Below are 72,089 nucleotides of genomic sequence, written 5' to 3' on the forward strand. Positions count from 1 at the left end.
GTTTTAGTAATTCTTGGGAGAACTCTAGTTTTGCTGCAATGGATTACAATAGGAGAGGACAAACTGTCAAGCTCCTTGACAGAGATGAGATGTGGAAGATTAAGCACTACATAATTTCTAATTATGATGACGCTAAACCATTCATCGAGTAAGTTATATATTAATTAAACAACATTATTTTTAAATATTATACTTCAAACTAACATTATTAATATAAATTTTCTATGTGCAGTGCGCATATGGAAGAACTGCAGATGCGAGGTGGTACAAAAAGTCTTAAAAAGCGACACGAGGAACAATTTGTAAGCTGGTTCGAGGGCAAGGTGAGAGAGCAATATGCCAAAGGGGACGTAAATGCCGAGATGTTTGCACTTGCTGAGTGGACGGACAACCAAGCTCGTATATTGCATAGATGCCATATCAATAATTGGCAGTTTCGAACAGTAGACATTGAGAAAAACCTCGTCACACAAAATAGTGGTGTGCTTGTCAAGGGAGACCCTGCTAGTACTGGTAACATGTGCTGGTATGGGGTGATTAAAAGAATGATACTACTAGAATTCCCTCGACAAAAAGAAGTCATTTTGTTCGAGTGTGACTGGTATGATGTGCCTGCTGCCAGTACAAGCAGAGGCAGAGGATACAGTAAGGATCAGTTTGGGGTTATTGATATCGATGCTACTCAGAACAGGTATGAGAATGTACCCTATATTCTTGCGACACAGGCAGAATTAGTGTTCTACGTGGATGTGGTAAACAAACCTGGTTAGAGAAGTGTTATTGCGATGAAACCAAGGGACTTGTTTGCCATGCCTGAATTAGAACTGAAGGACTCAATTGATGTGGGTTTCCAAGGCATTAATGATTTACTTGGTGGACAAGAGGATTTGACAACAAGTTGGACCAGATCGGACAAGGAAGGCACAACTGGGGATGTCTCTGTTATTGCTCAGGTGCAGGCCGAAGTAGCTGATGAACCAGACCATGTGGCCTTATTAGATGACAATGAAGATGAGGAAGATGACACGTACATTGACGATGGAGTTGTTGCACCAATTGTTTGTGGGGTAGAATCCCGAGATGATGACTTTTTTATGAAAATTAAACAGGTAAAAGATCCCTTTAGAACACATACAAGTTGTGTTGATCCATAAACATTACCAAACCTCATTAGATCAGGTACTTGACTACAACACTAAGTAGAACAATTGCAACACAAACAAAGACCACATTCATTTTCCACATTAGGTGGTCCAATTTTGTCTCTAGGTCCTTCATCCCCTCATCATCTATTGCATGTTCACTTGCCTCTATCAATACTTCTAGCTCCTCAAGCTCCTCACATATGATGACAACCACCTTCATATCAATCAAGTCATCTAAGTACTCCTTCTGAAACTTATAGTAGCCACATAATTTGGGATTCTACAAAAAGTTGGAACTACAACAGTTAACACAAAGATTTATGCAAACAATCATGATGGTTGACAATAATATTTACAAGAAAACTTCACTGACCCCATTCCTCGGACACTTGATAAAGCTCCTTCACTTGTTTTTAGTCTCCGACATGACGCGAAGTTCGATCACACGAGCGAGCTTGCAATCTGGACACATAACTAGAGGCAGCCCAGTTTCTTGACGTATCGGATATGGTGCTAGCGCTCGTCGTTCCTCCCTCCTCGATACCCTACTCCCACTGGACGAGTTACCTTCCCTGTGTGCCGCCATACCTAGATCGAGCGAGCAGGGGGGACGATGGCGGTGGCGGTGGGCTGATTTGGGAAGGAAGATACGTGGCGTGCGGATTGGGGACTACTGACCCACCTATTTATAGAGGAATAGAAATTAAAGTGCAACCAAGTAAGCCTTCGTTGCAATAGACGTATAACAGTTGCCACGACTATGGCCAGTATTACTACCACGCATCAATAGTGGTAATACGTATATATATTGCATCTCGCAGCAAGAAAGGATGCAATTGTCATCTAGATATTGCCACAAGGAACCAAAGCATGTTGCAACCTAAATCAATCGTCGTGATTGTGCCCTTCATAAGCAACCAAAGCTAATATGGTTGCCATATCACCATTCATTTGCAACACACGAAATGTTAATGCAACTCAAAATTTGTGTAGCTGGACAACGCGCAAATTGCAATAGAAATCCTTAAAATGGGTGCATTATCATGAACTAGTTGCAACTAAAAAACAATATCGCAACACAATAAAGGTGTAGCAATATGTACCCCTATTACTACCAATTTAGTGTTTGGGTGTCATAGGACCCCCCAATTGCAACCAAATGAGTGGTCTTGCCTAAGTGTTTCGTGGCTAATGGGTCAAAACCTTGTAGTGAGAGGGGAATTCTTTGGCTAAGCGGTTATCAAGTGTCACTAGGTGTCATTGTTCACATGCATCCATTTAGAACCTAGTGAGCTAACTTAACCCTTGAAAATGTTTGTGAAAATATGCTAACACACGTGCAAAAGGTGGAACACTTGGGGGTTAGCACATTTGTGAAAGGGTTGAAGAGGAGGCAAAGTTGCAGCTCGTTGAGAAACACCCACTGGATGCTGGACTCAGCAGCATCGGATGCTGGCCCAACATTCGGCGCATTGTGTCTGTGAGTAGCACTTCTGCGTAGAGCATCGACGCGTCCGACTCTTAGGCATCGGACGCCGCAGCAGGGACATTGTTCCAGTGTCTAGTGTAGCTTGACATCAAAAACAATCGTGAGCATAGCTTCGACAATGTGTGTCAGACGCTAAGGAGCGTCTGATGAGGTACCATAGGACATGTCCGACGCACCCCAAACTCTCTGAGTAGCATCCGGTGTAAGGGTCATGCATTCGGTGCATAGCACCTGATGCGTTTGACGCCTTGTAACCGTGAACTCGATCATTTAAGTGACCGTTAGAGATCAACGTGTCACATTTGACTGAGGACACATGGCAGCATTTAAAGTGGCTGTTAGAGGACCGTCGGACGCTGGGGCTGCATCCAACGCTTAGCATCGACGCTTCCGATGCCCCTGACAGAGGACTTTTCTAGAGCCTAATGGCTCTATTCTTTGGGATGCTTATAATACGTGTTGGTTGGCTTGGGACTCACTCTCTTGGCACTTTGACATACTTAGCATCCTTGTGAGCCTAAGCAAATACCTCCCACTCATCTCCTTCATAGATGAACCATCTTTGTGAGATTAGCAGTGATTCCAAGTGCATTTGCTTGAGTGATTGCATCTAGTGGCAGTTGGGGATCATTTGAGCTATGATTTTCTTATTACTCTTGGTGGTTGCCACCACCTAGCAATGGAGGAGGATTGGTACGAGTTGGTGATTGGTTGTGACCATCTCTTAGTGATTGTGAGAGGTCCTGTACCTTCCCCAACAAAGAGTCGAAAGGTAACTCTAGTAAATTGCTCATATCATTGAGTCACCTCACTGGGTAGATTCTTGCGGTGTCCAATTATGTGGACGAGGTTCGTGCAACACCTCTTAGCCACTGAACCACCAAGTGTTGGTTGACACAATAGGGACTAGCGTGCCGACAAGCATGTGAACCTCGGGAGAAAAATTAATGTCTCTGTTGTCATTGATTGGCATTCTCTGGGTGATTAGTTGTTCATATATTGGTGATTGGTTCATCCCCTACAAGGGGGTATAAAGATCATAACCTCTCTTTTACATTCTTGCAAAGTAGTGTAATTAGTTTAACTGCTAGTTTTGCCTTGTGTACCTTAGTTCTCTAGTGTAGCTTGTAGTGACTTAGCTTTGTGTGCTTAGTGATCATAGAAACTAGAATTGTTGGATAGATGGCTTGTAGCCCCTTGTAGAGCTAGATCAAAATTGCATTACGCTTTTTTGTTGTACTAATCTTTTGCTCTAGTGGTTTGTAGATTTTTAATAGGCTATTCACCCCTAGAGAAACATGTCATGAAACATATTTTATCAATAATAGATTTCACCTATACCATGAGGTATTTTTATGCACAAAGCAACAATGGAAGAAAATGAGCATGTCAACCCACCATACGAGGGATGCCAGACCCCCTATGGGCCCATTAGGGCCTGCCAAGGTGGTAGGATCCAGGAGAAGCACCCTAGAGCCAATTCGCACCCTTGGATCACACTTGTGTTTTCTCTCAAGGGTGAAATATGAAGTCACATGGATCAATGGACCCACAACAAAGTATCCAATATGAAAAAAGTGGCCAAACACACTCCATGACATGTGGGGATAGTGAGGTCGCCCAATGGCCAAGTGGGCCTAGGTGAGCTCCACCGCCTTAATGCATTCCCTAAGCACCTTAGAATATCCACACCATTGATCAAAGTCGGTCTTATGGTGGTTTGATCCAACAAACGTGATAGAAAGGCACACAGATCACTGACATGGCATCCTTACCACCTCCACCTATAAATAGAGGGTCACACCCCCTCTCCATTCATGATTCATTCAAGCTACAATTAAAGAGTAATCTAGTCCACTTCCTAGTAATGTAGTCTAGTGTGGGAGTTAGAGTCGAGTCAAGCTTGCTCAGGGTTTCTGAAGTTGTCTTCTAGAGAGTCTTGTATAACTCTTGTATTTTTCTCTTTATAAGACTTTGCTTATTTAATGTATTGCTCTTTCTCTACTTTACTTTGGTTCTTCCTTTGTGCAATATTATACTTGTTTTAGTATTGTAGTATACTTAGTTTATCATATAGTTGTTATGTACTTGGTTGTGATCCTAGAAACACACATGTATTGCAATCATCACCTGTCATGGGGTGCACAAGTTAGCCTTGTGTACACAATTAGAGTAGTGAGAGAAGGTGTAAGCATGGTGCTTATATATTATCTTGCCTTTGGTTACTTCTTGTTGCACAAATAGTTTGTGGTAGCGAGCAGGTAGGAGAGCCCTCTCTAGACTTTGTAGTCCACCATGTGTTGTAGGCAAGTTCTTAAAAGGTAGGGCCCCCCATAAAAATGTACTGCTTTAGGTAGGGTTTCATCTCCTATTATTTCACCATCTCCTAGCATACTTGTTGTGAGGTATCAACCTAGTAAAACCCCTAGTTTGATTTTGGATAATTTATGAAACCTAGGAACTAATTTTTATGCTAAGTGTGCAGACATGAAATGATAAGTCTGATGCCAAGCGTTGAGCTAGAGAAGATCATGGTAGATGATGGTGATGACCACAAGATGATCAAGTGCTCAACTTGGAAAATAAGAAAGTGAAAAACAAAACTCGGTTGATCAAGGCAAAGGTATAACATAGAGTTTTGGTTTTGGTTTTGGTAATCAAGACACCATAGAAGGTGTGATCACATTTAGGATAGATAGTCGTACTATGAAGAGGGGAATTTCACGGTTAAAGCGGTTATCAAGTTACACTAGGTGAATTCGTATGAGCATATGCATTAGGGACCTAGTGTGCTAACATGTGACCCTTGTAAAAATGCTTTAGAAAATGCTAACACATCTGCACACCAATTCTACACATTGTGGTTAGCAACTTGGAAGCAAGGGTGAAGACCTTGTGGACCTAGAAAAAGAAAACGAGGCGATGGTTGAGGACTAGACATTGAGCTAGTCCCGACTGGATGTTGGCTCCACGTTTGGTTAGTGTTGGTGGTGCGGTGTTCTGTAGACCGAGGGCTTGGGTTGAGTACCAGATGCTAGGACTTGTCCGGCATGTCTAGTCACCTTTTGGAGTCAAGTAGATGTAGACGACTGGACTACATCTAGTCAAGGCCTAGTGGATGTGTTAGGTCACTATGTTGTGGCTTTGCACATGGCATAGAGGAAGGACCAGATACTGGGCTACATCCAGTCAAGGCCTAGTGGATGTGTTAGGTCATGAAAATCATGGCTTGAAACCTCTCTTTTAGGTTTTGGCCACGATCAAACTCTACATTGTTTTGAGTCCGATCAATTCAATTAGTGCATTTGGTGTCAACTTAACCATGCGAGTGAAACCCTTTTGACCATTGGGATCAGGTTTCTTAGGTTGAAAGGGGAGGACAAATGGTGCAAATCTGAGGACTAGATGCTAGAGGCCTGTGTCCAGTCAATGCATAGTGACCCTAATCAGTGAGCCAATGACTATGTTCTTTTAGAGGGCTTATAAATAGTGTTTGGCTGGCTCTAGTGATCTTACTTGGCACTTTGACATACTTGACAACCTTGTGAGCCTACAAACATATCCTACTCATCTCCATCATTGATTTGTAATCATAGTGAGATCAAGAGTGATTTCAAGTGCATTTGCTTGAGTGATTACATCTACTAGCATTTAGGGATCGTGTGAGCTGCAAATTTCTTATTACTCTTGGTGATTGCCACCACCTAGATAACTTGGAGCAACGGAGTTATGGCAAGAGTTGGCGATTGTTCTTAGCTATCTCCTGGTGGTTGTGAGGGGTTCTTGTGCCTTCCCGGATGCAGCACCAAAGTTAAATCTAGTGGATTGCGCGTGTCATTGAGCTACCCCACTTGTGGGTAGGTTCTTGCGATGTACACGTGTGGATGAGGTTCGTGCAACAGCTCTTAGTGGCCGAACCACCAAGTGTTGGTTGACACAACATGGACTAGCATGTAGGTAAGCATGTGAACCTTGGGAGATCTTGTATCTCTTGCCATCTTTGGTACTCTCCTGGTGATGGGATTGTCTACTATTGCTTGGTTCGCTTCCTTGATGCAATGGTATATCAATCACTCCTCTCCTTTACTTACCACAAACTAGTGTAGCTTGCTTTCTTGTGTAGATACTTTAAGTAGCTCACTAGTGTAAGTAGTGACTTAGCAAGTGTGTGCCTAGTGATCATAGCAACTAGAATTGCTTGGATAGGTGGCTTGTGGCCCCCTTGTTAGAGCTAGAGAAAAAGTTTCACTTAATGTTTATCTAACTTGTGCTCTAGTGTTTTTTCGATTTTAAATTAGGCTATTCACCCTTCTCTACACATATTAGGACCTTTTACCTAGTTATTTCAATTCTATGATTAAGTTAAGCTCACAAGGTAGAATTTGAAACACATGAATCCTTTACTCGCTCGTTGTCCTTCCATTTAGCTATACTTTACTAACTTATCTTTAGTTATCTTATTTGTGGTTTGTCAAATCAGCCCTTCCTACCCCAATTGTGGTAAATGTCGACGAAAGCTGGTCGGCAGTCTACCTTGGGGTATACCCACGGTAGTAGTTTATCGGTAGACGGTGGGCAAACTACGAACTCGATGGTGACGCAAGACACGGACAAGCTTTTTATGCAGGTTCGGCCGCCGAGCTGGCGTAACACCTACGTCCTGCGTCTTGTTGTATTGATTTGTGTTGAGAGAATAATATATCATAGGGGGGTCCCTTGCCCCTCCTTATATAGTCCGGAGGGCAGGGTTACAGATCTGGAAACTAATCCTAGTCGGTTACAATTGCCATAGATAGTTCGATATCAATTCCTATTCTAACTGACTAGAATCTTGCTTGATCTCCACATCTTGTTTCCTTGCGCGAAACTCCGAGCTGTCGGATCAAGATTCGAACTTGTTTCGTAATGGGCCAAGCCTACTGGCCCAAGTCTAGCCGTAAGGGTATAGGAGTTTATACCCCCACAGCTAGTCCCCGAGCACCATGTATTGTGAAGTAACTCACCGTCTTGAGCTTCTTCGACCAGTGAAACTTTGACACCTTCAATAGGCAGGAGAGTCGCCCAAACAGTTGCGATGGTATTTTGACCGACTCAAAAGACAGTTGATCATTATTGACGTCGAAGAAGCAGGTTGTTCGAAGAATGCATGGTGCTCTTAATCAAAAAAGATTTCTTTCCTGGTGAAGTGTGCCCACTTTGCTTTTCTGAAAAGTATAGCCTTTCAAAAAGCAAGCATATTCACCACAAGGTGAAGTGTGCCCACTTAGTCCCCGAGCCTGGCAGTAGGTGACGCAGGCACGTGGTGCCAGGGTCAAAAGAAAAGTCCTCAAAGAGATTCTGAAACTGAGATGCATCGCCAGATGCATCGTACCGATGTAGTCCCCGAGCTTGCTGGAAGGTGAAGTATGAACCTTGTAGCAAGGTCTAAAAAATTAAAATTATCCAGTCCCCGAGCATCTCATACTCGTTTGCTATCGGATAGACTTATCAATCTGGTGGGCTGGTCGACCAGTCCCTGAGCGTACAGTGCTCGGTGATCGGTGCGACCCCCAGATTCCCGAGCTGACAGACTGGGCGACCAGTCCCCGAGCATACAGTACTCGGTGGTCGGTGCAGTCCCCAGATTTACCGAGCTGGCAGACTGGGCGACCAGTCCCCGAGCATACAGTGCTCGGTTGTCGGTGCAGTCCCTAGATTTCCATGTCGACGGACTGGGCGACCAGTCCCCGAGCATACAGTGCTCGGTGGTCCGCACAGTACCCAGGAAGGTTGACCCTCCACCAATTTTTGTCTGTCATTTTGAAAAAAACATCTTACCACGTAAATGATTGACGTGACGAGACCTCCTGACGTATTGTCAGATGGTTGCGTGAAAAGGTGCGCCTGGTAACTGTGCAGCCGCTCTTTGCGCGGTTTGAGAAAAGGAAACCATCAATTATACCAAAAGGCCGCCGTATTAACTGCCGATAATTATTGAAAACCGAAGCGCCGCGTCCGCCGCTGGGCCCGCCCACTTCCCAAGAATGCGGGAAGTGGGAGGGGTGGAGTTGTGGTTTATAAAAGCCTGACAGTACCCCCGCATTGCTTACCCTGCCATCGCCTTCAAGCTTTCCGCTCTTGCCTTCTACAACCACCTGCAATCTTCCCAACTCACAGTCACTCCTGCAACGTCAATGGCGAAGAGCAACTCCAAGAAGAGGGCCCAGCTGATGGCCAAGGAATGGAAAAAGTCCCAAAGCAGTGTGAAGTCCCTCAACGACCTCGTCGACATGGGGCTACTGCACAGCCCAGAGCTCGTTGGCTGGAGGGCGCCAGAGGGGGAGAGCTACCCCGACCCCGTGCCGGTGAGATTGTAGTGTTCGAAGATTTTCTCAAGAGGGGTTTTGGGGTTCCTGTCCATCCTTTTCTCCAGGGGCTTCTTCTATACTATGAGATCGGGATCTGCAATCTGCACCCAAACTCAATTCTTCTCATTTCCACTTTCATCCATCTGTGCGAGGCCTATGTTGGAATAGAGCCGCACTTCGATCTTTTTCGTTATCTTTTATGTTTGAGGAAGAAGGGAGCGGTTGGAGGCTCCAAGATTGCAGGTGGAGTATACCTCAATCTTCGCGACGGGATGAAGAACCAGTATCTAAACTGCCCATGGAACACTTCTCTCACCAAATGGTACAAGAAGTGGTTCTATGTCAGGGAAGAGCCGGGCAGCTCCACGTTCTGTGACATGGGGTACATCCCCGAGAAGAGGGTCAGTTGGACCGACCGCCCAGAGTTCGCCGGTCAAGTAGCGGACCTGATGAAGCTGATCGACTAGTCGCATTTGGACGGACTAGGAGTGGTCGGCAACTTCGTCTGTCGTCGGGTGATGCCTTGCCAGAAGAGGGTGCACTCGGCGTACGAGTACGCTGGGAGCCAGGACCCGACCAGGATGAGGCCTGAGGTCTTGGAGAAGGCGGAAGTGCAGCAGCTGTTGAACGAACTGTTCAACTTTGCGGACGGCAGCTTCGTCCGTGGTAGTGATCGGGTGCAGGCCTTCAAGCTGGGGCGACCAGCTCCCAAGGTAACGTTACTGACTGATTGTACCTCCTTAGTTCTTGTTCTTCCTAGTTGCTAACTTGTCTCTTTTACTGTTGTAGATTGGAGACGTTGACCGGTGCACAGTGTACGTATCACTGGCACCTGGGATGGAGAATCTCGCGGGGGAAGATCCGCCAGAGGACGACACTGCTCGGTGTACCCGGTACACCAGCAGTGAGGAGGAGCAGACCCACCCCGCCCCGACCACCGAGGACAGGGTGGCGGGGAAAAGGCCGATGGCAGCAGACCCCTCCCCCGCAGAGGCGCTGCCGGCGGAGAGCAGTCAGGCGCCGAAGCGCCGTCGACTCGTCCGGATCACCGATGACGACGACGAGGAGGAGGAGGCCGCGCCTTCTCTGGTCTGGAGACAGCGCAGTCGACCGGACGTAGCGCCGGCCACCACTGATCGGGTGGCCAGCGACCCTCCTGCACCGCGCGTCACAGAGACGGGAGCGCAGGCGCCAACCGGTAGGACCAAGAGGAGGTTCACCGCAACACACCGGCGATCTGACCTGTAAGTGTTGAACTCTCGTATTGCGACGTTCTATTTTTTGTTGTTGTTTCTGACATTGTTTAAATGTTGTTTCGTTGTTTAGCGCGGCGTCGGACGTCAACCCCAACCAGGTCGCTGAACAGAGGACGGCCGAGCCTGTTGCCGCCGTTGGAGACGCCGCGCCACAAGCCACGGAGCAACCTGCGGCGGCTACCGCTGCTACGAGCGCCGAGGAACAACCGGCCCCGGCGAGTGCCACGGCGAGCGCCCCGACAAGGGGTGAAGAGGCAACGAGGACCCCTCCCCCGAGTAATGTTGTGGGGGAGGAAGACAGAGTCCCGACTCCTCCAGCCAGAGAGGGGAGAGTCCCAACACCGCCCCGAGCAGGGGCCTCTTCGCCCGTAGGCTCCCCTGGCCTGGGCCAGGGGCCAGTGATGCCCACGACCGTGGCCGGAGGCAGTGCGGCGAACGAGGAGCCCCAATCGGCCTCTGACGACGACGTGGAGGAGATCTAGGGTCGTCCCCGTGACGGCCGCCAGCACGTCTACGTGTGGCGCCAACGCGGGGACCACTTTATTAGACACGAGGAGCTCGCGGAGACGGAAGAGGCCATGAGGGTGGAGCGCGCGGCCAAGCGTCTCATGGACGAGGTTAAGGTAAGTGGTCCTGTGTGCTACTCGACACTTTTGTGCAGTGTTCCTGTGTTCGACATATGTTCTTCTTTGCAGGGCGCGATGAAAACGGCGAAGTACCAGAAAAGGTGCTTCGACCAAATCGAGGGCATTGTGGCCGAGAACAAGGCCCTGTCCGCGGAGGTGGACCGGCTTCGGTCAGAAGTTGGGGAGAAGGTGGCCGAGATGAGTGCTTAGGAAGAGCGCCGTCTCGATCTTACTCGGCGTTTAGCCAACCAGTATCGGCAGAGGACAGGTCAGTCGCACACTCCGAGCAGCTGTATATAGCCGTGTGATTAGTTTCGCTGACCAGGGGAGTGTTCCTGTAGACTTGGAGGAAGAGGTTGCGCGCCTCCGACAAGAGAAGGAGTAGCTCGACCGAGAGCTTGCCGGGGTGCTAGAGGCCGGACGGCGAGCAGGCGAGGAGCTAAGCCAGAGGAATCGGGAATTGTCTGGTAATAACCGTGCCGCCCCCCTTTTTTTTATTTGGCTGTTCAACGTTCCTTTCATTGTTCTTAAACTGTCCTCCTGCTTGGTTTGTAGTGCTCAAGGTGAATACCAAGAAGCACTTAGACGAGCTGGTCAAGGATCGAGACTCCTGGAAGACTAACTGTATTAGGCTTTGGAAAGGAGTAGCCCCGGTCCTGGATTTGATCAGCCCCGAGCTTCCTGAAGACCAGCCCCGCGCGCCGAAGCTGACGCCAGTCGAGAAGGCGCAACGGGCGTGGGATTGGCTCCAGCAGTTCGTTAAGGACGCCGGGGAGTTCGCCGGCGCACATGTCCTCAGCATGGTGCGCGCCCACTATCCCCTGGTCGACTTGTCCAGGCTGGAGAGGGGGTACCCCAAGGAAGTCGGCCCGCGGGAGGCGGACGACCTTCGAGCTCGCCTGCTAGACTTGTCGTCGACGGTGATCGGCGATATCAACCTATGCGGGACGGCCACTCCCCCCGACCAGCCGGGGTCAGACAGGTCGGCCAGGGAGTTGTCGGGGGCGTCTATTGCCGGAGATGGGCGGTCGACGCCTGCGGTCTCGACCAGCCAGGCGCCGGTGGCCCCGACCCCTTCGTCCGGGCAGCAAGGCCAGGCGGGTGATCAGCCCGAGCAGTAGGCCAGTAGGATAGTCTGTAGGAGTAGACTAGTAACCGCCCGTCAGGGTGTTTATTGTAAACTTTGTCTGTAAAGTTTGTAATAAAGTTTGATTTTGTCATGACCATGATTTTGAGCGATGTAAAGTTATCTGAGTGATGTATCACTGTGTTTGATTGATAGTCGTTAAGGATCTCTATTGTAGAGGATATTGTTGTGCTCGTCGAAAGCTCTGCGTGTAAACAAAGTATAGCGAAAAAGGAAAACTTTTATTATTGCCAATTATAAGAAACTTACAAGCAAAAGTTACTGGAACTTATGGATAAAAACGGCGCAGTTTGTCTATGTGCCAAGAATTAGGCAAGCGTGTTCCGTCTGGATACGCCAATCTATAGGATGTAGGACGTGTGACTTCGGCGACCACAAAGGGTCCTTCCCATGGGGTGGATAGCTTGTGCATTCCTTCCTGGCTTGTTTTCCACCTGAGTACCAGATCGCCGACCATGAAAGAACGGTCCTTGACGTTCCTGTTGTGGTACCGTCTGATGGCTGCAAGATACTTTGCGGTTCGAAGACATGAATTTAGACGCTTTTCCTCCATGCAGTTGATTTCGAGCTCCCTAGCGTTGTCGGCTGTTGACTGGTCGAAGTTTTCAATTCTTGGAGACCCGAAGGTTATATCAGATGACAGCACTGCCTCGGTGCCGTAAACCATGAAGTAGGGTGACACCCCCGTGTTTCGACTAGCCTGTGTTCGGAGACCCCAGACCACAGCCGGCAACTCTTTCATCCGTCGACTAGGTGCTCTATCGTTCTCTGTGTAGAACCTTTTCTTTAGGGCATCAATGATCATTCCGTTCGCGCGCTCGACTTGACCGTTTGCTCGTGGGTGAGCTACTGACACGTATTTTATGGCTATGCCTCTGTCATCGCAGAAGTCCCAAAATGTAGAGTCAGTGAACTGAGTACCCAGGTCGGTGATTATACTGTTGGGGATCCCAAATCTGTGTATGATTTGATTGAGGAACTCCACAACCTTCTCGGAGGTTGCTTTGACCAGTGGCATGTATTCGATCCACTTCGAGAACTTGTTGATTAACACGAAGACGAACTTGAAGTTGCCGGGGGCCGGTTTAAATGGCCCAATCATGCCGAGGCCCCAGCAGGCGAAAGGCCAGGATGACGGGATAGTTTGAATCTCATGAGCAGGTACGTGGGTCCTTTTGGCGAAGAACTGGCATCCTTCACAATGTCGGACCAGCTTTTCTGCGTCGGTGACCGCGATTGGCCAGTAAAAACCTGCTCGGAAAGCCTTCCCGACCAGCGTTCTGGAGGCAGCATGGTTGCCACAGGATCCGGCATGTATGTCGTCTAGGAGCTTGATGCCATCATCTTGGGATATGCATTTGAGCAGCACTTCAGAACTTGCATTTTTCGCATAAGTTTGCCGTCCACTAGTATGTAATTCTTTGATTGTCGAATGAGGCGCTCGTTCTCCGTTTTATCCTGAAAACCTAACCCGTCCGATATATATCTGATGAACGGGGTGCGCCAATCACGGCTACTGGTTGTCGGAGTAGCGTCGTCTATGCGCATTGCCTCAATAGGTTGCTTTTCGACCAGGTCTGTGCCCACACTTGGCTCATGGATGTCCTGGACGAAAACACCTCGTGGGATCTGGGCCCGAGATGACCCTAACTTTGACAACGCATCCGTTGCCTGGTTCTTTTCCCGGACCACGTGGATGTACTCTATGCCGTAGAAGTTGGATTCCCATTTGCGGATTTCTTTGCAGTAGAGATCCATCTTCTCGTGGGTTGCGCCCCATTCCTTGTTGAGCTGGTTGATAACTAAAGCGGAGTCGCCATAGACGTAGAGCCGTTTGACTCCCAACTCGACGGCTAGTCGTATGCCATGCAGGCATGCTTCGTACTCGGCGACGTTGTTCGACGCCGGAAAAAGGATCCTAAGGACGTAACGCAGTTTGTCCTTGTTAGGCGACACGAAAAGTATCCCAGCGCCGGCGCCATTGATGTTCAAGGACCCGTCAAAGAACATTGACCAGTGGTCGGAGACGTCAGAAACGGGGGGCTCGTTGAGATCCGTCCACTCTGTGATGAAATCAACTAGGGCCTGAGACTTGACCGTAGTGCGGCTTTGGAAATCCAGGGAGAATGGGCATAATTCCATTGCCCATTTTACGATTCTGCCGTTGACATCTTTATTGCGCAGAATATCCCCAAGAGGAAAACTGGTGGTTACCAACACCCGATGGCCGTCGAAGTAGTGCTTTAGCTTCCTCGACGTTATTAGAATGGCGTATATGAGCTTCTGTATTTGTGGGTATCTGGCCTTGGACTCGTTTAAGACTTCACTTATGAAATAAACGGGTCTTTGGACCTTGTAGACGTGACCTGGCTCTTCTCGCTCGACCACTATTGCCGTGGAGACCACCCTGTCGGTTGCTGCAATGTAAAGGAGTAGGTCTTCATTGGGCTGAGGCGCTATGAGAACAGGCGGAGAGGTGAGGAAGGTCTTGAGCTGGGTGAACGCAACGTCAGCTTCCTCTGTCCAGGAGAACTTTTCCGACACCTTCAAGAGTTTGAAGAAAGGGAGGCCTTTTTCTCCTAGTCTTGAGATGAAGCGGCTGAGAGCGGCCATACATCCGGTGAGCTTCTGAATATCCTTGACATTCTTAGGTGGTCGCATGTCGAGCACTGCTTTTACTTTTGAAGGATTCGGTCGTATGCCATCGCGGCTGACGACATTGCCGAGTAGTAGACCAGAAGGGACCCCAAAGATGCACTTTTTGGGGTTAAGCTTCCACTTATACTTGTTTAGTGCCTTAAAGGTTCGGTCTAAGTTGTCGATTAGGGTGTTTGCATCCCTTGTTTTGACGACGACGTCGTCTACGTAAGCCTCGACGAGGTCATCACGAATCTCATCGTGGAGGCATTGCTGGATGGCCCGTTGATAGGTGGCTCCGGCGTTCTTGAGTCCAAAGGACATGGTCGTGTAGCAGTATGCGCCAAAAGGAGTAATGAAAGATGTTTTGATCTGATCATCCTCCTTTAGCGAGATCTGGTGATAACCAGAGTAGCAGTCTAGAAAAGAAAGGAGTTCGCATCCGGCCGTTGAGTCGACCACCTCATTGATGCGAGGGAGACCGAAAGGATCTTTAGGACAGTGTTTATTGAGATCGGTGTAATCAACGCACATTCTCCATTCATTATTCTTTTTGCATACAAGAACCGGATTGGCGAGCCAATCGGGATGATACACTTCTTTTATAAATCCGGCTGCTAGAAGCAGTGTTATTTCTGTCCTAATAGCCTCCTTTTTGTCACGAGCGAACCGTCGCAGCTTTTGCTTGATGGGTCTTGCGGTCTTCGAGACGTTTAAGGAGTGCTCGATCAGGTTTTGTGGGACGTCGGGCATGTCTGCGGGTTTCCATGCGAAAACGCTCACGTTGTCCCTTAGAAACCTGACGAGCGCGTCTTCCTATTTAGGGTCCAGATTGGCCCCGATGAGGGCCGTCTTCTCGGGGCTGCCGTCGACCAGCTGTACCTATTTGTATTCCTTGGACTTCGAATTCTTCCTAGCGGCCGCCTGCTCAGGTAGTCGGAGCTGGTCGGGAGGGAGTTGCGCGGCTTGGTTTGCTGTTTCTGCCATGCGAATTGAAAGATCAATTGCTTCGGTGATCTTGAAGCTTTCCTCCTCACAAGTGTATGCGGTGTAGACATTGCCCCTGACAGTTAGAACGCCCTTCTCCGTGGGCATTTTAAGGACCAAGTACGAGTAGTGTGGGACCGATATGATTTTTGTCAGCGATGGTCGGCCCAATATCGCGTGGTAGGTCCCGTCAAAGTCAGCGACCACGAAGTTGACGAACTCTGTTCGAAAGTGGTCGGATGTTCCGAACTGGACAGGCAGAGTTATCTGTCCGAGGGGTACTGAGCTTTGCCCTGGCAAGACTCCCCAGAATTGAGCGTCATAGGGCTTTAGCTGTGCCGGAGTTATCTTGAGGGCAGGCAGGCTGTTGCGGAAGAGGATGTCGATGGAGCTTCCCCCGTCGACGAGCACACGCTCGAATCTAATGCTGTTAATGCAAGGATCCAGGATTAGGGGGAAATGTCCTGGCTCCGGGATGGTGGCCCACTGGTCCTTTCTGCTAAAGGAGATCTCTCTGTGTGACCAGGGGGGAATTTCGAATCAGCGATCAAACCATCTGCGCTGTCTATGTTGAGGCAGGCTCTCTTTAGAAGCTTTCTTTCTCGCTTGGACTCGATGGAAACCTTGCCCCCGAAGATGGAGTGGACCATGTCGGTGAGACTAACATACTGGTGTCGTGGGTCCCTATCCTGGTCCTCGTCCTCGTCTTCGTGATCGCGCCTGTCTTGTTTCCCGTTTTTCTTGGCGGGGTCGTCTTGAGCAGCCCGCCACGTATAGATGCTTTTGAGGACGCGGCATTCTTCCATGGTGTGGTTGGACTTTGGATGGAGTTGGCATGGTCCCTTCAACGTCTTGTTGTAGTCTTCTTGGTAGTCCCGCCGCCCGTTGGGGCGCTTGACTATATTCACCTCATGGTCGTGGTCGCGGGGGCGCTTTCCTCTGAAATCGTCGCGATTGTCGCACCGCCGGTCCCAACCTTCCCTGTGATCGCGGTTGTCGGGGAGACGATGGTTCCTGTTGTCGAAGCGACCACGACTATCGTCTCACCGAGGAGGCTGGTCGGGTCCTCTCGCATCATCCCGGATGAGTTTTTCTGCGTCGTCGGCGTCGGCGTAGTTTTTGGCCGTGGCAAGAAGCTCGGCCATCATTGTTGGCCTTTTGCGCAGTAGCTTGTTCCTCAGTGCTTCGTGGAAGCTCAGCCCTTTTATGAAAGCAGATATGGCCTCGTCGTGGGAAATTTTTAGGATCTTAAGGCGCATATCCGAGAATCGTCGGATGTAATCGCGCAGCGGCTCGTTTTTCCTGTCCCGTATCCTTTCGAGGTCGTATTTGTTCCCGGGCTGTTCGCAGGTAGCGATAAAATTGTCGATGAATGCTTGGCGTAATTCTTCCCAGGAGTCGAAAGAGTCCTCGGGCAGGCCCAGGAGCCACTGGTGACCAGCCTGGTCGAGGACGACCGGGAAGTAGTTGGCCATGACGTGCTCATCTCCTCCTGCTGACCGGACGGCGATCACGTATAGAGTGATCCAGTTTTCTGGGTTTTCCTTGCCGTCGTATTTTTTGAGTTTCTCAAGCTTGAAATTGCGGGGCCACACGACTTAGCAGAGGTGTGAGGAGAACTATCTCAGGCCCGGGGGGGCCGTGCGTTGCATCGTACTCAATACGGCGCAGGTTTTCGTGAACTGCTCTCTCCGTGGCGCGCCTGTTGATGCGGTCCCGGGCGTCTTTTGGAGGAATGTTGTATCGAAGATCCCTGTGCTGGTTTACTTCTTGACCACTCCCGCGATTCTGCTCGTGGTGACCGGCAGCATCCCGACCGCCGTCGTCACGCTGTGAATCTTTTCGGTGATTGTTGGGGGAACGGCTGCGGTGGTGCCTGCTGGGCTGTGGTGAGGTCCGGCTGCGATGGGTCTGGTCGGAGGAGACCTCTGTATAGGAGATAGCTTGGACTCTTTTGAGCAGAGTGGTTGTCTGCCCCATCGCGGCGATCAGATGTGCTCGAACGCTGGATCGGACGCCCTGGCATTCGGGAGTATCAGGGAGTCGATCTAAATTGGCCATGGCGACAGCCACATTGGCGCTTGGCGTTTTGTAGACTAGCTGATCCCCGACCATGTCGAAAGCGTCGGTGAGATTATGCGGCGGGAGTTGGCGTTCCTCGTTCGCGCGTCGTCGGGCGCGGTCGGCATTGCGCTGCTCGTGGAGCTGCCTCTGCTCGTCTATTTCTCCATCAACAACCGGCTCATCGGTGCTAACGTTGAAAACGATATCTCCTCGCCGGGGTGGGAAGACCGGGAAACGAGAGAGACCCGGAGGATGTGGTGGCAAATCCAGGTCGTAGTCCTCGTCCTCGGAGTTTATGACTTCAGTGGGAACGGAACCAGTGCTCGAATTTGTGCTGGAAGCCTGGCCGTCCCGTAGTTCTTGGATCGTCACCATGTTGACGTAGTGACGAGCTGGTCGACTGCTCCACTTTGGCAACCAACCAGCCTCGTTAAAAAGGGATTGGATGTGCCGCGAGTAGAGAGAGGCCGAGTTGTTCAGACCGCAAGGATAACCTTCCTCCGGATCAGCCTCGAGCTTGACGGACCGTCCCGAGGGGGTGGAGGTTATCGTCAGAGACGTTCCCAGCCGTTCGTGTGTGACGACATGAGTTGGCCGGTAGGAGTTGAAAAAATCCGTTGGTGCGGCTTGATCAGGCTGGCGCGAGATCCCATCTACTAGTCAGGAAGCTTCGAGAAGCTTGAAATCAGCGCGATCAAGGGCTCGGAGAAGATCCGAGCCATCGATCTTCTTTCCCTTGTAGCGTGGAAGCGGTGGTCGGGTGCTCGGTGCCAGCATCTGCGTGGTCGGAGCCGATGCCGCTGTCATCCCAGATTGATCTGGGTTCCTTCCGAAACCATGGTCGTGAGACCGCCGTCGTGCGTCGTCCACGTGATCTGGCCGACGGTGAACGTGAGGCCTTCAGGCACGGCCACGGAAGCTGGAATGATGACCATCTTGTTCGCCGGAGAAGTTGTACGCACACCCCCTACCTGGCACGCCACTGTCAACGAAAGCTGGTCGGCAGTCTACCTTGGGGTATACCCACGGTAGTAGTTTATCGGTAGACGGTGCGCAAACTACGAACTTGATGGTGACGCAAGACACGGACAAGCTTTTTATCCAGGTTCGGCCGCCGAGCTGGCGTAACACCTACGTCCTGTGTCTTGTTGTATTGATTTGTGTTGAGAGAATAATATATCCTAGGGGGTCCCTTGCCCCTCCTTATATAGTCCGGAGGGTAGGGTTACAGATCTGGAAACTAATCCTAGTCGGTTACAATTGTCATAGATAGTTCGATATCAATTCCTATTCTAACCGACTAGAATCCTGCTTGATCTCCACATCTTGTTTCCTTGCGCGAAACTCCGAGCTGTCGGATCAAGCTTCGAACTTGTTTCGTAATGGGCCCAGCCTACTGGCCCAAGTCTAGCCGTAAGGATATAGGGGTTTATACCCCCACAGTAAATACAAGGATCTCTCTTTTATTATCACTTCTACTTACCGCTTTTCCTTAGGATAAAATAAATAATGATACCTCCAACCTACGGGTGAAGTGCTACAGTAGTATATTCTATGGGCTTGCAGCATTATCCAATAGACACAATAAATACCAATAACTAGTTGCATCAGCACATCATTGTTAGCAACGTTTCATCCACCTCACCACAAACAGCTCCAAGGTCCTTCAAAACTGAGACCACACATCTGGCCTTCATTGTAGCCACCAACCTACCAAACACCTCCAACAAACCTCTGCATGTCATCAAACACCGTGCCACCACTTTGCTACATTCATGCAAGCACCTTATCATCGTGCCACCACCATGGAGCCATGGTGCCTCCATATGCATAAGCAGTCAGATGCCCTAGATCTGGCCTTCCTAGCACTAAAAAGACTGGATGTAAACTCACAAACCATGGCACCGCCAACATCTATGTAGCTGCCATCACCATTCTGCATGTGTGGGCTGCAACATGTGGGCACCCCTGATGCTTCGCTGCACGCTAGCTCCCTGCCCTCCATGGATCTACACTAGCCCACAGCAAAGGCAATATATTTAGGAGTAAGGATGCCAGATCCGATAGAGGGAGCACTAGCTTCGACCATGAGGGCTAGGTCTGGCTACCACCACTGCTACTTCCCATGGAAGGAAACTGTAATTTCCACCATTGCCACTAGCTCTGTATCCTTCTTGAGGTGCTCTTTCTGTGTCCTGGTCCTCTTGGGCAGCCTTCTTCCATTCCTACCAAATACTAAGAGCCTTATATTTGGTTTTGGATAACTGAGATAACCAAGGGTACTAACCTTTATTATAGTGTTGTGAATGAGATAGGTTAGGACCACATCCAAGGTTGAGGAAGGATGGCACACGTGGTGTTGATCGTGGTGACCAAATGATGATCAAGTGCTCAAATCTTGGAAAAGAAGAAAGAAACACAAAATGAAAGGGCTCCAAATGTATAAGCTAGGGAATTTTATTTTGCTGGTCAAGATGCAAGAGTGCATGATCAAATTTAGGATAGATGGCCATACTATTAATAGGGGAGATCTAATTAGTCAATTCAGTCATCTAGTGCCACTAGGTGTTGGAACAATATACAGGTGCATTTAGGCCTAGTTTCTCTATGGAGAGCAAGTGAAAACACTTTGAAAAGGGCTAACTTGGCTCTAACATGTTTGTGAAAACATTTGAGAATTAGTGTGCTTGCAAGGAGACATTTGTGTGCTCATGGTGCTATAGTTTAGCATGCACTAGACATGTCTGATGTGCATCAGGCACGGTGCACTGAATATGGCAGCAGGGATTTCACTGCACTCAGTTTTTTACTAGAGCACAGATGCATTTGTTGTCCACTAGTCAGGTGGCACCGAACTAGGCACTTAGAGAGGTTGCAAATCACATTCAAGAGGTGTTGTGCTCACCAAATGTGTCTGGTATGACACCATATGTTGTGCTGGATAGGGCGCACAAAGAGCATGTAAATTAGTGTTTTTAGCCATAACACGCACTAGACATGTTTGATGTCGTGTCTAGTGGTTGCATCGGATCTACGACAAGTGCTGACGGCTAGTTTTTTATCGTTGAGATATAGTCGTTGGTCAGGTGCGGGCACCTATGGTGCACCAAACATGTCTCCCCCACATAAAGCTGCTCTAAGGGGTAATGGTTGGATTGGTTTGTTGGGGCTGTAAATAGCCATTGTGGCCAGTCATGGCCATTCTCTTGGACCCTCAAACAAATTGCTATACCATTTGAGAGCAAAGACACTCACTTCACTTACTTGTATCCACCAATTGTTCTTTTGGGTGAGATTGGAGAGCATTTAGTGAATTTTCATTGTGTTTGTGCTCTTATGGCACTAGGAAAGGCGAGTTGGGATGGCGGTGCTCTTGTTACTCTTGGTGATTGTCGTTGCCTATTCGGCCCGGTGATTGTGGGATCATTGAGAGGCTTTGGTGCTTGTTGCTAGCTCCAATCAAGTGATTGTAAGGGGCTCTTGTGCTCGTCCCAGTGAGAGACTGTGAAGAGCAACTCTAGTGGAATCATGGCTAGTTGGAGTGCCTTTCTAGTATGGTTCTTCTTGCAGTGCCCCAGTGGGTGGGTTTGGTGTGAGATGCTAATTAGCGTGTGAACTGCCTAGCTTGGACTCGCCACAAGGAAGACATAGGTTGTCGGCAAGCAACCAAACCTTGGGGATGTATCTTTATGTTCATCACTCTTGCCCTGTGTGGTTTAATTTGCTCACTGTCACCTTGCAATGTCATTCATATACTTGTCTTGTGTGGTAGTTGCTTGTGTGGCTTAGTATTTAGAGCTAGTAGTAGTTACAACTAGTTGTAGATTCTAGTTTAGTAGCTCTTGCTAGTTATAGCTAGTATTAGTAGTAGTTAGTAGATTGCTTGTTTGAGTGAAATCAACCTAGAGACATGACCAAGCTACTAGAATTGTGTGGGAGGCTTGCTTGTGGTGAAATAGCGCTAGAGCAAGTAGTTGCATCAATGTTGTCTTTTATACTAATCAACCTGTCGCCATGAAAACACATCATCCACGGACAACACGCCCACAAACACACATAGGCTAGGAAGGATCAGAGCTAGAACCCGCCTAGCCTTTTCACGGGGACGGTCTAATCCATGAACTGAAGTGTGCTAGTCAATTTGACATGCAATTGACAAGGAAGAGAGAGTTGATTAGTAATTTAAGGCAGAACATGCTGGTGTTACCAGACAATTTTGAATATGTGGCTCTAAGAGTCAATATGAGTGGAGATTGACTACAGAGCCGATTCCAGCATGCGTATAAAGGTAAAGCAGTTAAAGCACATGGTATTATGTAGGAAATATCGATTATATTCAAAGATTGTAAACATTGCATAAGCAGGTATTTGATCAAAGGCAACAAGATATAAAAACTGAACAAATCATATTCCAAGCTAATGATTTTATGAACAACCAGTTTCCTTTTATATATGGGTTACAACCCATCACCGCTTGACTGTTAGCCATAGATAGATCTAGCGGATATGTTATAAATCTCATCTACCTCCATCCAAGTGGGCATGAGATAGAATCATGCAGGCCATAGCACATTGATAGACTTGACGATCCTAACTTATAATTAGTACTAGTGGGGCTAGAGGCATGTCCAGCATGAGTCCCGTAGACCGTAGCATAATGATAAGATCATTGGGCTAACATATCTTTCAATCTACCTTCATCTAATAGCTTCATAATGTGTGTTGTATTTATCAAAGCTCATGAGATTGGCTAAATAGTCGATTCAGTATAACATGCTGCTAGGGTCATGTTCGATTTAGAACAAATCTACCAGCTAGTGTTCATCGCTCCATAGTGCATTATCAGTGGGGTGTGAGGTAGAATCACACAGGCCATGAACAGCTAAACAGTGGGGTGTGAGGCAGAATCACACATGCCATGACCCATGGAACGACTCCCAATAGCAGACAAACCTGCCCAACAACAGAACGACTGATAGAGTCATAACACATCATTTAGGTTATAGATTGGATTTGTTTAAGTTAACAAAAGTTGGATCAAAGAAAAATATAAAGCCAATCCAGATTGATCTTGATCGAGCGTGGTGATGTTGCTAGAATAAATAAACAATGCAAGCAACGAGCAATATCAATAACTTCATGAATCTACCAGGTTGGCAATCTTAGGTAGAGCCGATAACTAGCTCTTGACGAGATATAAGTAGTGGGGTGCAAGGCAGAATCACACAGGCCTTACTTTAGGTATGAGAACTATTAACCTAAGTCATCAAGCAGTGGGGTGTGAGGCAGAATCACATAGGCCATACATGAAAACCAGATCCACAGTGACACTTACAGGCAAGAGACGATTAGCGGATGACGCCCGAGCATGCCATAGTACTTCGCCGAATTCTACTAGTACTCCTACTCTAAAAGTGATGGCACTGAGATCGGTTTGTTAGATTGATTGAGAGATGATCCTTGATACAATGGCTGGGGTTTATATTTATACCCTAGGGCCTGACATGACTCCCTCGAATATGACTTGTTAGAATTTTTCAGAACTGAAAGAAAACTTCCTAAACTACATGGTACCTTGGACCCTAAGTATTGCCTTTCTATAGAGTCCAATTTATTAATTTTTTCTATATCTTAGTTGACATCATCAAGATAGCCGAATCACCATGCCTGATATCGGCTGACATGCTTCCGTGCACCACTTTAAGTTCTCGCGTCTTATATTCTAAGTTTTGGAGCAAACACAACCTTTACCCTAGTGGTTTGTGAGTTTGTAGGATAATTTTTATAGGCTATTCACACCCTTCTACTTGTGTAGATCCTATCAATACTGTTTCCCGGCCTTCGGTAGTGTTGCGCGTGCTCTAAGGGCGAACGACGCCGGTGATGAGGCAGGAGAGGCACGTGGGTTGCAGCGGTAGGGTTTTTCCTTCCAACTGAGTCACCCCAAGGAGGAGCGACGCAGGGGGCAGAAATAGTATAGTTCAACATTGTTTCTACGGTAACACGTGCGAGAGGCTACAGCCAGCAGCAGCAGTTGCGGCTGCAAAAACGCTAGCCGAACAGGGGCTAACATATATAAGGGCTACGCATGTGAATGTAACAATCGTGTTCACCTCTTAATGTACATTTCTCATGACATTACTACAAACTTGTAATCTAGTGAGATGTGAATCTTCCTTTGCGCAGGCGTTCGCTTGAACTTAGTATTTTTCACTCATAACAAATAAGCATCAGCCGACTTATCAGCCATAGAAATCATGTGGCCAAATCATTTCCTGAACTAAGGATCAGAAAAAAAAATGCAATAAAACAACTCTACATATGAATGGAAAAATTGGGTGGTACCATGACCAAGTAATTAAAGTCTTGTTTGGATGTTATCGAATTCAACTCTTTACATGTGTTTGGGTGATTTAGGGTAGAATTTAATTTAAGTTTCACTCTAATTCACCTCAACACATGTAAATTGTTGCGCATCTAACTATATCCAAACAAGACCTAAAATTTTCCATGCTCTTCTCCAAATAATTAATTTTGATACTAAAGTGCATCATGCTACTTAGCTGATTTGAAGGAAATTGTTATTAGCAGCAAGAATTCACAAAACAGAGCAGAATCATTTTTTTGAAACAATGGCAGGAGCTGTGCCGCTCAATTAAGACGAAAGAAATTATGTACAAGAGGCTAGCCAATGGGATGCCAAAAAAGGTACCCAAAGGGCTAACCAACACACACGACACAACTGAATACAAACACGACACACTGCCATGGGTCATCGTTGCCGAGCATAGTTGCAAAGCCACCAGCAGCTCCGACTTCCCATGTCAGTCCACTCACACAAGCCACGACCTACGAGCCCGAAGCAAACAGCCGCAACCGGTCATCGTTGCCAACCTCAAGCAACCTACAAAGAGCAGCGCCGACTTCCAGTCACGACCACACGCCTCGCCTCCGGCGCATGCCAACCCCAGCAAACCCCAGCCAACGAAGAAGGTGGGGGCTCGCTGCGTGTCATCGTTGCCGAGCCACGTCTCTCACGTAGCACCTTCGACTTCTCATAGCGAGACCCGCCACAAAGCGTCAACCAGGCGCCAAGAAGAGAAGAGCAAACACCGAAGGAGACATCGAAGCCACGACGAAATCCAAAACACGACGCCTTCAGGAAGGTCGCAGCACCGATGGCGCCACCATCGCACGTCCAAACTGGACAGAGCTTTCACCCTTGGATGACAGTGGTAGAGGAGATACATGACGCCCCCAACAGGGAAAGCGGCACTCATAGGTGTCGCCGTCGCCAAGCTTTCGCCCAAGGAGTCCTCTAGCACAAGACGTCGGGCCAACAAGCCATGCCCCTTGCCGGCCAACACTGCCATCATCGTTGTCCCGCCGCTCCACATCAACCCCTTCAGAGGAGCCACGACACGTCGGCTGCACGCAGCAGCCGCACAGCTGCGTCGGTCGCCACCCCCTCCGATCGGGCAACGTAGAGCCGGACCGACTCTGCTACTCGCGTAACACCAGCCGCCATTGCCGGCTCCCTGCACGTGCTGCCGACACTGCTGACCCGTCGCCAGCCGCCACCAGACACGTGTCCCACCCTATGGGCGCCACCCCTGCCCAGGGGGCGTCAGAACCGTCAGTACCGGTGCCGACACCCCTAGCTGGCGCCACCGCCTCCGTCTTGGCCACCCACAGTCATCGCTAGTCCTCGAAGCGCGCGCTAGATCCAGCAGCCAAAGTTTCGGATCTAGCCGTGCAGACACCGGATCTGGCCACCTAGGACCTAGCTCCAGCGACTTGGTCAAGCGTCGTTGATGCCGACAGAGCCAAAGGAAGGGGCAGATGGAGGAGAAGAAGATCCGCTCCACCCCATGCGCCAGCCCGGACACTGGCCGGCGTCGCCACAGCCGTAGCGGACGCACCGTCGGGCTCCACGCAGCCCGCACAGGAGGCCGCCGGCTAGCTGCCGCTTGCGCCACCAAATCGCGAGGAGAGGAGAGGAGAGGCCCCGCCACCGCCATCCGGCGAGCCGCGTGGCCATGCTGGCGGCCAGCTCCGGCGGCGACGCGGCCTAGGAAGGTGTGGGAAGGGGCTGCTGCTAGCGCGCTTGGGTGGAGGGCCGCCCGTGTCGCTCCGCGTGGGGAGCGACGCGGGGGACGAAGATGCGGAACCACAGAGCAGAATCATGAGACAGTATGTATGTCTTACGACAAAACCCGACCAAATATATTGATGCCATTACATTTCAGAGTAGAGAAGAAGCACTGTGACGCTCCATCGACAACCAAAGGAGCGAGCAAATTGTACGCAAAGACACCAGACGGTACAGAACCCACGCACAGACAGAGACACCGAGACACATACACCATTAGCAGCAAAAGGGCACACCAGTAACTGAGCAAAACTTGAGGAGTCTACAATACTCTTCCAAAGGAGCAGAGAGAGCCCACCCTTGGAACTGCCTCCCATGCTAGCTATTCTTGTTACTTCCATGAATTCACCGCGCGTTCTGGAGGACCGACTTGCCTCAGCAACTGTGTCATCAGAAGGCAGTAAACAGTAGGTAAGAACAGATGATCGATCGTTATCTATGTAGATAGAAACATGGCCTTTAATTTGGTGTTTGTGCTTACATGAAAATATGTCTCCAGCTTCTGCTTCAGAGTGGCATGCTCCCTCTTCATCTTCTGGAGTGACCGGCGGCATCTGAGTGTGAGCCATGGAATGAGATGCAGAAGCAAAGAATGAGATGCAGGTATAGAGGAGGAAGAGTCGTCAAGTGTACGGTACCCTTCCAGATTCCTGTCGTTGCAGTGGGCCTTAAACATGGAGCACTCATTCTTCATCCTCAGTGCGCCAATGCTGCGCCAAAAATGAGGCTACCTTTAGTGAACTTGTAATTAAGCACTATCAGTTTGTGTATCAGTGAGCTGACAAATCTAAAAGCCAGTCCTGAATAGGTAATCAGAACATTCTGCATATATGTTTCTGGGCATATTCATCCCATCTATACCTTGATCCACTGCCTTTGAACTGGTGCACAAGCGAATCCAACCGGTAGAAATCCTGAGGGTACTTCTCACTGCATGCATCACAAGAAATTCAAAGTGAATACACTATTCTGTATGGTTTCTACTACTTGTTAATTGATATCATGTCTGAAGTCATGTGTATAAATTGTATTAGAAAACTGAGTGTTCTTTTAGAATGAGTCAAGACATATATTACTTACAGTGCTTGCTCTATGTTCGTCAGCAGTCTTGATGAATCCTTGAAGAACAAAGCCACAACTTCCTCAACAAAATTGGGGCTTGAATCATCCTGCAGCTCTTCCAGCTGATTAAACTGCTCATCCAGGTATCCCTGCAGGAAAAGCAAGAGGTAGATATATTGAAAAGCAAAATACAGAAAAATGAACTCTGTGGCAAAAAGCAATTTCTCTCTTAGGAGCGCTCCAATTGTTTGAGACAACAGACATTATGAAGGATCCAATTATCCTCAGATAAATAACGGATATATATGATACATTTGGGCATGGAGACAGGCAAATTTTCGGTGACAAGTGCGGTGGCACGTTGGACATAAAAGAGAGACACATGCAATCAAAGTAGACAATAAACAGAGTATATACGTGGTTTTCATGCTTTCTATTTGCTCCAAGTAATGTGTTATGTGGTCATGAAAACAGAAGATATATACAACTGGCATGACTGGAACGCAACGTGAGAATATTTTGGAGTTCTCCAAAAAAAAATCATATCCCAACCAGTGGAATTGCAGTTACATGCAATTGCAAATCCTTGTTCTAAAATACACCACAAAAGATTGCCTTTTGGGCTGTCCACATAAAGATCAACCAGGTGAGTTTCAGCAAGTGGTTTTAGGCTTCAACCTAGCTAGGCATAAAGGACACTCTAGGATTTGTCTACCAGAAACTAATGCAAGATCAAAATGATCCTAACCTATGATTACTCTGTAAAGTTTCAAAACCCCACCTTTCTGTATATTCTCAAAGGAATATAAACAGGAAATAAAGTGGCACGCTATTCTGTATGGTCGGCAACATCCTTCCCCACTATCATGATGCATGTATATATACATGATGTAGCAGAATATGTTGTGTAACTTTTAGATGGGAAGATAGGAGCTACTTGAGCATTGGCCTATATATACCAGATTAAAATCTGACACAGTGAACTATGCAGTTATTTACAAATTAAAGCCGATTTTAATTGGAATGAGTCATTATATACTCTGCCTGACAACATGAGCTATGCTGACTACCCTATCAAAACTAAGAGCTCCAGACAAGCAAACAAATATTAGTAGGTGGTGACGTGCGGTTAGTCATTACTCGCCCAGATTTCCAGAGAACTGAGACAAAACCTGATCGAAGAGGCTTTTCTTCATGGAGATGATCTGGCGCCGCAAATTCGTATAGTCCATATTTGGCTAGCTCAGTCAGTGTGCAAGCAAGTGCAGACTACAGAGGACTTAGATGAGCACACCGAGACACGAAATGAGCAAGGGTGTATATATAGAGGGAAACAGGACAATTTTAAAACATGCAAAATCTTTATTCTACATCGATAATGTCGTCCTGTGAATAAAGCATAACAAAAAGACAGAACTTTTCTTTTTTTTTTCTTGAAACTGTTGGAAGCTAGATAGCTCAAGTACAAATGCCGCAAGTTGCACTATGAGTTCTTTACTTGATAAACCTAAAAGAAGATTTCTCTACAACATAAGGTTCATGTGGCTACGGTGTAAACAGCAAGGAACTCTAAAATATCATGAAACTGCACAACAGAAATGCATAGAACGGTTGTACCCTAAAACTTGTTCCTTAAGAAGCTTGGATAAAAACAATTAATTAATTTCAGAGATTATATAATTGATTTTTCAGAGACTAGATAATTAATTTGCAAATATACACAGTTCCACATTTATCTGTAACTTGCACATAGGGAGGGCTCTTTCTTTCTGTGGGTGACAGGGTGAGTGAAAGCTATTCCTCTATTCAGACAGTTGGGATTCAGCTAGTCTCACTATCAGATGATGAAGGCCATCAAAGATTATTAGTGGTTGACGAAGAGGACAGATTCACTAAATCTGGGAATTCTAACTTTTTTAAAAGATATCTTCTACTACAAATTAGTTTCTGGAAGAATTTTAATCTCTTTAAATGACATCAACCGCTGAAATTCCGTGTGAGTATTTAACATAAAGAAAAATTCCTTTTAACCTACAAAATTACGTGCAACAGGAGTAGTAACTATGGCCCAGCTGCCTCTAGGAAAGGTAGGCAGTTATGTTCCATTCCTTATGATAATGTTGCCAGACTTAATGTCAGAGATTAAGTCATAACGAAGCTGATAGGTAGCTCTTTGTAAATTAATACTAATAATCTTGCCATAAAAATATAGAATGAACAAGCATTCGATTGAACATTCAAATACAGAAAAAAAAAAAGCTTAACAGAACACTGTTTTGGCATAGGGCGACCATATTCTTTTCAAAGAATAGTTAGACCATATTATTTTCAAAGAACAGTTACAGATTTTCGATATCATAATTCCTAATACAGATGAATTCCTTAAAGCATGACAGTTTCGTCTCTTCAGTGAGGACACAAAATATTCCAATAGCCTTTCACGAAAACAACCAAAATATTGCAACTCTGGTAACACCAGAACAGAAAGAGATACTCACTACAAGAAAAGAGGGTCTAACAAAAAAAAATGATTTGAGAATCCTTTTAAGAAGCGAGCATCCAATTGTTAAAAGTCACTTCCTAAAGGTGTTGCACCTTCGGTTACATCAATTGTGACTTTGTGAGGGAGTTCAAAGATGAACATAGTCTCTCGTGTCTAGCCGAAGCTAAGAAGTTGCAGGGTTTAGAGCTTGTTGGTAGAATCTAATTTTCTTTGTAGCTTTGGTTGGGTCGTGTTGTTTGGTCTCAAGTTTTTTTGTTGCTAAAATCACCTCTCCTATTTGGTTCCCATATGAGATGAGTAGGTTGTATGTAGACCATTTTCTTCTCTAATACAATAAAGCCCAACTCTCCTGCATTCTTTTAAAAAAAAAGATTCCTAAAAGGATAGAGACAATGGAATTCAAACATAGCATGTAGCCATTACATTGGAACAAACAAAAATTACACCAAGCTAAATATTGTGCAAAAGTACAAATTCCTAACACGATCACATGTTTAAGCTTGAGATATCCTCTTTATATATTATAGAAACCACTAGAGGCACCTAAGATACAGCATCAATATATCATAAAAGGTGGACACGTCAGCGAGATCTATCATGTGGTGTATCTGCTTCTTTTCGCCACATCTCATATCTCCTAAAACATTGTCCAAAGAAGACTACAAATAGGAATGGCTCTGAGGCATAATCATCAAATGGCTGAAGCAAGCATCCAACCAAAAAGGAAGAAGATAAATAGTAGCATCGCCATGCTTTCACACTAAAACCAAATGAAGAATTCGATGATAAAGAGGAAGATGCATAGTGGGCAGGAAATTCCCACTTTATTCCATTCTAGTAACTACTCCTATGGTTTTTGTGTTGTATTTATATATATTTTCGTTTTGTTTGGTCCCATCCACTACTTTTGATAAATGTTGAAAAGAGGAATAAATTGTATAATTGGAGCGGTGATAATGACCTGTAGGTATCTCTACTGGATAGTGATAAGAGAATATGAACCTGGAACAGTACATTAAAATGACAGATATTGGTTTAAATTGTTACTGTCAGTAAAGTTCTTATCTGGAGGAATCATGACAACAAGATGCATAACAAACACTAGCCGCAGAGAACAAATCTAATCACAAAGTGAGAGGTGGCATAGCCAACACATCAATACCTTGACAGTTGCAGGAATTGTTGCACTTCTTTTCTATATGTGCACCTAAGCACCTTGCCATGCATATTCCCTAAACAATATTAAAAAGGAGAAGCAGATAAGGAGAGACATCATCCTTTCCATGTAAAGTAAGAGCGCAAGACATGAGTTCATATTTAATATTTTTCAGTTTGGTTGTGTGCAAAACTTTTCCAGAGACCGGAATAAAATTCTTTTTTCTAAAACAAATTCTGCTGATGCAGAAATTGGATCATCCAACATAGAGTTCTGTTTAAAATAATAACAATACAAGAATTCAAATTAGGAGCATATACATAGAAATACATAACATTTTAATGATATGATCATGATGAGGAATGCTGAAATAAACCTTGCCAGATTTTGGATCCACTGTTAGACTAAGCAATGTGTGGTTGCATGTGTTAGACTAAGCAATGTGTGGTTGCATGTATTAGACTAGGCACCGTGCGGTTGCATGTGTGTGTCGCGTGTGTGGCTGCATGTGTGCAGAGGTTGTATAAATATGTAACCGATGAGATCAATAGAACTATCCCTTACATTCTTTCATGCTATCAGAGGGGGTTACGATCCCCGCTTCCGCAACCCTAGCCGCCGCCGGCCCTCACGACCGACGCGGCCTCGCTGACGCTGAGCGCCACGCTCGCCAGCTCGCGGTCGCTGGGCCTCGCGCTCGCCGCCCGCACGCGCGCCCCTGCGCCGTGCCTTCCCTCTGTCGCTGGGCCAAGGCTCACCGGAGTACCACACGTGCGCCGCCACGACGCCGTGCGTTCTGATCGCGCCGCCAACCGATCCCGATTCGTCCACCCGCCGCCGGTTTTCCTGCCTCCACCCCAACCATGGCGGAGACCGCGGCCGAGCGCGCCGCCCGGGAGGCCCAGGAGCAGCGTGACCGGGAGGCCGCCGCTGCCCGCGCCAAGGCCCTCGACGAGTACGAGGCCAAGTACGCCGACGTCCACGCCGCCGCCATCGCTGTCCTCAACATCAAGGTGCTCATCCTCGTCGTCCTGGATCGTGTCGCCAACAACTACACCCGGTGGCGCGCCCTCTTCCTCGTTGTCTTGGGCAAATATGCCCTCACCGATCACGTCCTCACCGATGTGGTCAACGATGATCGCCCGGCGTGGCTGTAGATGAACTGCACCGTCCTCACGTGGATCTACGGCACCATTAACCCCGACCTGCAGCAGTCCACGATGTTGAAAGAGCCCAACGCGTGGGTCGCATAGGTACATCTGGAGGACGAGTTCCTCGGGCAGCGCGAGTCACGCGCCCTCTTGCTGTCCGCCGAGTTCTGCACCGTCAAGCAAGGCTCCTCCTCCATCACGGACTTCTGCCGCCGCCTCGAGACGATGGCCGCCTCTCTTCGCGAGTTCGGCGACCCCATTGGCGACCGCACCCTCGTCCTCACCCTGCTGCGCGGCCTTAGCGAGAAGTTCCGCACCATGGTGACGAGCATCAAGCTGCGGCAGCCGTTCCCCAGCTTCTCAGAGGCGAGAACCCTGCTGCTCCTCGAGGAAATTGAACTCAACGACTTCGCCGGCGACGCCGGCACGTCCTCCAGCAGCACCACGCCCGCCGCGGGCCCTCCTTGCGGCCACGGGCTCCACCAACACCGCATGGCGCCCCCCTGCCGGCGGCCCTGCTCCTCCTGGCCGCAACCAGGGCGGCGCGCCCACCGGCCAAGGCAACGGCAACCAGGGCGGCCGCTCCAGACGCCGTCGCGGACGCAACAAGCAGCAGCAGCAGCAGCAGGTGCCGCACGGGCAGCACCAGCGCCCGCCGGCGCAGTACCAGCCCTGGGCGTACTGGGCACCGCCGCCGCCCGCTCCGGAGCCGATGTACAGGCCGCCTGCTGCAGGGTACATGGCCGTACAACAGCAGCAGCAGGCGCCGCACGGCTACCAGGCCGCTCCACCCGGCTTCGGCGCGCCACCAGGCTTCGGTGCACCATCCGGCTACGGCTACGGGGCGCCCGGCTACCACGTCGCCCCACCGCCGCCACAGCAGCAGCAGCAGCCGTGGACGCCCATGCATGGGGGCAGCTTCGACACGTCCTCGCTCACCAGCAACTTCAGCACCATGACGCTCTCCCCTCCCGGCACGGGCGAATGGTATGCTGACCCGGGCGCTGGCTCCCACATGGTCAACAACGCTGGTATACTCACCACCTCTCAGCCTCCCTTGTCATCACATCCTTCATCTATCATTGTTGGTGATGGTAACTTACTTCCCGTTACTTCCGTTGGATCACATTCTTTTTCGAACACTGGGCGTCCTCTAGTTCTTTCTAATGTTTTAGTTTCTCCAAACATTATTAAGAATCTACTTTCAGTTCGCCGTTTTACTACTGATAATAATTGTTCCACTGAGTTTGATCCCTTCGGCCTTTCTGTGAAGGATCTTCAGACACGGAGCGTGATCGTCAGGTGCAATAGCACGGGAGACCTTTACCCGTTCTTCACGACATCCAACACCACTGCCCTCACTGTTGTTGCATCTTCCACCACTCTATGGCATCATCGTCTTGGTCATATCGGTTATGAGGCTTTGTCCACGCTCATTAGTTCCAATGTTATTCCATGTAATAAGCGCCATGATACTCATATTTGCCATGCTTGTCAGCTTGGTCGCCATGTGCGCCTTCCTTTTAGCATGTCAAACTCTCGTGCCTCGCACGCCTTTGATTTAATACATTGTGATCTTTGGACATCCCCAGTTGTTAGTGTGTCTGGCTACAAATATTATCTTGTTATTTTAGATGACTGCACACACTACACTTGGAAGTTTCCTTTACGCCTCAAATCCGACACGTTTGGTGCCATTACTCACTTTTTTCCTATGTGCGTACGCAGTTCGGCTCCTCCATCAAGGCAGTCCATTGCGACAACGGCCGTGAATTCGACCATTCTTCGGCCCGCACGTTCTTCCTCACTCATGGAGTCGTTCTTCGCATGTCCTGCCCTTACACTTCACAGCAAAATGGGCGGGCCGAGCGCATTCTTCGCACTATAAATAATATTGTGCGCTCCATTCTTTTTTAGGCTAGTCTTCCTCCTGTTTATTGGGCTGACTCCTTGCACACTGCAACATATCTTCTCAATCGTCACCCCACTAAAACCCTAGACGGCCTCACTCCTTTCTTTTCCCTATATGGCACGCAGCCTACGTATGATCACTTACGTGTTTTTGGTTGTGCTTGCTATCCAAACCTATCATCCACAGCTCCACATAAACTTTCACCTCGATCCACTCTGTGTGTGTTCCTGGGATACTCCACTGATCATAAGGGTTATCGGTGTCTTGATCTTCACACAAACTGTATCATCATCTCTCGCCATGTCACCTTCGATGAGACGGTTTTCCTCTTCGCCGATATGTCCACTTCCCCCCAGGACCACACCACACTTGAGTTTTTGGATGTTGATGATTCCTCTTCGCCCGATGGCGCAAGAGCTGTGCTTGCAGGTACCCGCCTCCCCGCGGCATGGATGCTGCTCTGGGGGGTCATACCGACTCTCTGGCCACGGGCGGCCTCGACCCCACCGCCTCGGCCCCGGGCGGCCACGACCTGGCCTCGGGCGGCCACGGCTCCTCTCCAATTGAGCCGGCCACGGGTGCCGCTGGTGGCCCCGCTTCGACCGCGCCTGGTGCCACTGCCCCTGCGGACGGTCCGTCCCAGGCTGCTGCCAGTGGCGCCGGGCGCCCAGCCGGCCGCACCACCGCCACAGTTCCTCTCCAGCAAGCACCTGTCGTCAACGCGCACGGCATGCGCACACGCGGCAAGGACGGCATCCGGCAGCCCGTTGACCGCCTCAACCTTCACGCGGCACCGCTGTCCCCTGTGCCTTCCTCAGTCCGTACTGCCCTGACTAACCCCGCATGGCGCCGTGCAATGCAGGATGAGTTTGATGCTCTGCAGGCTAATGACACATGGACCCTGGTGCCTCGACCATCTGGTGTCAACATTGTTACTGGAAAATGGGTGTTTCATCACAAGTTCAAGTCTGATGGCTCTCTGGACCGTTACAAAGCTCGTTGGGTGCTCCGCGGCTTCACACAGCGTCCAGGTATCGACTATGATGAGACTTTCAGCCCAGTGGTCAAACCAGCAACCATCCGCACAGTTCTTACTCTGGCACTCTCTCATTCATGGCCTATTCATCAGCTTGATGTGAAGAATGCATTTCTCCATGGCATCATGAATGAGACAGTATATTGTGTTCAGCCTGCTGGTTTTGTTGACACCTCCCGCCCAGATCACGTGTGCCGTTTGAACAAGTCCCTCTACGGTTTGAAGCAAGCACCCCGAGCCTGGCATCATCGCTTCGCAAGTCATATCACTTCTCTCGGATTTGTTGAGGCGAAGACTGACAGTTCTCTGTTCATATACAGCCGGGGTACTGATGTGGCATTCTTGCTTCTCTATGTTGATGACATTGTTCTTACAGCCTCCTCTACGAGTTTTCTGCAGCGGATCATCCATGCTCTCCGCCAAGAATTCTCTATGACAGATATGGGGGCTCTTCACCACTTCCTCGGCGTCAGTGTGCAGCGTCAGAGTGACAGCTTGTTCCTCTCACAGCGTCAGTATATTCTGGACATTCTTGACCGTGCTGGTATGTATAGCTGCAAGCCTTGCAGCACACCTGTGGATACTCATTCCAAGCTTTCTGCCGATGGAGCTGCCGTCACCGACCCCTCCTCCTACCGCATATTGCTGGTGCTCTTCAGTATCTCACTTTTACTCGTCCAGATATCGCTTATGCTGTCCAGCGGGTGTGCCTCTACATGCATGACCCCCGGGAGCCTCATCTGGGCGCTATGAAGTACATTCTTCACTACCTTTAGGGTACCTTGGATCTTGGTCTTCATCTTCACCAGAACTCACCAGTAGATCTGACTGTCTACACAGATGCAGATTGGGCGGGCTGTCCTGACACGCGCAAGTCCACTTGTGGCTATGCGGTGTTTCTCGGGGACAATCTCATCTCGTGGTCATCTAAACGTCATCCTACAGTGTCCAGGTCCAGTGCTGAGGCGGAGTATCAAGCCGTGGCAAACGGCGTTGCTGAAGCCTGCTGGTTGCGACAACTACTGCAAGAGCTTCATCATCCTCTTCACCGTGCTACCGTAGTCTATTGTGATAACATCAGTGCTGTTTACCTCTCCAGCAATCCTGTCTAGCATCAGCGGACCAAGCATATTGAGATTGATTTGCACTTCGTCAGAGAGCGAGTCGCCCTCGGTGAAGCACGCGTCCTGCACGTTCCCACTACGTCTCAGTACGCCGACATCTTCACCAAAGGTCTGCCGACATCAGTCTTCACGGAGTTTAGGTCCAGTCTTAATGTTCGCGGTACTCCCAGTTAAAACTGTGGGGGAGTGTTAGACTAAGCAATGTGTGGTTGCATGTGTTAGACTAAGCAATGTGTGGTTGCATGTGTTAGACTAAGCAATGTGTGGTTGCATGTGTGTGTCGCGTGTGTGGCTGCATGTGTGCAGAGGTTATATAAATATGTAACCGATGAGATCAATAGAACTATCCCTTACATTCTTTCATCCACTACCATGTTCCTCACAGCAGTTCATAATCAGTTAATCACTAGCCCATGATTAGAGTAAAGTTAGATGCTTTCACAAGACAGATCCAACCTACTAGATGACATGTTGGGTCATGAATGACAGAGATGCTTATGTTGGTGCTTATGTAAGAAAACATTTTTTTTTCAGCACGTCGTAAGCGCCAGGTGCATATAAGGCGGATGCCGACTTAAACTTGCACTAATAAACTTAAAGTGTGCTAACATAATGGTCCTCAGTATAAGTTATTTTTTCCTCAAAGAATCAACAAGTGCCTAAGGAATCCCACTTCAAAGTTTCCCTTGCTTGGAATCTAAATTATAGTGTATACAAACCAACATCCATTAATTACTACTCCATTTCTGTACGCCTATATATACATATCGTAACAAAGCTATGTATGCATACAAAAAGGCAGAACGGCTTATAATTTGATATAAAAGAGAGAGCAAACTAGTTAGAAGATAATGCTCATCTACGGTTCAGCTGTTGTACTTGCAGCACGTGCACATGCACACATCAATTTTTTTCCCTTGACCGTAGAACCATGACTGTTCGTTTGAGCTTCTCTACTTGTCAGCCATTTAGCAGTGTTTGTCTCTCACAACAAATCAGCGAACAGTACTTTCAGTCATGGCTTATCAGCCAAGCGCTACGACATAAGATGTGCAAGGTAATCAAACATACTTCATAAACAAATACTACATGCGTGCTTCTGAATATTCTTTCTATATAAACACTCGTACTTAACCTAATTAACCACCTTGTGTTGAGTATATGTGCTTACATATACAAGTGCATGCGAATTTTGCACATGGATATCGATATGTCACAGCCTCACAGGGAGGGATACAGCTTGCTCGTCTGTGCCGTCCATGTCCGCTCTGCTGGCGTCCCATAGTTGCCGGGCACTGTGTGTATTATCGAACATTCGAGCATCATGGATTGGAATTGGATGCTTCCTCCAACCCCACCACCTGGTCCCACTCCCGCACCTGCCCAGCCTGGGTTGGCGATTAGTCGTTCTCTGCACCGATCATCTATGGTCTTGTTTAGTTTTCGAAAATTTTCAAGATTTCCGGTCACATTCAATCTTGCGGTATATGCATTAAGCATTAAATATAGACAAAAACAAAAAACTAATTACACAATTTGTCTGTAAATCGCAAGATGAATCTTTTGAGCTTAGTTAGTCCATAATATTTGTCAAATAAAAACAAAAGTGCGACAGTGCCCAAAAATCCAAAATTTTAGAAACTGAACAAAGCCTATATTTATAAATCTTAAGACCCGCTAGCATTCTTCTATCTTTATTTCAAAAAAAAGAGCATTCTTCTATCTTGACATTCTCCACCTCAGCAATTACAATCCACTAGTATATACAACTATGATATTCACATCAGCGAGATATATTATTGGCTAACATGTACTTTTTATTGAGGAAGCTTATTAACTCAAGATAATTACATTGAGTTGATACAATCTTCATGAGATCACTTCTGACCTCTGCATTAAAGCACATGGCCTATAAAATGTTATTTCCTCGACAAATACAGATACAGTATATTATAACTTGCATTTAGTTGTCCATCACATTAATGTATAATAAAGTTTACACCTTTATATAAATAATTATATGTATTCTATTTTCTCCCAAATCATTCGCAAGGGGTATGCTTATAATTAGGAAGAATATTGAAGGGCAAAGATGAGAGGGAAACCATTCTTTTTTCTTTGATTAACAAAATTCTCTAATCCTTGTCTCTGCTTGGAACTTCAAATAAGTTGTGATTAGGATGCACATTCATGCAGCCAAAAAATTTGCTGTTGGACATGCCAAGTGATGTTGCTGACGGATATCTATTTTCGAGCAATTTCTGAAAGACACTTTAGTTCTTAATAAATTGGTTGGTGGACACCATGCCTAACAAAATACTTATATAAAATAGATATAAAATCATATAACTGCCCTAAAATTGAACCATAAATCTTCTAAACTCTACATAATGAGAAACACATAGTAAAATGATGTTTTGCACTAAAATGAATATTTTGTCACTCTTCATAAATAAACAGAGTTAACTATGGTTAATTTGTTCATGTATTTATAGGGCACTAAAAATCATAGATTGTGTATATCACCAAATTATGACTATGCTAAAAAGTCTACATAACCCCCCAAACTATCTAGGGTGCAATATTTTATCCCCCAAACTATAAAACCGGATATTCTACACCCTGAACTTTCAAAACCAGTCAAATAACCCCTTAGAGTGGTTTTAGATGGTAGTTTTGTCTTTTTATTTTTTATTTATTTCTGCTGAATCTTTGAAAAATTATAATAAATCAAAAAAATCATAAAATGAAAAATTCAATTTTGTCGAACTCCTGATGAGTAGATCTACACAATGAATATATAATATGGTATACTTTAGTACAAAGTTTTTGTTGTAGCTTTAAACTTATGTTTTTCTACAATTAATAAGAATAATTCATATATGTTCTATGGTTCAATTGTGGTAAAATTTTTATGGTGGGCTCAATATTGTATGCTTGAACTATGATAAAAGTTTTGTACCTATTGGATCAAGTATAACTTAGTTATAGATTTATTTATCTTTATTCTTGTTAAATTTATGCTTTATATATAACTAAGTCATACGTGATCAAATGAGTATGAAATTTTTACCATAGTTCAAGCATACAATAATGAGCCCACCATAAAAATTTTACCACAATTGGACCATAGGAACTACATATATGAATTATTCAAATTAATTACAGAAAAACATAGATTTAAAGCTATAGTAAAAACTTTGTAATAAAGTATACTATATTATATATTTACTGTACAGATCTACTCATCAAGAGTTCAAAAAATTGAATTTTTATTTTATGATTTTTCTATGATTTATTATAATTTTTCAAAAATTCAGTTGAAATAAATAAAAAAGAAAAAGACAAAACCGCCCTTTAAAACCACTCGAGGGGGTTATTTGACCGGTTTTGAAAGTTTAGGGGGTAGAATATCCGGTTTTATAGTTTGGGATGAAGTATTCCACCCTAGATTGTTTGGGAGGTTATGTAGACTTTTTCCCTAAAAATATCATCTCAAAATAATAAAATTTCATATATCAATTAAGCTTGATAGAAGATAAATCTAAAACTCAGTTATGCTAAATATACCATTATAAACTTTATTATTTTCATGTGCCTCAAGCCCCTGCGCGCATGTATGGCAGGGCACCCTAACTCATACATATTATATTATTGTTAATTAACTATATAAACTTTACATAAGTGATTTTTTATTCTACATCTTCTTTTCTCATTCTCTTATTCTTTATTAGGCCATGTTTGATTTCTAGCGACTAAACTCTAGGGATTAAACTTTAGTCACTTTAGTCCCTAGAGCGTCAAACAAAGTGGTTGAAGTACTCTAGCCCCCCCCCCCCCCGGGTGACTAAAAAAATAGTTTACTCGTTTAGTCATGGAAAACTAAACAAGCTTAGCTGATCCACAAGCAGCCCTGTTTTCTAAGCGATATAGGTGTGGAGACAAGAGAGAGTCTCTTCTTTTTTTCAATCCCTCTTTTTCACATAAGAAAAGTGCTAACATAGATTTCTACGAGCTAGCTAGCAGAAGTGGCAAACAGGCCACGTCATGCTGCCTGGTGTGTTTAAGGTGCAGTTCAAGTACGGTCCTATACATCGGGGCGGAGAAGCTTAGGCCTTGTTTAGTTTCAAAAAATTTTACAAGAGGAGCATTGTAGCATTTTTGTTTGTATTTGACAAATATTCTTTAATTATAGACTAACTAGACTTAAAAGATTCATCTCGTAGATTATAGTTAAACTGTATAATTAGTTATTTCTTTTATCTATATTTAATACTTTATATATGCATGTGCCGCAAGATTTGATGTGACGAGAAATATGAAAAATTTTATAAATTTTTTTTGGAATTAAACAAGGCCCTAAGCCCATACAGCGCCAGGCCATGACGTGACGTGCTTGGTCCGGGCCAAAGGAAACCCCTTCAGACCGGTCTACCTACAGGATGCGTGCTCATCTACAGGTCGGCCAAGTCCACGGCCGACTCATGCCCGGGCTGCCAAATCTGTCTTGATTCAGACAAATAGCTTGCGCTGGGTCACAACGGCCAAAATTTGGCCTGGCCAACCAATCCAAACATGGCCCAAGATCAACTGCAGCGGTCCGATGGACAGGAACTGATACATCCACATCCACCTAGCGCATTCCAAAGACCGAGATTTTCACCAGAATTTTTTGGTGGGAACGTATCCGCGTATTGGTTCAATTCATAATTAGCTTTTAAATTTCGTTGCCGGTAACGTTGAGCAACGGGCCAGCCCAGCCCGGCCCATGCTAGGCATAGCCCGATAGGACACGGGCCCGTATGGCCCGCATATCACTAGGTCGTGCCTCCACAAACCACCGTGCCTGCCTGACAGTCCAGGCATGGCACGTGGGCTGATTTTTGAGCTGGGCTGGCCCAAAAAACATGAGGCCCAATAGTCTATCGCGCCAGCTATGGTCCGCTATATGAAAAATACCAAATTTAATACAAAATTTAACAAAACAAAAGTAAATTACATTCAAGTCACGGACCTTGATATTTCACAATTCACATAACACAATATACTTACAGATCATATTTTACATGCCAAAAGTCGCAAGTTCACAAGTCACAGAACTTGATACTTCAAGTTTCACAAGTTCCCGAGCCGACACCGTGCCTGTTGTTAAAAGCGGGCCGAGCCGTACCGCCCGGCGAGCCGAGCCGTCGGCCCAAACACAACCCGCTACGTGCTTCGGGCCAGCACGGGCATGGTTGAGATCGAGCTGTGTTGTGTTGTGCTCAGGTCAGGCCAAATTACCGTGCTTTGGGTCATGCCTTTGGCCCGCGGGCTGCATGCTCAACTTTAGTTGCTGGCATCACCAAAAATCCAAAATAGTCCGGATCTACCCCTACCCATGCGTGTAGGCCATGTGGCTTAACGTCGTAGGAACCAACTGTAACGGCTAACCTCCAATTTATTTCGCAATATTTAGTTACCACTAAATCAAATGATAACTTACACCAAGCTACTCTATTCATTCTAAATTGTAAATCATGGAGGTTTTTCTAGATGCGTAACTTATACACTATGACCAGCGCAACATCATCGTCCCCTATGTTCCTTGACCTCCTGCGGCTCCTTCCCCCACCCCGGCGTCCTTCCTCCCTCACCCCAACGCCGCCCTCCCCCCACACCAATGTTCTCCCCTCACCGAGAGCCCTCGATGTCCACAGATCTGGTAGCCATGGCACTCCCTGTGCTAGGATCTCTCTTTCTCTCTCTCTTCACCCTATGTTGTAATTGTATGTTTCAATTATTTTAGGAGGTTCAGAGGTACGTTGCAGTTGAATCATATGGATATTGCAAAAGTAGATTGGAGGATGTTGTACATGTTGTCTATGTTTCAATTGTTTTAAAGGCATATGTCGCAATAGTATGTTCTCAAGTGTTTTAGATGTTTCAGCAGTGTGTTTCGTCTATGTTTTTCACACACATGTTGCATGTGTTTTATTCTGATGTTTGCGTATAGTTGTAATAGTTTTCAAGTGTTTTTAGGTGTGTTTTCTCAAGTGTTTTATAAGTATGTTTCAAGTGTTTCAACTGCCTTCAGTCGTATGTTGCAACTCTTATTTTTTTATGTTTCAAAAGTAGATCGGGTGTTGTGTCTTTCTTCTTGCTTTTTTTGTTGTCTCACCTTAGTGCCTTCTCTCCGGCGCTCACTGGGCATGTGCCATCCCCACCCTCTTTCTCTCGATGCCGATGATGTTTGGGGAGGTCCGGGCCCTATGTGGGTGCACATACATAGGCGGGCAGGTGACTGAAATTGCTCCCCCATGTGCATGTGGGCACGTGAATGGGAGGGGGCTTCCCTTGGGTGCACGATAGGAGTAGATGCCGGTGTTGCATCTGGATGGAGCATGTCTGGGTGGTCCCTGTGTATGCCTGAGTGTGGGCGAGCGAACTGCATGGAGATCCGGGTGCTAGGATTCCCGCAAGTACCAAATAAAAGGCGGAGAAAAAACAAGTATAGAAGACATCAAGCATATGGTCAACCTTTTAATCACACAATTCATAAGTAGTTTATACGTTTTCTCAGCATCGACCATGGTCCTTCCTGGTAGGTGGAGGTGTGTTTTTTTCATGGTCAAGCATTTAGGCCATTTTCGATAAGAGAAAGTAGATGTGAAACGCCCATATATCACACACCATGCAGGGTTTCCCTATTCCACTACCTTCTAGTTCGCCGCTCTAGAACCGCCCTTTCCTCCTCTCTAGCCCTTGCCGCCCTTTGGTGTGTGGCGACCATGGCCTACGATAGCCCAAAAAACAATCACCTTTGTAGTCTTCCATCTTCTCCCCACCCCTGCTCCCACCCTCCACCGACCTATCTTTTCCATGTGCTTCTCCCACGAGCAGGTTGGTCTTCCAGATCGGGGACACCTGGGGCTAGATCTAACCTCCCCCTCATCAGATCTATGTCGGCCATGGTATCTCCTGCCTAGGCATGGCACGCGTCTTCGACGCGTCGAGAGCGGACCTTTTGGGCTAGGGGTAGCAGTGCATTGCAGGCTCTCCTAGGTGGTCCTTAGCAACGAATTCGTGTGGCTGTGGGTGACTAGGGACATGAGCATTCGACGGGGTTGTGGCCTTGGGAGTTGCGTCTTTCCTTGCTAGATCTTCTGGCCGAAGTATCCTGGTTGCGTCGTGGGCGGATCCACTAGCCTGGGAAGGTGCATCGGGTGCCTACGGGCTCTGGCCAGACCGTGGCTTTGAGAGCCGCCTCTCTTTGTTGGGATGCGCTAGTGGCAGTCGACATCCACAACTGTCCGCCTGTCCTTCCCAATGGTAGGCATGGAGGCCGCGGCCTTCTCTGGCCAACGCCTGTTGGGGCTTGGCGGTCGGGGATGCCAGCGACTGTTGGTGCAACTGTCATGGGTGTTGTAGGTGGCTTGCTCTTGTTGACATACAATATCTAAGTGAAAAACTCTTCCTCATTCCTCATTCCTCTTGTTGACATACAACTCTTGTGCTTCCAATGAAGTTGGCATCCGTGGATGTCATCACCTTCTTGAAGGGTTCGTTGATGCACTCCGCTTGATCGCACCGCACCGTTCGTCGGAGTTAGTCCGTATTATTCTATGTCTGTGTGTGCTTCATTCTACTCTTTTGCATCGATCTGCCCTGCCTTGGTTGATGTTGCCGCTGCAGTCACTCGGCTCTTCACAGCAGCTACCTGGTCACCGTTGATGTTGCTGCCACAATCGCACGGTTCACAACGGTTACCTAGACGTTGTTGATATTGCCGCTGCAGTCGATTGATTCATAGCGGCTACATGGTCGCTGTTAAGTTGCTGATATGGTGACTCGGTTATTTACAGCGGCTACCTAGTCGTTGTTTTCGTCGTTATCTTGGTTCTTATCGGTGGACGTTGTTGATATTGTCGCTGCAGTCGATTGATTCATAGCGGCTACATGGTCGCTGTTAAGTTGCTGATATGGTCACTCGGTTATTTACAGCGGCTACCTAGTCGTTGTTGTCGTCGTTATCTTGGTTCTTATCGGTGGATGCTTTGCCACCGTGGTTGTCTTCTGGAGTGGAAAATTTTTCTACAGGTTTAGTTGGTTAGGTGTGTGGTGGAGGGTCCTCTCCTTTCCGTCTTTGTTGCTTGTTTTCTTGTATCGGATGTTCAGGGGTCTCGGTAATCTTAGGATTAGTGGGGGTGCATTTGAGATCCACAAATGACTTGATCAGTTTCATGTGAAAGTAAAGAGAGCACCGCACAAAGTACCAACCAGATCAAATGTATATTTTTCACTTTCTCTAGTATTACGCTCGTTTTCAATCAAACAAATTTGTCACAAGCAATGTTTTAAATAGCGGGCTAAGACGTTTAGCGGTTCATGTCTAAAACAGCTAATAGCAGAGCTAAATCGGACTATAGCGGAATATAGCGGCTAAATTATACATGAACACAAATAGCGGCACTCTGCCTCAAAAGGCTATAGCGGGCTATAGCGGCAGCTATAGCGGGATATTTAAAACTATGGTCACAAGAATCAACTTCACCTCCATCAGGAACTACTCCCTTAACACTAACACGGTACTGAAACGACTGACGACCCTCTATCTGTATGTAGTGTAGTATGGTATGCCGTATACGATACTCAGAAATACAGTAGCAATATAATCAACGTATATATGTAAACTCCTCTAGCTGCAACAATCATCAGCTCAACTTTTTATTCACTCATCACTCTGTAGTCTGTAATAATAATTCACCCGTTTCCTTTCCTTTGCGCCGGCCCCAGCGCCCAGCCATGGCTCAGCTTGCCCCCCTTACCGGTAGCAGCGGTAGGTGGGGGTGTACATGCAGCTCTCCGCGTACTTGACGAGGTCATCGGGGCGGGGCAGGCGGCTGGCAAGGCCGAGCTCGTATGCCTTGGCCGCAACCTTGGCGGCGATGCGCGCCGAGATGGCGCGGATGTTGGTGAATGGCGGGAAGATGAGGCCCTTAGCGAAGTGCTCCTCCGTCACCTGCTCCGCCAGCGCCTCGGATGCGGCCAGCAGCATGTCGTCGCGGACGCGGATGGCGCCGGAGATGACGACGCCGAGGCCGAACCCGGGGAAGATGTAGGCGTTGTTGGACTGGCCGGGCACCAGCGTCTTGCCGTCCAGCTCCACCGTCGGGAACGGGCTGCCGCTCGCGAACACCGCGCGGCCCTGCGTCCACGTGTACGCCTGCTCCGCCGTGCACTCCGAGTGCGACGTCGGGTTCGACAGCGCGAAGATCACCGGCTTCTCGTTCTGGGCGCCCATGGCCTCCACCACGTCCTGGGTGAAGGTGCCTCCCTTGCCCGACGTGCCGATCAGCACCGTGGGTTTCAGCGACTGCACCGCCTCCAGCAGCGTCTCCACTGGCTCGTGCTCGTGCGCCCACGGCTTCTTGAACGCCTGTAGCGAGTCTATCCGTGACGCCACGATCAGGCCCCTGGAGTCCATCAGCCAGATCTTGGAGCGGCACTCTTCGATCGGAGAACCAGCCTGTTTAGTAGTGTTTACATTAGTTTGTATTTGTATTAAAAACCAACAATCAGCACACCGGGAGTAGTAAATTTCTATTATTAAGAAGAGTACGAAGATCATTGGACAGAGTAGTTTGCTTACGTGTTTTGACATCTCGAGAGCAATGAGCTCGGCAATGCCAGTCCCGGCCTGCAAGCAGACAGACAACAAAAGCGTGTCAATTTCATCAAGAAAAGCTGCCCGTGCGTGATCCAAAACTTTGAGAAAGAAATGATACGGTAACACTACTGATGCAGTATATACTACTGTAGTAGATCAAATCGACGGACCTCGCCGGCGCCGAGGAACAGGTACGTGTGGTCTGCAAGCGTCCCGCCGACCACCTTGAGCGCCGCCAGGAGGCCTGCGAGGACAACGGAGGCTGTTCCCTGCAACAATCACACAGCAAAATCGTTTTTGTTCATTCATCCGCACAGTATATTTTAGAAAGATAAAGGACGAGTACAAAACAGGCAGCAGAGCACCCCCTGTTTCTGAACATGGCATCCATGAACCATGGTGCTGCTGTCATAAGCTACTATGGTCATAAGCTACTATGGCCTACCTGGATGTCGTCGTTGAAGACAAGATGGCTCTCCCTGTACTTCTCCAGCAGGTCAAAAGCGTTGTGATTCGCGAAGTCTTCAAACTGCACGTCACAGGTCAAAAAGAACATCGCATTTCAGATCCAGGAATCAGGAGTCGGCAGGCACACAGAGAAAGGCCGGGCAAAAAGGCGAAAACCAACAGCTGGTAGTATCTGTGTGTGACTAGTGCACTGTGACCGACCACTGACCTGGGTGAGGACCTTCTCGCCGTAGTTTTGCTTGACGGCGTTCATGAACTCTTCGAGAAGTTCATGGTACTCCTGTGAACCATCAAAGACAGAAATCACGTCACAATAATCCAGACAAGAGATCGATTACAATTTACAACAAATTCACCAACTGCAGGTGGTAGACAGAACAGCCATGTACGTGGAGTAAAAAAGTAAAACTGTGGAGGATTGACTGCAGATCAGTGGCTGACCTCGCCGGTGGCACGTTTCTGGCGGAGTCCGATGTAGAACTCGTCGTTAAGCAAGGTCTCGTTGTTGGTGCCGACATCGATCGTGATCGGCAGGCACTGCAGCAGAGCAGAGTAATCATTTGCCATCATTCATCAGGGAAGAAAAAAACACACAGAAGCAAGTTTATTAGGAGTAATAATACTCATGACGACAGAGCATTGTGAGCAGCGCTTACAGCTGACGGGCGAACACCTCCGAGGGCAGTGTAGAGGGAGAGCTTGCCCACGGGAATTCCCATCCCCTGGCAGCCGAGATCCCCGAGGCCAAGGATGCGCTCGCCGTCGGTGACGACGATGACCTGGATGCTCCTCTCCGGCCAGTTCTTGAGCACCTCGAGGATCTTGCCCCTGATCGAAAAGGCAACGCAATAAGCACAGAGCAATCAGCAATGGAGGAAGAACACACAAACATACAGAGAGAGAGAGAGAGAGAGAGAGAGCAGAGGGGGACTTATAATTACTTGTCCTTGAGGCTGATGTAGAGGCCCTGCGGGCGTCGGTAGATGCTGCCGTACTTCTGGCACGCCTCGCCGACGGTGGGCGTGTAGACGACGGGGAGGAGCTCCTCGACGTTGTCGATGAGGAGCTTGTAGAAGAGCCTCTCGTTGCGCTCCTGCAGGTCCATCATGGCGATGTAGCGGTGCAGCGGCTGCGTGTACTGGCGCAGGTTGTGCATGAGCTTCTTCTCCTGCAGCTCCTGCGACGCCAGCGAGGGTGGAAGCAGGCCCCGGAGGTAGTGCGCGTCGCGCTCCGCCTCCGTGAAGGCCAGTCCCTTGTTGTGCCGCGGGTCCCGCAGCAGGGTGTAGCCACTGGACGAGGAAGAGGAACAAGAAACAGATCGTCGTCAGATCATGCTCTGCTTCAGATTTCGTCAGAGAATCGCTGACTGACGTCGGTCTAACCCTGACTTGTATGCATTATGTATGTAATATATAAATCGATGGAAACTGAATGGATGAATGAAAATGGTTAAAGATGTGGTGAAGGACGATGAATCGAAGATGTGAACCAAGACGGGAAAAGAAAAAAGGCGGCTTTAGGCGAGTCGCGTAACGTCGGGTGCCGTAAAGAGGAATGTTTGGTAAGCGAGATCTCGCTTGCGAATGCGAATGCGAATGGAAGGAGAAAATATAACTAATGCAAAGGCGTGAGCATGGGAATTAAATGGAGAATGGATCCGATCCGACGGACCTTGCGACGGAGAAGGCCCATGGCGTGATGAGCTGCTCCTCGGTGGCACGGTCCTCGCCGTACGCGTCACCGACGCCGCCGCCCGCCATGTCAGCGAGTGAGTGAGTGTCCGCGCAGCGACGATCTCGACCGCCTGCCTGCCTGCCTCCTCGTCGGCGCCGGGGAAGACAGAGAGGGAGAGAGACAGACAAGGAACGAGCTGTATATATGTTTCTTTCGCGGCGGGTTCAAGGGCGAAGACGGATGTGGAAGAAGAAGCGACGGGCGGTGGCGCGAATTTATAGCGGGCGCGACACCCGGGGCCCGGCGGGCGGAGGTGCCCACGCGGCAGGGGCCCTGGAAAGTAGTAGTCCGGTCCGCTGAGTCTTGTTGGTTTTCCACGGCACCCGCGTGTGGAAGGGAGGAAAGGTCGGGGTGGGGGACGCGAATAGTAAAGCGCCGCGGCGTGGAAGGAAAGCCAAAGGGAACTTGTGGAAAGGTGGTGCGTTGCGGTGCGGTGCGGGGTGGAAGAGTCGCGGGCGCGGGCGCGGGCGGGGTGGGTGCGCCGCGACGCGACGCGATCCGGGGCTGCCGGATGATGATGAGTTTGGTGTTCCGGCAGGCGGCAGCGGGGGCTTCCGCAGTTCCGCACCTGGTACGCGACTCCACCCCGCCGCCGCGGGGGCAACGGAATGTTTCACGTACTCGTACTAGCGGCGGATGCTTGCTGGCTGCTGCCATTGGTGTGGCCATCGGCGGGTACGGGTACGGGTACGCGCGCCTTGCTTGCGCACGCACCAGGGGCAGGGCGCGCACCAAACCGGGGGCTCTTCGGGTCCGGCCCGTTCGGACCGAGTCCGTCGTCCGGCAGACTCCCGCCAAATTCTTTTTAGTTGTTTACCAATAGATTTTCCCGCCTAGCACCTACAGTCCAATAGTAGCACGCGGCAGATTTTGATTCACACTCATCTCATCCCACGTCATCTGAACTGGCGCTTGCAGATAGTTTTAAACAGATTTTAAAAAAGCCATAACTTTTATAGTAATCATTCAAATTAAATTCCGATTGCACCATCGGTTTTGTTACAATAAATCCTTCAAAATAAGATCCCAAATGGATATATTTAGATAATATTTTATTAACGAACATTTATCTTATGAAGATAGAACATTATTGAGCAGAGATGATGTTCTAGGTTTATAGAAACAATGTTCCGTCTTCAATAAAAAAATGTTCTCAGTTTAGAATAATAATATTCTAGTTTAGATTGATGATAATATAATATAAAAATAAATATAGACAGATAACTTAAATAGTAAATAACAATAAAATTTAGAGTAAAGCATAAGAGAAAACATAATAAAGAAAAATAAAAATGAATATAACACGTATACTTTTTAAACGTCCTAAAATAGACTATAGAATATCACATATACTAAGTGAATAACAGTAAATACACCATAAAAAATCACTAAATATATTATAGAACATCATACATTGTGCAAACATAGAAAACATAATAGAACATATATACTACACGAACAACATTAAATAAACCATAGATACAACTAAATACATAATAGAACATCACATATATAGTAAGTGAACATCACTAAATATATTGTAGAACATCACGTATATAGTAAGTAAACACCACTAGAACCGTAGAACATCACAAACACGTAATAGAACACCACATGTATTCTACATGAACATCACGAAATACATCATAGAACATCATTATATACGACGTGAACATCACATGTATACTACACGGACATCACAAAAAATATCATAAAACATCACAGCCACAGACATAAAAACATCATAGAACATCACATTTATAACATGTGAACATCACAAAAAGTAACATAAAATGTCAAATTTATATTACAGGAACATCATAAAAACATCACAGAACATGATATTATATACCATATGATCATAAAAAACATCGTAGAACATAACTGTATACTATATAAACATCTCATGGAATATAGAATATAAAAATCAGAACATAAATTAAAATTAATCAATTATAGTAACAACAATAATAATATAAAAATGAAAAGCAAAGAAGAGAAAATAAACATAAAGCATGAATAACAAATGATAAATATATAGGAAAATAAGAAATAAATATGTATGTGAAAAATAAAATAATTAATTAGTGTAAAGTAACATAGAATAAAAAATAAGAAAAGAAAAAGAAATATAAAAAATAAAAAAGAAAACTAATGAACAGCTTACTAGGAGTTAATTACGTAAAAATTCTTCTAAAAATACCAAACCCAATCCTTACATAAAGATTCGTACTGCACATGTGTCAAAGACATAGAAAAATAAATCATGATATAATAATGAAAACAACATGAAATAAAAAGTAGAAGATAAAGTGAAGAAAAAAAATAAAAGTAATCAGAAAAAAGGAATGAAAAGAAAAAAAATAAAAGAAACATACAAAATATAAAAGAAAGTGAAATGAATAATAAAAAATATGTAAAACACAAAATAAAAAAAATAGAAAAAGAAGCATGAAAATTAAAAAGAGAAATAAAAAATAAAATAAAAGAAAAAGAAAAGGAAAGAAAGGATAAGAGGAATAAGAAAAAAAATTAGAGTATAATAAAAATGAAGAGAATAAATACAAAATAAAATAATAATAATAATAATAATAAAGCAACCAAAAAAAATAAAAAAAAGGAAAGAAAGCCACGTACCTCATCACGTGGGCTCCCAGAACACCTCCCGGCCAGTAGAAACAGTCAAAGAAGATGCCCAATAAACTGTACGCGTGGTAACTGCTGCTGCCGGTCGAGCGCCCAGGCACACATGCGTCTGCAACTTTTGGCGCGGAAAAAAAAGAGCGGGAATCATCGGACGAAGGTTTTCGTCCGAACGTTCGGACGGAAGAATTCCGCACCAAACCGCTGCCGGAGTGCCAACTGTTCAATACCGCGTGCCGCAAAGTGCGAACGTTCCATAATGACCATAACTCTTCAGCAAAACTACGTGACAGATCAAACTACATTAGGTCACTCCCAATACAAGACTCTATCACAGAGTCTAAGACAATTAATTATATATTTTGCTGATGTGGCAGCATATTTATTAAAGAAAGAGATATAAAAAATAAGACTCTAAGTCTTAGGGCACTCCCAATGCTAGAAACTATATATAATTTCTATACTCATTAATTTTTACTATAGTCACAGTGGATAGTTTCTATAGAATATTTTTATATCCAATCACATTCATCCTCTCTCCATTCTTAGCCAATCATATCACTTTATGTCTTGGATTTTGTGTAGACATGGTTTCTAACTTAGACCCAGTTTCTATGATTTTTACTCTCTCTCTTCAATAACTACGTTGCCACATCAGCAAAATGTTTAGGTGGCACTGCAATTAATGTCTATAGAAACCACAATAGTTTCTGCATTGGGAGTGCTCTTATTTAGACTTCAAATCCACATTGTTCGAAGTAATAAATAATTTTAAATCCATAATAGAGTCTGCATTGTGAGTGCCCTTAGTGCCTTAGCAGCGTGAGAACAGGCCTATGTTCCCGTGTAACTTCCATATTTCATGAACATCTACGTTCTAGAAATACGAATGTTCTTGTTTCCACGTTACAAAATGATACCGTAAAACATGGCTGTTAAGATCAGCGTCTTAGAATGTGTTTAGTTGGTTGGATTTGTATGGATGGGATTAGACCATCTCTGGATCATTGGTTTTTCACGGACTTGTGTGAATTTATTTTTGAAAATCTTCTTTCTAATAACTTTCTATTTAATAATGGGATTTGCTATTTTTCACGGACGGTTGTGAGCCTTCACATGAAAGATCCAACGGTGCTAGATTATGATCTACATTCACATAAACACAATTAACAATATACGATTCAAAGACAATTAACAATATACAAAGTTTTGATCTAAATCGACATAAAAACAAGTAAGAGCATCTCCAAGGGCTTTGCAAACAAACTTTGCAATGCCCTATTTGCAAAAAAGAGTAGAAAATACCTCTCCAATGGTTTTGCAAATAAGGTCTGCAATTTGGTTAACTTTGAAAATAGAGGTTGAGGCTTTGCATATATGCAAACCTTCCCATCACTTTGCATCTACAATTTCAGCCTTCCACGTCGGACACCGTCCCTCCCACCCCGCGCGATTTCTCTACGCCGACGGTGACTCGCGCGCGTCCATGAACGACGACGTACGCGGCCACGTCTGGACAACGTACGCGGCCACGACGCGGGAACGGAGGTGGACGGAGCCGAACTGACGCGAACGACGACAGCGACGAAAGACGAACGCGGCCTGGGCTGGGCAGCGACTGGCGCGAAGACCTGGGCTGGGCGGCAACTGGCGGCGACCTGGCCTGGGCGGCGACTGGCACGCACGGCGTACGTCAAAATGGCTCGAAGGAAAAAAAAACCGCGCGGGCGCGATCGGTGAAAAAAAATTCGGGGATGGGGTCCACACTTTGGGTTTACCAAGTCTAAGTTGGACTATTTTTAGACTTTGTAAATGAGTTTGAGACTTTGCAAACAACACCAAATACAAAATTCATTTGCAAAGTCCCTTAGAGATGCTCAAGTAACACACTCAATAGACATGAATCCTGAAGCAAGATTGATGACCACACACGTCGCCATCTAAACGAAAGCCTGATTTCAGGTGATTGTCTCGGGAAAGTGAGAGAATATAGAGTACTACAGGATCTCTTGAAACAATTTTTTAACCATAAACTTTTAGTACGATTTTTTAATATAACTTTTGTGAGATATCTTTTCCCAGAGATTTTCTCCACAATTTTTTTTAAAAAAATAATCATCAATCAAATTTTCTAATAAACTTCCTTAGACACAACTTTTAAGCTGCAATAGCCTGAGAGAGGCGACTAATGGTTTTTATCATCTGGGTAATTGAATAGTAATTTAGAATGGGCTATAGACCAGACCAAGCTGTTTGGACCGTCTAGAGACATTTTTTTTAGCATCTACCGACTTTTGTGTAGTCTATCTATCTAAACACGGTCTAAGTTTTGTCATTTGCGTTAACATTTATATTTGGAGAAAACTTGTACGTACACACTACTCTCTATCTAGCAACACTTTTGTTATTTGCGTGGACATTTTCCAAGTATATTTGGACACAATTTGTACGTATACTTCTATGTGGCAACCTTGAGACAAAGGTGGAGGCATGGACATGAAACGGTACAATTGAGTTTTATACACATGGAAAAACGGATACTAAACAAAGGAGGTGCGAAGCAGTACGATGTTAGAAGAGTATGGTGACAAGTAAGACAAATAAAAGAAACAACCAAAATACTGAAATGGACTAGAGAATACTCCCTCCGTATCTAGATTAGATGATGTTCTAGGCTCCCTAGCTCCGTGCTTTCGCAAAGAATGACGTCGTAGCCTTCAAAAGGATTCGATGGACTGGACTGCCCTTGGCTTTCGATCTTCCGCCCGCATCAATCACGCTCCCACGCGACGCGAACGGACGGGTGTCTCCCACGCATGCTAACGGACGCGAACGGCCGGGCGTCTCCTAGTCTTCCGCCTGCATCAATGACGGTCGTTAGCTTCATTGATGCAGGAGACTAGGAGACGTCCGGCTGTTCGCATCCGTTAGCGTGCGTGAGAGACACCAGTCCATTCGCGTCGCGTGGGAGCGTGATTGATGCGGGCGGAAGACCGAAAGACAAGAACAGTTCAGTCCATCGGATCCTTTTGAAGACTACGACGTCATTCTTTGCGAAAGCACAGAGAAAGCCTAGAACGTCATCTAGGTAGAGGGGGTATAATCATGGCGTATAGCGTGGCAGCAGCAGCTAGCGTTGGTGCACGATACCAAACCAGAGGATTATTCCGGTTAGCCCTAATTTAATCTCGATCGGATCCCCTCCCTTGTGTGAAACCAAAAATTCGTGAGGCATTATTAACCCGAGCGACAGACACGACGGTATTATTGCTGCTACGGCAATTCAGTCGCTGTACTGAGATCCTCGCCATGCGTTCTCGTCGTGTCACCGTCTCGTGGTTTAGCAGCAGGGCCAGCAGCAGGCAGCAGCAATCAAAATGCGGTTGCGAGTAGAGCCAGCGGTTAGCGTGTGGCTCAAATGGAATGGCTGGTTAATTCTTGATCGTTGGGGTTTGAGGGCAACGCATGGCTCCGAATCATCCATAACTAGCTCTCGACGAATTGGGCCTCCTTTAGTTGCCAAAAGTGAAAAGTTTTCGGTACCGTAGCACTTTCGTTTGTTTGTGACAAATATTATCTAATCATGGACTAACTAGGTTCAAAAGATTCGTCTTGTGATTTACAGCTAAACTGTGTAATTAGTTTTTGTTTTCGTCTATATTTAATGTTTAATGCATGTGCCATAAGATTTGATGTGACAAAAAATCTTGAAAACTTTTTAGTTTTCAGGGTGAACTAAACAAGGCCTTGCACTGTTAAGTGCTTTGATTTGTTTGTGCTGTCCATATACGAGTAGTGTAGGCTTTCAGAATTTTAAAGAGGGCGACCGTGAAGGGGAACGAGATCGATCGCATCCAAGCAGGAGATATGGAGTAGTAGGCCTTGTTTAGTTCCGAAAAGTTCGGAACTGTAGCATTTTTGTTTGTTTGTGACAAATATTATCCAATCATAGACTAATTAGTATCAAAAAAATTCGTCTTGTGATTTACAGCTAAACTGTGTAATTAGTTTTTGTTTTTGTCTATATTTAATGTTTCATGCATGTGCCACAAGATTTGATGTGATGGGGAATCTTGAAAACTTTTTGATTTTCAGAACAAGGCCGTAGTATGCAATGGCATGGGCAGTAGGTACGGTGTGTCATGTCACAGTATTCGTCATGGAAATGGGTTCTGGTGCTGCAACTTAACGCTTTCCTTGTTCCTCTGGCCGGCCTCCGACTCCGGCACGAGGCAATGCCGGCCCGGGCCCGTCGCTTTCCGGGCGGTACAGCCTCGTGGGAACGGGAACGATTCGACCCGGTGGTGAGCAGTGGTGATGCCTGCCTATATATGCTGGCTCAGCAACCTCCAGCCGACGACCACTGCACGTGCACGTTCTTCTTCTTCGTCGTCTAGCCGGCGCATCTCAGGCAGGCCCCGGCTGCTACGTACTACCGGTTCTCTGGCTCGACTTGTGGATCGGTCCGCGTGGAAACGTAGTAGGAGCAGGAGCAGCAGCCAGCAATGTGTACGTGTTCGTTGGGTTCCGACAGGAGTCCTACAAAGCCTTTGACCATACGTACGCTGGCTCTAGCACACAGTCCGGCCATGGCGACTGGTCAACCCACGACGGTTCTCTACCTACGTACGTACTACGTACTTTTTCTTGAAGAATGTTCTCTGAGAAAAATAAATAAATAAATAAATAAGAGAAGCGCGTGCTGAAGACTGAAGAGCCTCGCGCTGGCACGCCGCGGCGTGTTGCCGCAACAGGCAACAACACGCACCTCACCACCAGAGCAGCCCACACCAAACACCCAGGCGCGTCCTTTTTACGGCGCTGAGCACGCACCTCCACCCCCACCGACCCAACGCCTGTCCAACCGGTGGGAAAAGGAGAAGGAGCTGCCTGCCTGGTGCGCGCCCGTCATGGCCGGACTTCGGTTAAGCCCTGCCCAAGGTGCGCCTGCGCAGTACGCATAAACCACACTAATCAATCACACAGCTCCTAAGGTTTTATTTTTTTTTTTAAAAAAAAGAAGAAGCACACAACTTCTGCTATTTTTCTCTACGATGTATGGGCTCATGTGCGGCACACTTCCGTAGTTTCAAATAAAAAAAGTATTTGTACTAGACTTAAGCCAGTGTCAATGAAGTTTTATTAGAGTTTTATAGACATTAAATATGTTAATATAACACCATATTAACGAAGAGAGATGTAAAAGTTTCATGGGAGTAGAGAGAGTTTTCTCGAGATAAAACCACTAGTAGAATGAAGTTCTGTACAAGCGGTTCTAAACCTATTTCTACACGCGTTTCTCAGACCCGCCAACGCTTGGGGCAGTGGAAATGCACTATTTCCACTAGCGGTTGATTGAGAACCGCCTGTGAAAATCGATTTTCATAAGCGGTTCAGTTAAGATAACCATCTGTGAAAATCGATTTCCACATGCGGTTGTGTTATGTCAACTGCCTGTGCAAAGGCTTATCCAAAAAATATAAACTGGATTTCAAAAATAGGTAAAAAAGGATTTTAAACATGGGGAAGGCCCACTAGCCAGCCGCGCTACAACTTTTATGTTGGTAGTTTCTCCATCCGAGGTAATCTCTAAAATTTTAATTTTAAATTTAACAAATTTGAACGTAGTTTTTGAGGACAAGATGATTTCAAATGAAAAAAATTATCAACTACAAAGTTTTATAACTTTTTGAGATCTAAAACATTTATTTTGATGGTTTTTTCATACGAGGTCATTTGAAAAACTTAAAAAAATCAATTTCAAATTATTTCTACAAGCAATTTTCTTAACAAACGGCCACTACAAATCCTATTTTTAGTGGCGGTTCCTTAATAAAATCGCCTGTAGAAATACATGATTTCTACAGGCGTTTTGTTAGAAAAATCGCCAGTAAAAATACACCATTTTTACTAGAGGTTTCTTTAAGAAAACCGCCAGTGAAAATAGTTTTCTACTAGCGGTTCTTGAGTTGGACCTGCTGATTTCTTTTCACAGGCGTTTTTTAATTAAAATCGCGAATAAAAAAATTCCACCGCCAGTTTAGAGCTTTTTTGTACTAGTGTACTAGTGAACTCTTCTACACCATTTTTAAAATATAGATCTATTAGAAACTAAGTCATAAAATCGGCAATAAGAATGGCCTTACGGTTGTTCACTTTTTCTCGTAATGCATGAGAAACAATTCCAACTCCTCAAAATTAGTATAAATTATTAAATGCTAGGAATTATTCCTGATCCTATTGTTGATGAAACGTAGCAGTAGTGACGGAGATCTATGTAACTACTCTTCTTCCTCTTTTTTTTTTTCTTCTTCTTCTTTCTTCTCTCTTCTCCTAGACCAGTAGACCTGATCAACATAAATGTGTGCCACTATGTTTTGGTAGCTGGCTTCAAATGCGTGCCGGCCCGCGCTTCAGCTCAAGCTCCAGCTGCAACCATATGCGGCCGTGCGTGTTGTCAAAAAATTAAAAAACCGTGCGTGCGCACCCAATCGCGGTCTGGTAGTTGATGTGTGTGTACCCGTACCCTTTGTTATGTTATGGATGGATGAGCTCATGAACACGTGTGTGTACGTGGCTCGTATGGCGGGTTCTGTGGTTAGCTGCTGCCTGCTACTACTTGTCCAGCGAAAAAAAACTTAAGGTCGTAGGCGAACGCCGAGCTGTTGTTTCCAAGTTAATTAAGCGCAGCCGTTGTCTAGCTTGTCCATGTGCTTGGGTCTTGAGAATGGATGCTTGACATTGCCAAGTGCCAACTTGCCATGATCACGTGGTCTTATTCGGACCGATCAAGACTCAAGAAAAATAAATAATAATAGTAGTAATAATAATAATAATAATAATAATAATAATAATAATAATAATAATAATAATAATAATAATAATAATAATATCACCAGATCGAAATAAAAAAATGAAGTATGTACGTGTTGGTTGAGGTCCGACAGAATCAAAGCTTCTAACCCTCGTACAAGAAGCTATGGTCAACAGGTGGGCACGTACTTAAAGATGAGCATGCAGTCCGAAGCCCAGAGGCCCGACACGAAGCCCGGTTTTTTTGCCCGGCCCCGGCCCGGTCCACAGGCCGTGCTTGGGCTGTCCCCACGGCCCGCCGGGCGGCACGACACGGCCCGGTTTCAAAGGGGAGGCTCGGTAGCAGGGGGCATATATAACCCCCGCCGCGGCGCCCCTTGGCTCCCAAACCCTAGCGCTCATTCACCTCCCTCAGTCCCCGCCGCGCGCCTCCCTGGCTCCCTCGACGCCTCGACTCGATCCCTCCGTCTCCCTCGACCTTGCCTCGATCCGACGAACCCTAAGTCCCTAGTCCTCTCCTTCACTCTCGCCACCGCCGACCACCAGTCTCCCTCGACCGTCTGGGAGATCTCGACTCGATCCCTCCGTCTCCCTCGACCGTCTGGGAGATCTCGTCTCACTGTCGTCTCGGATCTCGTTTCTCGCCGTCTGTCGACTGCCGGGGTGGTGTTGTTGCCATTCCGCGTCTTCTTCTCCGTCTCTCCGGTGCTGGGCTCCGGCTCTATGCAGGTAAGCAACAGAAAGCCAAACCCTAACCCTAGATCTATTTGATCAACCACATGAACCCTAACCCTAACCCTTTGTCTCTCTTTTCTCTTGTCTGTTGCAGGTCGCCGGTCGCTGAGCTGGTGCCGCTGGAGCCGTTGAGGAACGGGGCCGAGAGGTCAAGAAGAAGAAGTGGGGTCACCATGGCCGGTGATGATGGTGAAGCTGATGAGGGGATACGGTACCCTCAAACCATCAATGAAGAGCTCATCGAGTTAGGCCAGCTCCCCGACGATGTCGATGACATGGGAGATGCTGCTGGTAGGAGTGCAGCTCCGATCGACGGTTATTTTGTTATTTTTCTGTTATTTTGTGATCTATGAAGTGTTACTTGTGATCTTATGATGACTAATGAGTGATGAATTATGAGTTATAACTGTAAATTTAAAAACTAAAATAAAGTTGGGGTTTCATAGATAGCGGGCCACGGGCGGTATAGGTTTGGGCCCCGTGCTCTATGGGCCGGCACGACACGAATTAAGGCCCACGTGCCGTGCCTGGGCCGTCGCCTAAGCACGGTGTACTGTGTAGGCACGGCCCGGTGGCCCACGGGCCATGACGTGCCGTGCCCTACCGGGCCGTGCCGTGCCGGGCGGCACGGATGCTCATCTTTACACGTACTACTGCGTTTCCAACCTTGACTTTGCTTGTGTCAGGACTCAGACGTGGGTTTGAACATTGACAAGGCGCGTAATATGTTGCCCTAGATGGGGCTGCGCCTGAAAATCTGTTCTTTTTTTATGATCAAAGTGCCGTGATCACATACATGCACGGCCATTAGGCCTTGTTTAGTTCACCCCGAAAATCAAAAACTTTTTAAGATTTCTCGTCACATCAAATCTTGCGGCACATGCATGGAGCATTAAATATAGATGAAAACAAAAACTAACTACACAGTTTGTCTGTAAATCGTGAGATGAATCTTTTAAGCCTAGTTACTCTATAATTAGACAATATTTATCAAATAAAAACGAAAGTGCTACAGTGTCGAAATCCGAAATTTTTTCGGATCTAAACAAGGCCCTAATGTTCCAGAGCTAGAGATGTCGTGCTTGGTCAACAGGCTTTGCTAATGTGATTACGCATGCACGTAGTAATCCACGAGTCAGAACTCATATAACTCAGGAGCGTGTTGGTACCGTACGTCATCAGGTGTGTAATCGGAGCCGGGCCCAGTAGTCCAGCCCGGCCCGGAGGTTCGTTCGCGGATGGAGTGGAGACGGGGCACAGCCGGTGACGGAGTCGGACACACACACACATGCAGTTACGACGATGGCAAACGCTGACCATTCCCCATTCCACTTCCACCCGCCGTGATCTGGGTAGATCGGTCAGGTGGAAACGAAGATGGCTTCCACACACACAAAACACTGCACACAGACTCACAGAGTACAGGTCAAAAGCTCAAATGGCGCTGACCGGGCAGCTTCGGCCGGGGTTTGCCATTTTGAGAAGGGTCTCCCTTCCCACCAGGCTCCATTGCACGCGTCTAAATTTATATGACAGATTACATGATATCAGTTTTAATGAGAGTTTCACGTGAGTTTTATTTATATTGAATAAGTTGTTACATAAACATTTTTGATGACATGACAATGTATTTTAAAAGAGAGAAGAAAACTGGGTCTCATTTAGATGAAACTCTTTTGTCACGATTACCAACTCTCTCTAAGTTTGAAATTAAATGTCTATAAATTATGGAATGAATCTCTCCATTGAGAATTAATATTTCATCCATGTTTTATTTCATTCTATTGGAATGAAACTTCGCATGCACATAGGTGCGTGAAACACATGATACATAGATTCGTTAGAGCATCTCCAACAGTCCCCGAATCTCACCTCTTATCCCTATGAACTTGTCACCGTGCTCTCTCTCTCTCTCTCACGCGCGCGCACACACACACATCCGTCGAGCACACCCGTCAGTGGCTGCCCTTCTCCCTCTGATAATGCAGCCGCAACATCTCCTGATCCTGCGGCTCTGCTGTAGGACCTCCTGCACTAGCGACCATGGCATCGAGCATGCTGGACGAGCCATGGCCACCGCCGCCGGGTGGATCCTCTCGCCAATGCTACCAAGGACTGAGGCTCATGCCTGACTCTAGCAGCTGCAGTAGGCGAAGGTGGAATCAAACGGCGAGGATAGCGCGGGGATGGCCACAGCCTGATCACCGGCACCGCCCGGGACCGGTGCTCCGAGTCCGACCTCATCCTAGTCGTCGTGCCATGGAGGCGCTGACTCCGGCGGCTGCAGCGATGGAGAAGGTGTCAGACAGCGAGGAAAGCACGGGGATGGCCTCGTCCCGCTCGCCTGTGCCACCTAAGACCGGGGTGTTGAGTTCGACCTCATCCTGGCCTGGCATAGGGGCGCCGATGCATGCCTCGTGCGACAAGACGGGGAAGAAAGACCGTGAAAAAGAAAAGGAAAGAAAGAAAGAATAAAAAAATAAAATCTGACAAGTGGGTCCCATGGTTTGGGGATATTAATGGGCTTCTTCTATAGCATCTTCCCTAATAATAAGAAAAGTAGTATTGTGATAGCCCCATTATCACTATATTAGGGGAATTATATTGAGAAACTGTTGGAGATGCTCTTGGTCATTACATTATGAGGGACCAGGGTTAGTCCCATGATTTCTAGGTCTCAGAGCTAGACAAAATCTCAAAGTCCTTATATATAATAAAATAATATAAATACATTAGTTGTGGTATCCCTCCATTCTAAATTAGACGTGTTGTTATTTCTAGATACATTACTTTTGCTATGCACTTAGATATACACTGTGTCTAGTCTAGGTACATAGTAAAAGAAATATATTTAGAAGAGCGAAAGTGTCTTATAATTTCAAACGGAGGGAGTCCTCAATATATTTATAATTAGAATGTTATCGACAGACACTTAAGGAGTACAACAAAAGGCAATATTTATATCTATAAATTATACATAATAAATTAACTCATAAATTTCATCTACCATATTCGTTGATTCATCTGAATTTCTTGCATGACTTAAAATTACCAATAAACATTGCCTTCTATAGGACTTGATCATTTCAATTAAAAATGCCTATTGCCAACGCGTATGGACTACCTGAAGTGATCGTATTATTCTTAAAGAATTTATAAATGTTTTTCTCTATGACTACATAAACATATCTACTTGTTTCCTCATTCTCCTTTTTCTAAAAGTTGGATGTGTGCTTTTTAGATAACATGACAATGCTCAAAATTATAGAGATAAATAAAACAATTACTAGTAACTACTATAATCGAAGTTTAATGACTAGGGCCCCTTCAATTTTGGTACTCATTGTCTTTATTGAAGTTCAATGACTAGGGGCCCTTTGGAGTGCACATGAAAGTGTATTTAGGCTTGTTTAGTTTACCCCGAAAAACAAAAAGTTTTTAAGATTCCCCGTTACATCGAATCTTACGTCATATGCATGAAATATTAAATATAGATGAAAACAAAAACTAATTACACAGTTTGCCTGTAAATTGCAAGACGAATCTTTTGACCCTAGTTAGTCTATGATTGGATAATATTTGTCATAAACAAACGGAAGTGCTACAGTAGCGAAATCCAAAAAATTTTCACATCTAAACAAGGCCTTAGGCCAGTCTCAATGGCCCGTTTCAATGCACTGTTTCCAAAACAAATTTACTGACAGAGCATCAATGAAACGAACAATAAAACAACCTCCACAATGCATGAGTTTCACCTTGATGTTTCCTAGGCTGGGCAAAACATTTAATTACTGCAAAATTATTGGATCACATGTAAGATGGTGAAACGATTTAGTCCTCAGTGGAGATTTCATCCTGTTTCACCGCGTGGAAAACAACGCCAGCGGAGTTTCACCATGGTGAAACTACTTCCTTCTCTCTCCTCTTCGTTTAATGCAAAAAGTACAGTTTTGCTGACATGACGCTCTAATAAATGTGCATATCATCCTAGTGAAACCCCCACTGAGACTGGCCTTAGGCTTCTATGAGCACTTATAATGTAGACTCTATTATAATTTCTAAGATCATTTATTATCCTTCTATTTATTATATTTCGATGTATGTATTTATTGAAGAAAGAGAGCCAGACTCAAGAAACCCAAACTCAAGATATCTTGACGCCTACCGATGTCCCTAGAACTCTCTTGCACGCGCTGCCGCGATCCCGTACGCCCGCTTCTTCCCTGGCGCGTGCTGTTGCGAACCCTGCATGTCCACTCACAGGCCATCGTCCATCTCAAGCACGACCGCTTGCCTAGTGTCGCAGCTCCCCCACACGAGCGCGTTCACAGGTCGCCGTCGTCTCCCATTGGTGAGGTGGAGATGAAGTCGTCCGCTCCTGAGATCGAATCGAAAAATATCGATAAGCTAATCTAGTCTGGATCCGTCAAAAGCTAATTAACATGCATGGAGAAATAGAGATGGATCGAAAGCTAATCTATGCCTGTGGTGCTGCTGCTTGCATTTGTCTCCTGATTAATCCAATCTAATAAAATAATCCCTCTCTCATACGGTGGTCTCACTCCACGCTGCTGTCGTGATCTTGTGCATGCCGTTGCCCACGCGGACCTCGCGCGGCCGTCGCCAACGCTGCTGCAGTGGCCACATGAAGTGCCCATCCACACCGAATGAGGAAGAGAGAGAAGCAATTGGGAGAACAGGAGGGAGGAGAGATGAATGATTGAGTCTGCGTTGGAGAACATGGTTTCTATAGGTATAGTCTTGTGTCATAGAAATTATCAGATAGTTTCTAAGTTGGGAGTGCTCTAAGTAGATTTTGGTGGTTTAATGACAAAATTAAGTTTAATGAATTGTGGATAGGTTTCATTTCAAATGATCTTGCTAGCTCATGCCATATGTCTATTGGATATTTAGTCATTTTACACCATGCATTATTCCATAAAAACGATAACCAATATACTAACACAAGTATTATACAAGCGACAACTTCATAATTGCTACTGCTACTACTTCCAACAAAATATTTTATACGAAGTAATAGAACTACAGTAACAAAATAAAGCGCATAGAGAGTATTAGCATTATACCCTAGCGTGGCACTTCCGGTATCCGCGGAAAGTGAGCCACCGTCATGTTGACGTCGCTACCGCCTCCTGCGGTGTTGTCGTTGGTGGCGTCATTCCCGACAGCAAGGGTACTTCTGGTACCGACAACCATCACAGCAGCAGTTGACGAAGGTGAAGCAGTCGCAGTCACGTTGGGACAACAGGAAGCAGTTGCACCGGAAGGTGCTCCCCAAAAACTTAATTTTCCGCCTACCCCGAGCAGAGTACGCTTGACGGGAGAAGTTCCGGAGGCCTGCTACCAGAGTCCTCTGTACTCGCAGAGGCTCTGGTCGGAGATGCAGCACAGCAGCTCGAGCTCAAGTGAAGGTGACGGCTAGAGAAGGGAGATGGACACAAAAGGGATAAAACCCTAGTGTGCAGACAGGGGCCTTTATATAGGTGCGCCCCTGTCCGGGGGGATGAACCTGGACAGAGTGGTTGGGAGTTGACGGTTGAGCAGCTGGCGGCGGCTAGGGTTTCCCCTTATGGCCGTTGGACTGCGGCGGCTAGGGTTTCCTCTCGGTTGGGCCGAGTGACAAAACCCCACCTAGCCTCGCTCGGGCCGGCCGGCCCACGCCCACGCCCACGCCCCGGCGCGCGCGCGGGGGCGGGCGGCGCGGCTCGGCTCGGCGGCGGCGGCGGCGCGCGCGTGTGGCTTCCCGGTTATCCTCCTCAACTTGTCTATTGGAGCATCCCAATGCTCACTATTTAAGTTGATTGCCTTGCTAGTGATTAGTCCATTTGATACTAATCACTTTTGCACCTAACACTAATTGTGTGCCTTTGAGGTTTTATTGAATTATTAGAATGGGCCTGGCCCAATTACTCTAACAATCCCCACCAAACGTCAAAGGTACACAGTTAATGCCTTCAGTTTTGAGCTTGTTTGATATACCGGTGTTTCGATGAAGACTGTTAAGTTGAACTTCCATCTAGAAAAGGAGCTTACACTCATTCACAACTGATCAATGGACTAAGCCTTGAATTGACAGTTTTGTGTGAAATGAGGTTCACTCAAATTCTTTAACGATACAAGGCTGCCTAGAGCACCTCCTCGGGTGGAGCATATAAGTCAAACTCCGTGCCTTCTCGTGAGTGTCTAGAGATCACCCAAATCTCATAGACTAGGACCAGCAGTCGAACTCACATAGATGTGTTCCTTCTAGGATGTCCTGTAGGCCGACATCCCTGCTCAAACGAGCCACTCGGATCACATTAAGGCGTATGCCATCCTTCCTTACAGCTTGGAAAAGAAATGCATATCTGAAAGATTGGGACCTTAGTCAAGGGTCTTTCCCTCTGTCTACTCATAGCTTGTTTCACCACTCTAATTCACGGGATCTCCGATCACATAAAGCAGGTTACCACTATAGCAAACTTAAGTGGGTCTTAGTCCCATCTCAACTGATGCACTGTCTATCACATTACGTGACAGCCCCTTGGTGAATTGATCTGTCAAATTTTTAGACGTGTGGACATAGTCCAGTGCTATCACTCCGGAGTTTCTCAATTTTCTGACAAACTTTAAGCGCCGCTTTACATGCCTTGTGGTCTTCAAGTTATCCTTAGAACTGTTCACTTTGATTATCACAGTTCATGGAGATGGCGGGCACAAGTTTTTCAACCATCGGCAAATCCATCAGGAGTTCTCGAAGCCATTCGGCTTCAACAGTGGCAGTGTCTAGTGCTGCAAGTTCTGCTTCCATAGTTGACCTCGTGATGATGGTCTGCTTGCAAGACTTCCAGGAAACAGTACCACCCGCAAGGGTAAACACATACCCAGTGGTGGCTTTTAACTCATCAGCATCAGATATCCAATTTGCATCACTGAAATCCTCCAGTACCTTTGGGTACCCGGTATAGTGTATGCCATAGCTTGCGGTTGCCTTTAGATACCGCATTACTCTCTCAAGAGGACACCAATGATCATCTCCCGGGTTTGATACAAACCGGCTCAACTTGCTCACAGCGTATGAGATATCAGGTCTTGTTGCACTGGCTAGGTACATTAGTGAGCCAATGATTTGGGAGTACATCAATTGGTCTCTCATGATCCTTTTGTTCTTTCTCATAATTAGACTTGGATCATAGGGAGTGGACATGGGTTTACAGTCACTGTAGCCAAAGCGACTTAGGATCATTTCAACATAGTGGGACTGCATAAGAGTAACCCCACCATTTTCTTCCTTTTGTAGCTTAATGTTTAAAATCACATCAGCCACTCCCAAGCCTTTCATGTCAAAGTTCTTGGACAGAAAGTTTTTGTCTTCCTCAATCACATTGAGGTTTGTGCCAAATATTAGGATGTCATCCACATATAGGCACAGGATTACTCCTTCTCCTCCACCAAAACGGTAGTAGACACATTTGTCGGCCTCATTGACAACAAAGCCTGCTGACGTCATGGTCTTATCAAAGTTTTCGTGCCATTGTTTAGGAGCTTGTTTTAGGCCGTACAAGGACTTCAATAATTTACACACCTTGCCCCTTTGACCTTCTACTACGAACCCATCAGGCTGATCCATGTAGATCTCCTCTTCTAACTCTCCATTGAGGAAAGAAGTCTTCACGTCCATCTGATGAACAAGAAGACCATGAGAGGCTGCCAAGACAAGTAGTACTCGAATTGTAGTCAATCGGGCTACAGGTGAGTAGGTGTCAAAGAAATCCTCACCTTCCTTTTGGGTGTAACCCTTGGCCACAAGCCTAGCCTTGTACTTTTCTATTGTACCATCAGGCCTAAGCTTTTTCTTGAACACCCACTTACATCCTATAGGTTTGCAACCATACGGACGATCAACCACTTCCCAAGTACCATTGGACATAATTGAATCCATCTCACTCCGTATCGCTTCCTTCCAATAGTCAGCGTCAGGAGAGGAAAATGCCTCTTTAATGGTTGTTGGAGTGTCGTCCACGAGATATATGGCAAAGTCATCACAAAAGGATTTTGCAATCCTCGGTCTCTTACTCTTTCGAGCAACTCCGTCATTTTCCTCCTCAAGACTTTCAGTAGTGGGTTGTTCAGTGTACTCCACTGGCACAAAAGTATCAGGAGCATCAGGAGCTCCCTCACTAGATGTGCTTGGTACATTTCCTCTCACAGGAAATTCATTCTCGAAGAAAGTTGCATCTCTGGATTCAAATATTCCGCCGACCCTCATGTCGGGGACTCCAGATTTCATAACTAAAAATCTGTAGCCTACGCTGTTTATCGCGTATCCAAGAAAGACACAATCTACAGTCTTTGGTCCAAGTTTGCGCTTCTTGTTGATTGGCACATTCACTTTGGCCAAGCAGCCCCAAGTTCGCAGGTATGAGAGAGTTAGTCTCTTCTTTTCCCATTCCTCAAATGGTGTTTTCTCTTTATTCTTTGTAGGAACTCTATTCAGGACATGACTTGCAGTCAATATAGCCTCACCCCACCATTCCTTGAAAAGTCCCGCAGTTTCTAACATGGCGTTGACCAAGTCAGTTAGCGTGCGATTCTTTCTTTCGGCAATCTCGTTGGATTGGGGGGAGAAAGGAGGCGTCCTCTCATGAATAATCCCATGTTCCTCGCAGAATGAATCGAATTCCCTTGAAAAGTATTCACCCCCGCGATTGGACCGCAACCGTTTGATTTTCTTTTCAAGTTGATTTTCAACTTCAGCTTTATAGATTTTGAAGTAGTGCAATACTTCATCTTTTGTCTTTAAGAGGTACACATAGCAAAATCTAGTACTATCATCGATGAGTGTCATGAAATATTTCTTGCCGCCTTTGGTCAGCACGCCATTCATTTCGCATAAGTCAGAATGAATGAGGTCTAGTGGTGCCATGTTCCTCGCCTCTGTTACTACCTTGTGAGGTTTGCGAGGTTGCTTTGCTTGCACACAAGCATGGCACTTAGAATCTTGGACCCAATCGAATTTAGGAATTAAACTCATTTTAGCTAAGCGTGTCATACATCCAACATTAATATGGCAAAGTCGAGAATGCCAAATATTACAATCATCATCATGTCTCACATGGTTCACGACATTACAAGAATCCATCAAAGAAAAACGGAAGAAGCCTCCGCTCTCATAGCCCTTACCAACAAATGTTCCATATCTCGATACAACACACTTATTGGACTCAAAAGAGAGTTTGAAACCATCCCTACACATTAGGGACCCGCTGACGAGATTCTTCTTTATGGAAGGGACATGCTGCACGTTCTTCAGCTGCACGGTCTTTTCCGAAGTAAACTTCAGATTGACCGTACCAACACCATGAACAGCCGCATGCGTACCATTTCCCATCAGCAGGGAGGCACCTCGTCCTTCTTGGTACAAAGAGAACAAAGAGCGGTCAGCGCATACATGTATATTAGCCCCTCTGTCAACCCACCAATCGGGAGAGTGACAAATTGAAAGAGTTGTTGGTATATAATTACCATACCCAGATCCTCCAGCCTCGCTAACAACTATGTTGGCTGTCTTCTTTTGCTGCTTATCCTTGCGGTCAGGGCACTCTTTTGCCCAGTGATCAGTGCTACCGCACACAAAGCAACAACCACCTTTCTTCTCTTTGTTTGCCTTCTTCTTGAAAGCTTGAGGTTGTGGCCTCACGTTGGGATTCTTGTTCTTCTTGTTTTTCCTGTTGCGGAAGGCCTGAGGGTCCCTCCTCTGCCCCAAATTGGCGCTAGTGCCTCCCTCGGTCTGCACTTTCTTGCCACGTGTGTCCTTTGCCCTCGCATTCTCCTCAACACTGAGAGAAGCAACTAGATCAGTCACACTGAACTCTTGCCTCCTGTGCTTAAGAGAGGTAGCAAAGTCCCTCCAAGTAGGTGGCAGCTTAGCGATAATACCGCCGGCCACAAACTTGTCGGGAAGCGCACACTTGTTGTTCTCAAGCTCGTTGGCTAGCATCTGTATCTCATGAGCTTGTTCTGCCACTGAACGGTCATCGACCATCTTGTAGTCATAGAACTGCTCCATGAGGTACAGCTCACTGCCAGCGTCAGGAACTCCGAACTTGGCATGCAGTGCATCCCACATGTCCTTGCCCGTAGCCATGTCCATGTACAGTGGTACCATACCCTCATCTATCACGCTAATGAGCGACAGCTTGAGCAGGTTATCCGCCTCACAGAACTTGCTCTCTTCCTCAGGAGAAAGAGGCGGTTCCGTGCGCCTTCCCCTGACAGCATGCTGACAGCGCATAGCGGTAAGCCATAACGTGCAACGGGATCGCCATATCTTATAGTTGGATCCACCATCCTTTAAAGGTGGTGGCCTCATGGATGCAGCAAAGCTAGCAGATGAAAATGACCTATTAAGTTTTTGGATTGTTGGATATTTAGTCATTTTACACCATGCATTATTCCATAAAAACGATAACCAATATACTAACACAAGTATTATACAAGCGACAACTTCATAATTGCTACTGCTACTACTTCCAGCAAAATATTTTATGCGAAGTAATAGAACTACAGTAACAAAATAAAGCGCATAGAGAGTATTAGCATTATACCCTAGCGTGGCACTTCCGGTACCCGCGGAAAGTGAGCCACCAGTCATGTTGACGTCGCTACCGCCTCCTGCGGTGTTGTCGTTGGTGGCGTCATTCCCGGCAGCAGGGGTACTTCTAGTACCGACAGCCATCACAGCAGCAGTTGACGAAGGTGAAGCAGTCGCAGTCACATTGGGACAACAGGAAGCAGTCGCACCGGAAGGTGCTCCCCAAAAACTTAATTTCCCGCCTACCCCGAGCAGAGTACGTTTGACGGGAGAAGTTCCGAAGGCCTGCTACCAGAGTCCTCTGTACTCGCAGAGGCTCTGGTCGGAGATGCAGCACAGCAGCTCGAGCTCAAGTGAAGGTGACGGCTGGAGAAGGGAGATGGACACAAAAGGGATGAAACCCTAGTGTGCAGACAGGGGCCTTTATATAGGCGCGCCCCTGTCCGGGGGGATGAACCTGGACGGCGTGGGCGCGACGCGACGCGCGCGCGCGGGCGGCGCGGCTCGGCTCGGCGGCGGCGGCGCGCGCGCGTGTGGCTTCCCGGTTCTCCTCCTCAACTTGTCTATTGGAGCATCCCAAGGCTCACTATTTAAGTTGATTGCCTTGCTAGTGATTAGTCCATTTGGTACTAATCGCTTTTGCACCTAACACTAATTGTGTGCCTTTGAGGTTTTATTGAATTATTAGAATGGGCCTGGCCCAATTACTCTAACAATCTCTAATATAAGAAATGCAGGCAAATTGATAAAATAAAGTAAGGCCATCCTCTATGGGTGGTTTCATAACCCAGTTTCCAACACATCTAAATTTTAAAAACAGTGCAGAAGAGTTTCATGAAACCCTTTCTACTCCTATGAAACTCTTACCATCTCTCTCTTCATTAATATGGTGTCATATCAGCATATTTAATACCCATAAAACTCTAATGAAACTCCATTGAGACTGCCTAATAAAGGGGAAGTGGTATGTTCTCACCGATGGCCTGCTTGCATTGATGATAACAAATTGTATGTACTGATATATGTCAAGACGTGTGATGAAGAGCAATCGTGGATCAAAAGAAATTGCATGTTTGGTCACATCATTGATATTCTTAATCAAAAAATAAGAAAGTTGGTCAGCAATTTAGTATCTTAGGGAAACATAACATGGAAGTTTTATTGACAGTATTGATATAAAAGTAAACATTCAAGCAAGATAGGGTTAATAAATGTAATTAAATGAATGCATATTCTTGATACGAAGCAAAGCTTGACTTTAGAATAGCAAGATAAGGGCAAAAGGGTTAAGTAAGGATTGGTTTCGAGGTACTAAGTGAAGGTGAAGGGCAGTAGGGAACTTAGCGCTAATGAACCAATGCTAAGATGAAGAAGGAAATCTTCGCTTAACATAGAGGAACTAATCATGCCATGTGGAGTTATGCAATTTCAAGTTTCAAATCATTGTTTGATCTAAAGTTAGAGTGACTTAAAACTATGTATTGAACTCTTATGTGTTGAAATAGTTCAAATCATAAGGTCAAGGTGGATTTACTCAAGGATTGAGACAAAGTTAGTACAACCCCTATGAAGACATATAATGAAGAAATGGCATGTGAAACGCCATGCAAGCTCAAGAGATTGAAATAATTTTTATATTTGATCATGAGTATAGGTATGTTGTATATCTAGAGGGATGAAACTTTGAATGTGTCGACAAGTCTTGGTGCTCAAAATAACCAAATCCATGTGCTAACTTGAGAGAAACACTTGCACACATGGTGGTCTTGGAGTTATCTGTTTTCAATTTGGATGGATAGTCCTCTAAAATAAGCTTTTCGTAGAGTCCAAATTTACTAAAATTGGAGTTTGAAGTGAAAAGTTATGGCTATTTCACCCAAACTATTTTGAACATTCAGGAGTAGTTTTTGAAATTTTCATGTATTTCAGACCATGGGATCTTAGGTTGAACTTAAATTTTCCTGACTAAAAAATCTAATGACCAAAATTTTGGATACCTGTTGGTTCTTGATGTGTAGACTATGCATAATCTATACTAACTTCTCGAGTCTCGAAATATCCAATGCTTATTGGAATTTTGGAGAAATGCCTATCCAGCACAATAACAACTAGTTTTGGGAATAGCCCTCACCCCTCTCTCATGTGCCCTTAACCAGAATAGTTTATGATTTTCATAATGATAGTTTAAAGTTTGAAATTAGGGACCCAATTCAAAACCCCCCTCTTGGGTGCTCATGACACCTTTAGCATGTTCAAAGAAGAAATGTTCTCAGATGTGAGAAAATATTGTAGATTATGGAGAAACATGTTCCATATTCTGGAGAAAATATTCAAAGCTTAAAACATACTTTTTCTACTATCAATAAAAATGTGCAAGAATTAAATAATAATTATTATAATAATTAATAATGTACAAGGAACTTGAAAGGTGGTAAAGAAATCCCACGAATACTATAACAACAATATGGATCACATTGGGAAATGTCTTATGAATTTTGAATTCTGAATAATTTACCACTATATTTTTGCTTGAATTGGAACACAATTTCTCGAAGCTAGAACATTTTTTGTGTGAAGATGAAACATTGTCCCTACTTAAAAAGAGTAAGAATATATTCCATTTTCATGAGAAAATATTCTTCAACGAATTATGTTCTAAGCATACTAAATGTGTTCTTGTTTTAAAGCAATATTGTAAGATACACAACGGTGAATCCAATTTTAATTTAGATACCATGTCAGTAAACAATAGTTTTACAATTTTTATAATAAATGTTAACGCATGTGCTGATGACCTGATGTAACCAATTTTGTGTGACGTGGTGCTTGCTCCCAAGTACTCCATCCGTTCCTTTTTAATGGTCAATGTCACTTAAGTCAAACTAGCAAAACATGCCCGTGCGTTGCAACGGGAGAGAAAAACTCTTATATATTAATGAAAATGATAACGAATGGTACACATACACATAAAATAATATAAGTTAGTGATGGTAATAATATATCAATATCCTAATCATGATATAATTTTGATATATGTATTATCATATTATTTGGTATCACAAAATATCATTTTATTTAATATAAGCTTAATCAAATCAAAAATAGGTTGATTGTCGAACTGTACTCCCTTTGGACCAGTAGACACTGTCCATTTAGAGCTGGCTGAAATGGCACGGCGTGGTTATAACTGTCGGCGCTTGCAGCTTGACTGCTTTGCATTGTTGCGTGTGTGTTTTATTCCAATTTCACCATGCGCCTCAAACATTTACGTCTTCCCAAAACCATGTATATTTATTTTGTATTACTATTACTCATTGGCTGGAGAAGACGACAGCCGTAAACTACGAAGAAACCCCGCACGTACTACAAGCCGCACACCCCATTGGTAGGAACGTGCCATTTAACGGATGCAGGAGCAGGAGGAGCGCCGCGCTTGCGCCTGCGGATCACAGTGGAATAGAGAACAGGCACGACACCCAGACAAAAAACCCACGCGGCGGAGGCGCAGACGGCGTCCAGGTCGCGGCTGCCCGTGTCCTTCAATTCAACAGCACCCGACGCGTATTCCCTTCTTCAACTTTTCTCCGCGCGCTAATCCTGTAATCCGTTTTGTCCCCGCACACCTCCTCCCCTCCCCCATCTCCACGCCACGCCAGTCG

General features: G+C 46.2%; 2 protein-coding genes, 1 long non-coding RNA gene and 1 pseudogene across 4 annotated transcripts; 2 read left to right on the plus strand and 2 right to left on the minus strand.

The window, feature by feature from the left end:
- Positions 25,897-28,219, minus strand: LOC8055697 (pseudo histidine-containing phosphotransfer protein 2). 2 transcript variants are annotated; one of them, XM_002440688.2, is made up of 6 exons: positions 28,085-28,218; positions 26,931-27,061; positions 26,712-26,780; positions 26,489-26,560; positions 26,332-26,404; positions 25,897-26,232 (listed from the first exon to the last, which is right to left on the minus strand). In XM_002440688.2, exons 1-6 carry the CDS (start codon positions 28,142-28,144, stop codon positions 26,182-26,184), a joined length of 456 nt encoding a protein of 151 aa, XP_002440733.1. In that variant the 5' UTR covers positions 28,145-28,218; the 3' UTR covers positions 25,897-26,181. The 2 variants fall into 2 exon arrangements, with proteins under 2 accessions (XP_002440733.1, XP_021302602.1); XM_021446927.1 differs by having other exon boundaries at positions 26,332-26,560; positions 28,085-28,219.
- On the plus strand, positions 25,958-26,861 carry LOC110430059. Its single transcript, XR_002447254.1, has 2 exons — positions 25,958-26,261; positions 26,350-26,861. It is a non-coding gene; the product is annotated as an uncharacterized LOC110430059 (long non-coding RNA).
- Positions 31,435-33,830, plus strand: LOC110430392 (annotated as a pseudogene).
- Positions 44,256-47,889, minus strand: LOC8065884 (NADP-dependent malic enzyme, chloroplastic). Its single transcript, XM_002440689.2, has 9 exons — positions 47,583-47,889; positions 46,853-47,200; positions 46,568-46,739; positions 46,353-46,448; positions 46,120-46,191; positions 45,889-45,972; positions 45,614-45,712; positions 45,426-45,473; positions 44,256-45,302 (listed from the first exon to the last, which is right to left on the minus strand). Exons 1-9 carry the CDS (start codon positions 47,669-47,671, stop codon positions 44,598-44,600), a joined length of 1,713 nt encoding a protein of 570 aa, XP_002440734.1. The 5' UTR covers positions 47,672-47,889; the 3' UTR covers positions 44,256-44,597.

The sequence above is a fragment of the Sorghum bicolor genome, chromosome 9, assembly GCF_000003195.3.
Source record: "Sorghum bicolor cultivar BTx623 chromosome 9, Sorghum_bicolor_NCBIv3, whole genome shotgun sequence".
Classification (NCBI taxonomy): Eukaryota; Viridiplantae; Streptophyta; class Magnoliopsida; order Poales; family Poaceae; genus Sorghum; species Sorghum bicolor.

Coding starts and splice junctions, on each gene's coding strand:
- LOC8055697 (XM_021446927.1), bottom strand. CDS start 28,144: ATGGACTATACGAATTTGCGGCGCCAGATCATCTCCATGAAGAAAAGC. Junction 27,062..28,084: donor AGAAAAGCCTCTTCGATCAG/GTTTTGTCTCAG, acceptor CTTTTCCTGCAG/GGATACCTGGATGAGCAGTT. Junction 26,561..26,711: donor TTCAAAGGCAGTGGATCAAG/GTATAGATGGGA, acceptor TTTTTGGCGCAG/CATTGGCGCACTGAGGATGA.
- LOC8065884 (XM_002440689.2), bottom strand. CDS start 47,671: ATGGCGGGCGGCGGCGTCGGTGACGCGTACGGCGAGGACCGTGCCACC. Junction 47,201..47,582: donor TGGGCCTTCTCCGTCGCAAG/GTCCGTCGGATC, acceptor TTCCTCGTCCAG/TGGCTACACCCTGCTGCGGG. Junction 45,973..46,119: donor GCGAGAAGGTCCTCACCCAG/GTCAGTGGTCGG, acceptor TGTGACGTGCAG/TTTGAAGACTTCGCGAATCA.